This window comes from Acomys russatus, chromosome 13 (genome assembly GCF_903995435.1).
Source record: "Acomys russatus chromosome 13, mAcoRus1.1, whole genome shotgun sequence".
Lineage (NCBI taxonomy): Eukaryota > Metazoa > Chordata > Mammalia > Rodentia > Muridae > Acomys > Acomys russatus.
Window position 1 is genome coordinate 47,709,946 of NC_067149.1, and position 70,804 is coordinate 47,780,749.

The following is a 70,804-nucleotide window of genomic DNA, read 5'->3' on the forward strand; positions in this document are numbered from 1 at the left end:
TGAGATCTGGTATCCTCTTCTGGTGTGCAGGTGTACATGCAGGCAGAACATTGTATAAATAAATAATAAATAAATAAATAAAATGGGCAGCACTCATTCCTCCCTCATAGCTGTCTGCCAGTGATGGGTGAAATTTCCACGAGGAACTGAGGTCTTCACACCCCGGAAGTGCAGAAAATCTGTTAGCCAGCCTGGTCCCTCTGCAGCTCCCCCATCACACTACCATCTCTTGCAACAAGCTCAGCGGCTCCTTCACTCTGTGTCTCTGACCTGATTCTGGGCTTGAGCAGCTTGTGGATCCTGAGGCACTGTTTAGCCTCTTCTTCTGCTCTTTACTGGCCTCTCTCTCTAGTGTTTGCTCTCTGAGATTATCAAAGCCATCTCTGTCCAGTATTGGCTCACCCTGACTGAGTGAACATGTCCCTGTGGGAAAGTCGCCACAGGGCAGCGCGGTCGGCTGTGTTAGAGGAGATGATGCTATGGAGACTGTTACACACCCTTCCTCAAGTCTGTGGCAGGAGCTGCCAGGGGAGCGTGCTCCTGGCTTTCCACATCACCTCATACCCAACCGGCTCTCAGGGCCACCTCCATGTTCCTGCTTTTCCCCCAGATCTTTCTACTGCAGTCTCTCCTGGCAACAGGTGCCCACTCTAGCCCTGTTTGTATTGGGCAATGACGGCGAGCCTTTGTCTATTAGTGAACTTGACATCCTCTGTTTCTTGCTTACGGATGAGTAGAGGTCTGTCCGGCCTTCTCTGTCCGCGCTTCACTTGGATACGTTTCCTAGAGGATCACCCTGGGCTGTGCACACCTTGGTGGGAGCTAGCGTCCAGGACCCTTCATCTTGGACTGGAGAGGAAGGTGATGTCACCTTGACCTGAGAAGGGTGTGACCACACCTTGGCAAGGTGCCACCATTGGTTGGCCTTAATCTCCTCTTCCCCGAGACCAGAAAGCACAAGTCAGTTCTGCTTTCAGCTACAGTTGAGCTTAAACACAGGCAGGTTGACCCCACTGAGCAGCTGGCGCCTGAAGGGTCCTGTGGAACGAAGGTCTGCGAGGTGACAGACCTCGGCTTACGTGGCTTCTTTGCTGGCTGGCCTTTACTAGCTACTTGTCTCCCAATGCTTCAGGAAAAGGAGCTGAAGCCACCTGGCAGGCGACTGCTGAGGAGACAAGCTGCTCTGTACCAAGGCCTGGTGCCCCAGGGTGTGATTTTGTCCTCTTCCTTGGCATGCAGCATCATTTACCCTGAGGTGGCCTCCCTGTCCCCACACTAAACCAGTCATCCAGAGCCCTCCTTTCGCTTTCCCAGGTGTCTCTGAGGAACTCCAGCTGACCAGAGCCGACAGACACCCCTGGCTTACCTGGGAGATGTGTCTAAATAAGCCTATCCTGCCTGGACAGATTTAGGAAGAAATGAAAACGTGCCCTTATGTTGTCCTGTAAATGTTTTCTGTATATATACATCTTGGCCTGTAAGATTTATCACAGACAGGCGAGCAAGATGGCTCAGAGGTTAAGAGCACTGGTTGCTCTTCCAGAGGTCCTGAGATCCACTCCCAGCAACCACACCATGGTTCACAACCATCTATAATGTGATCTGTTGGCCTCTTCTGGTGTGCAGGCAGAACACTGTATACATAATAAACAAACAAACAAATAAATAAATCTTTAAAAAAAAAAAAGATTTATCACAGGTTTGAGAAGAGAACTAATTTGGTGCCGGGCGTGGTGGCAGAGGCTGGGGGATCTGTGTGAGTTCGAGGCCAGCCTGGTCTACAAAGTGAGTCAAGGACAGCCAAGGGTACACAGAGAAACCCTGTCTCAAAAAACAAAACAAACAAACAGAACACCAAAACAAAACAAAGAACCAATTTGGCATATGTCATCTCATTTAATAAAAAAACAAAATGCTTTTACTTCTGTGTATTTGTGTGCCATGGGGCAGGGGGGAGAAGGGTATGTGCAAGTACCCTGGTAGCCTGTGGGGGTCAGAGAACACTGGGACAGCTTTCTTCCCATCATGTGGGTCCAAGAAAGTGAATTCAGGATGCCTGGCTTACAAGCACGTGCCTTGACCCTCAAAGCCACCTTGCTAGTCCACTTCATCTACTTCTTTTGTGTTTGTTTTTGTTTTTGTTTCAAGACAGGGTTTCTTTGTGTAGCCCTGGCTGTCCTGGACTGGCTTTGTAGACCAGACTGGCCTCGAACTCACAGTGCTCTGCCTGCCTCTGCCTCCTGAGTGCTGGGATTAAAGGTATGTGCCATCACACCCAGCTGTTTGTTTTTATTTTGTTTTTGGTTGTTGGTTTGCTTTGTTTTATTTGTGTGTGTATGTTTAAACATATTTATTTGATGTATATATCTGTCCACCACATGTGTGTGCCCGATGCTGAAGGAGTCCAGAGAGAACATCAGCTCCCCTGGGGCTGGAGTTGTCTCCAGAGACCCCCTGTAGCTAGGACTTGAACTTGGGTTCTTTGGAAGAAGAGCCAGTGTGTGGTCTTAACTTTTGAGCCGTCTCTTCAGCCCCTACAACTTTCTTTGGGTGAAGCCCCAATGGTCTGCCTGAGACTCAATAATCTCCTTCCTGTTTTTCTGTTTGTTTGTTTTGTTTTGGATTTTTCAAGACAGGGTTTCTATGTGTATAGACTTGGCTGTCCTGAACTCACTTTGTAGACCAGGCTGGCCTCGAACTCACAGAGATTCACCTGCCTCTGCCTCCTGAGTGCTGGGATTACAGGAGTGTGCCACCATGCCTGGCTTTGTGTTTTGTTTTTAAACAATGATCTGACTTACACCCTTTGCTTTCGGTTAAGGAAAGATTACTTAGATGGTTTCTCGGTGGACATGTCTCTACAGTCCTGGCCATTCAGGAGACTGAGGCAGGAGGATCCCGTAAATGTAGATGTTTGAAACCAGCCTGAGCAGTTACAGTAGCAGCTTGTCCTACACAGGCAGATTCAGCTCTCTGGTAAGCTACTCTCCCAGTGAAAGAAAGCGCAGCACAAGGGGGAAATTCCTCTGTGGACAATCAAACCCCAGGCCCAGGCCACAGTGTACTGCCTCCCCAAATCCCATGGCAAATACTTTGCTAAGGTGTGCCCATAACACCAGCACCAACCTACAAAATAATGACAAATGTCACAGTGACATTTAAGAAATCAGTGAGGAAATCAGGACAGGAATGGTTTTAAACCACACAGGAAGCTTGTCACAAGTCTCAAGTTTTTATTTTCAGAACAGAGTCTGGTTTTATTTTTAAAAAGAGAGAAAAAAAAAAAAAAAACGTGATAAATGCTAGCAAGGAGCCGCTTCTCTGTTTCTCCTGGGCTCGAGTTCCCAGCTCTGCACCCCACACACCCAGCCCTGTTCCCACAGCATGGTTAACAGGACCGGTCTGGGTCGGACATAGCTGTGCTTGCTTGAGAGGCCGAAGAGGACCATCTGAGCCCTGAAATTCTAGGCCAGTCCTGGGAACACAGACCGCCCCACCCCGCGACTCAAGTACATTTTTAAAAGGCGGGGTGCAAGTCTTTAGAGAGAGCACAGTCTTTTGATTGAATCCGACTTAATGTTAAGTAAGGATGGAGCTTGGCAGCATTTGACTAGCATTTAACCAGCATGGTTGAAGCCCTGGATTTAATCCTCAGCACTGTAAAGTAATTAAGTCGTTTTTAAAAAACAGGTACCATTTGGAACTCAGGCAATAGGCTCCCCCCTTCTGTCCTTAAAGGCTAGAAGCAGGCAAGGCTAAATTTTGAGCACAGGCTTCTTTTCCATTCTTCTGACCCAAGCCTCAAGACAGTGTACTATCTTGGCCATGACACCTTGGGGACACCTCAAGTCTGATCCCTATCTACAGATACTCCTGAAAGCAAGAAAAAAAAATAGGCCTTAAGGGTCGGTCATGTGTGAACAGGGACAGGGGAATGAGTGAAAAGACCCAAAATAAATACAATAGAAGGAAAGGACCAGCCCCTGGTCACAACACAGTCACAGATGACATGTTGAAGAGGATGCTGGAGGTGTGCTTGGGCCCTCAGTAGACCCTCACCAGTCCTGGCCTCTGTCACAAGTGGCCGTGTGACCATGTCTCTTGATGTACCAGGGAGATGGTAACCTTCCATCCTAAATTCAGTGGCAATCTCTCAGCCTCAAACAGCAGTCACACAGCAGAGGGATGGCTATCCAAACAGTAGTAAGAGGGTGGATTGCGGGCCAGCCAGAGCTGGCCATGGCTCAGACATAATTTCTTTTCAGTCATCAGAAGTAGGTAGCGAGGAACACAGCAAAGCTGAAGAACAGGCATACAACATTGGGGGCAGCTACAGCCCCACCCAGGCCATCGGCCCAGGACCTTGAGTCCAATCAGAAGAGGAGTCAGCCAGGGCGAGGAGAAAAGGCAGGTGTGTTGTGAAAAGCAGCTAGCCACCACTGGCTGAGGGTGAGAGACCAGGAGCACAGGGCTCACTGACAGTAGCCATCCTCCATGCGGCCCGCTCTAAGAGCTGGACAGGCCCACTAGTGTTCTGGCCTCTCATGTTTCTGTCCACATAGCTATTCTCAGCTCATAAACCTAGAGAGTTGAGAAAGAGGGGCCCTATGCAGCCCTCGGTTCTCAGAAGTCCTGGTCAAGCCAAAGGGGATGAGGGACTCAGGCCTGAATGCTGAGTCAGTACCTGTGACTTGGCACTTTGGGCCTGCCCCTGTGCCACCAGCTTTAGAGGAGGTCAGCATCAATGGGCCCTGCAATGACTGTTCCCGCCTAGTTGGCACACCTCCCTTCTGCTTTCAAAGCCTAAGGCCAGGCACATCGTAGAAGCAGAGCCAGCTTCAAGTGCACTCTGGATGGCTCCTCTCCTGTCCACCTTTAAGGCAGCACTATGACCAGAGCTTTCAAGCCCCAAACTCAAAGAACACCACCCTAGAAAGATAACTGAGGCCTAGGAAGTAAAAAAATAACAGGACATTCAAATCTAGCAAATAACAGGCAGAACCGTAGACCGTGTTTCCTGGTCCCTTGTCTAGGTCCGTTACACCACATAAAACTCCCAAAATGGAAGAAAGGAGGGGGGGGGAACCAAAATTCTTAAGTGTTTTTTTTTCTCCCACCGAATCCCATTGTGGAGGTGAGTATATCCCGGCCTTGCTCCCCATACCTTCTGAACCTTGATTCCTTTCAGCATACTTGTCCTGCCTTAGAGACTCCAAGACTAGAGTAGCCAGCCCTGACTTCCTTTGAAGGACAGTCCTAAGGAGAACCTTGCCAGGAGGACCCTGTGAGGGTGGGCCAGGCAGGAGGACCCTGTGGGGGGAGGCCAGGCAGGAGGACCCTGTGGGGTAGGCCAGGCAGGAGGAACCTGTGGGGGTAGGCCAGGCAGGAGGGTTCTGTAGGGGTAGGCCAGGCAGGAGGGCCCTGTGGGGGTAGGCCAGGCAGGAGGGCCCTGTGGGGGTAGGCCAGGCAGGAGGGCCCTGTGGGGGTAGGCCAGGCAGGAGAGCCCTGTGGGGGTAGGCCAGGCAGGAGGGCCCTGTGGGGGTAGGCCAAGCAGGAGGGCCCTGTGGGGATAGGCTAAGCAGGATGACCCTGTGGGGGTAGGCCAGGCAGGAGTACCCTGTGGGGGTAGGCCAGGCAGGAGGACTCTGAGGCAAGCCTTGTCCCTGATGAGACCTGAAGCAGAGGACAGATGAAGGGTCGCCATCATCTCTGCTCTATGCCAAGCTTTCTAAAGGAGCAGGTGATACTCCCTTGGGTCCCAAAGAGGTCTGGCCCTCACATACATTTTGAACCCACTAAAGCAGTTGCTCTGAACTGGACTCCAACCCAGCCAGCACCAACACAGGAAGGATAAGGATTCTGGTGCAGAGGGAGGAAGCAAAGGAGAGCAAGCCAATGGCTGATACTCCACAGACCCTGTAATATCTGGTACCAAACCCCAAAGGGGATCCAGTGGCCCTGTTGAATGCAACTTCTGACTGTTTCATCTTTTTGTTTGTTTGTTTGTTTTGTTTTTTCAAGCAGCATCAGTGTATGATGCAATGAAAATCCAAAGCACGGAGGTAGAAATATGCGCTCACCCAAGAAAGGGTGTTGCTTGGTCCTTACAGCATAGACCCTCTCCCCTTGAAGCTGATGAGAGAGGAGCAGGAGTGAGGAAGACCCTGGGGGAGCTTCTCCCTTGGAGTAGAGCAACTGAGCATCTCCTGGGGATTGTGGTCATAAACTCAGGCAGGAAAGGAGGCTGGCGGCATGTGTGGTGTGCAGCAAGGCCTCCCCAGATCTCCTTCCCGTGGCAAGGGGAAAAACAACACACACACACACACACACACACACACACACACACACACAGACACAGAAAAAAACAACACACACACACACACACACACACATACACACACACCCTCTACCAAAGCCCATCCTCTTCCATTCTCCCCGAGGGGAACAGAAATCAGGATGAAGGCAAGAAAAGCAGGTGGCACATTTATCCCGTCCCTTGTATGTCAGGACAGGGAAGGCTACGGAGAAGGACCATGGTGAACACGGATCCTCGGTCCCCGCGACCTATTGCTGGTCTCCCTCCAAGTACTCTCTACCCATGGGGTGAAGACAAACTCAGTGGCCTCCAGCTTTATCAACAGTTAACCTCTTCTAAACACAGCCAAGGGGGCCAGAGACTCTAAAGCCACGATCAGGACCACCGCTGCCCTTTCTCTTTTCAATTCTGAGAGGCCACAGCTAGGGTGTTGACATAGCCATGAGGGCCTCCTTCATTTTCCAAGTGACCCCGTTGGGAGCCTCCCTGAGGTGGCGGTGGTGGAGGCGGTGGTGGGGCCGAGGGAGGAGCACCATAGCTGCTTCTGGCTCGACTTGGGGAAACCCAGCTCCCACGGTCCCAGCAGCCCTCCAAGGCCTCCAGGCCGCGGCAGCCAAGGAAAAAGAGGTTCTTGAGCATGAAGATGGACAGCGGCTGTTGGTAGCTCACGACGAGGAGGCTGCGTAGCGCCAGCAAGGGAACGTCCACCAGGCAGCCGCCCAGCAAACGCAAAAGGCGGCTGCAGCTTCCGGGCCCGGAGGCCTGGCCCCAGGACGGAGCTGCTGCGGTGGTGTTCAGCTCATACAGCCAGAGCACTGGGGATGCGAGTGTGAGGAAGTAGACAGCGATAAGCAGGTAGCGCAGGTGCGCGGGAAGCGGCACGCGGCCGTCCAGCATCAGCTCCACCAGCGTGAAGCTGTCCAGCAAGTCCAGACACGTGCCCAGGAAGCAGCCCGCAGCGCGATGCTGCTGTGGCTGCAGGAGCAGGGGACCCGCCGAGCCCGGAGGCGCTCCCGCTTCGCTGATGGCACGCACCAGGCTGTAGAGCAGCGGCACGGACAGCGCCATGGTTAGGCGGAAGCCTGTGGTGCCAAAGGGAGCGCGCAGCTCGATGAGGTCCAGGATGGACGTGCCTAGGATGAGCACAACCTTAGGAGTGAAGGCGATGGAGTAGATGAGCCAGGCCAAGTACGCAAAGGCGAACTCGCCCGCTGCCCCAGTCGCCCCAGGCCCGGCTCCCGAGCCGCTAGAACCTCCTCGGCTCCCGCGGGTCTTGGCCCCGGCCCCAGCCGACGCCGCAGCGGATAGGTGCAGAGGCTGTGCGGGGTGGTGGTGGAGCTGGTGGTGGTTGTGCGTGCTGCTCGCCGGGCCGCCGCGACGGCCCCGGCTGTTCTTGGCGAAGAAGATGGCCCAGCCCACCACCACCACCAGGTCAGTAGCGATCCAAGAGCACCAGTACAGGTCAGTGACAGCGATGAGGTACAGGTCCAGCAGACCTCCCTGCACCAGCAGCAGCACCACAGACAGCGCCTGGTAGCCCCAACGGCACCCGGGACTTGGTGAGCAGCCCCGCCGCCGACTCCTGCGGCCGGACCGAGTCGGGTGGCCGCAGCAACAGCAGCAGGAGCAGCAGGAGGCGCCGCCACCTGTCCCGGTGCCGCCTGCGCCCGCCGCCGAGCGGCTCCCCGGGCCCCCGACGGCCCCGGCCGCGGCGCCCGAGCCGAAGTCCACGGCGGTCATGCTGCAGGAGGAGGTGGGCGTGGAAGTGGAGGAGGCGACGGCGGGTGCGGCGGCGGAGGCTGGGGCACCCCCCTGAACCGGGGGACCCGAGAGCGCGGCGGCGGCGGGCACCAGTGGCTTGCTGATGCTAATGCTCTCGTCGTCGTCCTCTCGCTCCGCGCCTGTGCTGCTGCTCGGGGAGCCGCCGCCCCCGCCGCGTCTGCCGCCGCCCCCTCCGCGGCTGGTGCTGGTGCTGGTGCTGCTGTCGCCCGAGCCTCTCCGGCCGCGGGAGGAGCCCCCCCGGAGGAAGAGGGGCTGCAGCCGGGCGGCGGCGGGGGGCGGCGGGAAGGAGGCGGGCGCGGACGAGAGCGCGCGAGGGTGGCCCAGCGCCGGGTGCATTGTCCTCGAAGGGGCTCCAGGGGATGCCCGGCCTTTCTCTCCCCGCCAACCTCGGGCTGACGAGGCGGCAGAGGGGAACCCGGGCCAGCCGCTGCCACCTCCTCCCCAGCTGCTGGAACTCGCACCCGGGTCGGGCGGCAGCGAGATCCGGACTGGAGCGGCCGGACTGGGCGAGTGGAGCTGCGGGTGGCCGGGCTTGGGGGGGGGGGGGGGGGAGAAGCTGGGGAGCCGAGCGGACCGCCGGGACTGGAGAGGCGGGGGCGGAGGCAGGGAGCGAGCCCAGCAGGCAGAAGGAGCTGGCAGCGGGGAAACCAGGACTGGATTCGAGGGGGAGAGGAGGCGAAAACAGAGGAGGAGAAAGCCTGGCTGGCTGGATCAGCAGGAAGGAAAGGAGGGAGGAAGTGAGACGCCTGGGTAGAGCAGAAAACGCTCCAGGCCCAGGCAAGACAGGAGCCTAGGTTTCCTGCAGTCGCTAGCTTCGCAGCCCTAATGGCTGAACTTGAACTGCTGGGAGGCCTTGGCCTCAGGGTAGACCGCACAGCGCCCATAGGAGAAAGAGCGGGCCAATTTTCCCCTATGTGTGCTACCTTTGGTCCGTCCTACATCTCCCATAAGGCCCCAAGACTCAACGGATTAAAAAGTAAAATAAAAAAGAGCCAGAAGGAGACGGGGGAGGATGTGTCTCAGGCAGAATGACCCTGCCTTGCATACACTCAGTCCGGGGTTCCAACCCATCACCAAAAACCAAACCGACCAAACAAAAATCTCCAAACTCTATTGTTCAGAAGGAGCACCCCCAAACAAGCACTATGTACTCACACATCCAAAACTGCCCCCCGACTCGGGGAACCCTCAGTTTCCGTTAGATGAAAAAGCTCCTTGAATATAACCGCTGTGAAGACAGCTTAGGAAAAAAAAGGGGGGGGGGCGCTGTGCCAGCACTGCCTAGTCCCGGGGTAGGGTGAGGCCTGGGGTAGCGTGAAGCCGGGGTCCAGGCATGAAGCAGCTCTGGGTTCTGCCTGGGATGAGGCAGTTCGGAGAATGGCCTTTGCGTAAGTAGCCAAGCTCATCTTTAGAATTCTCAAAGATTTTTACCCAGCGTGCACGAAGTGCTAGGTTCCTCTGCAACACCCCATAAAACTAGACATGGCGACCCACATCTGGGACTACAGTCTGAGGAGCAGAAGTTAAAGATCATCCTCAAGGCCGGGCATGGTGGCACACACTTTTAATCTCAGCACTCGGGAGACAGAGGCAGGTGGATTGATGTGAGTTCGAGGCCAGCCTAGTCTACAAAGCCAGTCCAGGACAGCCAAGGATACACAGAGAAACCCTGTCTCGGAAAAATAAAAACAAACAAACAAACAAAAGGTCATCTTCAACTACATAGCAAGTTTGAGGCTAGCTTGGGCTACTTGAGACCCTGTCACAAAAACAAACAAAAAGTTAACAGGAGATGAAATGGCAGAGAGAAAATATGTCTGTTGAAGAAGAAGAAAAAAAGGATATTTAAAAAACATCTTTTATTCTTTTTTTTACCTTTACATATACATTTATATTATTACACACATATATAATAAACTACATATAAAAAGAAGGACCACAAAACAAGTAGAAATTATATAAATGTAACATTCATAGTGTTTTTGCCTACTTGTATTTGGCAACACTGAAGAAAACACCTTTCCTATCTTGGTGAGAAGAAAAGGATCTTTAGAGGTATGGAAGCCTGCGTGCCAATAGCCTCCAGCCTTGTGTCACAGGCCAGCTCCTCAGGAAGCTGAAACAGGAGCGTTGACGGTTCAAGGCCAGCCTGGGCAGTTTGGAGGGCTGAGTGTGCCCAAGGACTGCCTCCCCCAACCCCTAGGAGCCCTGCAGGGCAGTGACAAAGTGCTGCTTTTAGGGCTAGGGGAGAAGAAGATTACTGTAGCATTAGGAGGTTCTGGGGCTTCTGTGTAATTTCACTCCCAGCCCTTAGGAGCAAGTAAAGAAAGAGCTTGCCATGCCTCCTCTCCCACCACCCCCCAAAACCCCCACTCCCCACCCTTACTGCCTGTACCACTTCAGCCCTGATTTCACTGCCTCAGAAGTGCTGCCACAGTTGTCTGCCAGGGCGGGGCTACCATACTGCTGGCCAAACCCTTGCCTTTGTCTGCCTTTTTGTTGTTGTTTGTTTATTTATTTGTTTTGCTTTTTTGAGATAAGAGTTTCTCTGTGTAGCCTTGGCTGTTCTGGACTCACTCTGTAGACCAGGCTGGCCTCTCACAGAGATCTACCTGTCTCTGCCTCCTGAGTGCCAGTAAATCTGCCTCTTAAGTAGAAGAATCTGGAGCTATCCAGATGGCTCCATGGTTAAGAGATCCTGCTGTTTTGCCAAGGACCCAGATTCCCTTCCCAGCACACACACACACACACACACACACACACACACACACACACACACACACACACGGGGCTCACAACCATTTGTAACTCCAGTTCTAGGGGATCTGGCATCCTCTTCTAACCTCTGTTGGCACCTGGCATGCAAGTGATACTTTTTTTTCCTTTCCTTTTCCTTCTTTTTCTTCTCTTTCTTCTCTCTCTCTCTCTCTCTCTCTCTCTCTCTCTCTCTCTCTTTAGACACGGTTTCTCTGTGTAGCCCTTAATGTCCTGGATCTCCTCTTTCCTCTCTCTCTCTCTTCTCCTGGATCCTCCCTCTCCTCTTCCTATCCCTTCTCCTCTCTCTCTCTCCCTCCTTCCTCCTCTCTCCTCTCTCCCTCCTATTTCGATCTCCTCTCTTCCTCTCCTCTCTCTCCTTCCCTCTTCTCTCCTCTCTTCCTCTCTCTCTCTCTCCTCTTTCCTCCCTTTTTCCTTCTCTCTCTTTCCTCGCTTCTCCTCTTTTCCTCTCTCTCTCTCCTCTCTCTCTCTCTCTCTCTCTCTCTCTCTCTCTGTGTGTGTGTGTGTGTGTGTGTGTGTGTGTGTGTGTGTGTGTCTAGACCAGGTTGGCCTCAAACTCACAGAGAACCTCTTGCCTCTGCTTCTCAGGGACTGGTATTAAAGGCATGTGCCACAACACCCCAAAAAGGAAAATTTTGAAAGAAGAATCTGCTTCAGCCAAACCTGCTTTTTCTAGCTTCTCGGGGTCGGTCCAGCTTCTGGGGCACATGAGGATTACAGAACTGATCACTTGTACAATCTTCCTTTTTTTTTTTTTGGACAGGGTCTCTCTGTGTAGCCTTGGATGTCCTAGTTCACGTTGTAGACCAGGCTGGCCTCGAACTCACAGCGATCGACTTGCCTCTGCCTCCCGAGTGTGGGGATTAAAGGTGTGCGCCACCACCGCCTGGCTACTTGTACAACCTTCGAAAGGTCCTAAATGTCCAGACAGCAGAGCAGATGTAAAGATGGGAGCCCATGGCCACAGCACCACCACACAGCCTGTAGGAGCTGAGGCCACTTGGCTCACCTCTCTGAGCTTCACACTGATCTGTAAAAAGGGACCAGCACCTACTTTAAGGAAATGTGTTGGGAGACCATGAGTCTACGTGGCTTAGCCCAGTGCTGGCTCAGAGTGTGGCCTCAGCTAAAGAACCTAGTGTTTGCCCGGCGGTGGTGGCACATGCCTTTAATCCCCACACTTGGGAGGCAGAGGCAGACCTATCACTGAGTTTGAGGCCAGCCTGGTCTACAAAGCAAGTCCAGGACAGCCAAGACTACACAGAGAAACTCTGTCTCGAAAAACCAAAACAACAAACAAACAAACAAAAACAAAGAACCTGGTGTTCAACTAGTCAGCCCACACCCCAGCCTCCCGGGGGCACTTGTCATAGCTTGGGCCGCTGGGGACTACCATCTGAAGCAGGTCTTCTGCCCTAAAGCTCTACCCTTCACCTAGTACCAGGGGGCAAAACTGCTACTTTAAATCTGGTCTACATAGGTCTGGTGGTCTGAGAGCTTCAGCCATGTCAGCTGGTGCCAAAGCCACACACCAGGGCACGGTGGAAATGACAGCTTCGAAGATGTAGCCTCCGTTTGTGCCAGGTCCAGCATTTGTCTGGGTTGAGCCAGTCCAGGTAGAAAAAGGGGCTTGGGGAGCTGCCAGCTTCTAATGGGAGTGATTATAGCCAGTTTCCTAGTCTTCCCCAGGGAAAACGCCAGCCAGCAGTGAGCACAGCAGCTGGCATGAGCCTCCTTCTTAAGCCAGTGAAGTGAAGAGGTAAAAGCAGCCGGAAGAGGCTGAAAACAAGGAAAAAGCACTGGGACCCCCGAGAATATGGAAGAACCAGTCGCCCTGCCTCTGGTGCCCTGCCTCCGACCCGCCCATCAGGTGCCCCGCCCCGTGCCCTACCTCAGACCCGCCCATCAGGCTGAACTGACAATTTTATTTCAGCTGTCCTTTGAAGTATACTATCAGCCAGTGGGGTTAACTTTTTTTTTTTTTAAAGATTTGTTTATTTAGTATACGGGTGTTTTGTCTGCATGTACACTTGCCATTGCACACCGAAGAAGGTATGGGATCCCGTGGGAGTATAGCTATAGACAGTAGTGAGTTGCCATATGGGTGCTGGGAATTGAACCCAGGACCTCTGGAAGTACAGCCAGAACTCTTAACTGTTGGGCAGTCTCTGCAACCCAATAGTTTATTGGGGGTTTTGTTAGATTGTTTTGGTTTTTTGCGACAGGGTTTCTCTGTGTAGCCCTGGCTGTCCTGGAACTCTCTGTAGACCAGGCTGGCCTCAAACTCAGTGATCCACCTGCCTCTGTCTCCTGAGTGCTGGGATTAAAGGTGTGCGCCAGCACTGCCCAACCTTTCTTCTTATTTTATCTTTTGTTTTGTTTTGTTTTGTTTTGTTTTTTGAGACAGAGTTTCTCTGTGTAATAGCTTTGGCTGTCCTGGACTCGCTTTGTAGACCAGGCTGGCCTCGAACTCACATCGATCTGCCTGCCTCTGCCTCCCCCGTGTTGGGATTAAAGGCGTGCGCCACCACGCCCAGCTTATTTTAGCATTATTAACTTATTTTATGTGTATGGATGTTTTGATTGCATATGTTTGTGTACCATGTGTATTGCCTGGTGCCTGCAGAGCCCAGAAGAGAGTGTTGGGGTCCCATGGGACTGGAATCACAGGGGTGGATATGAGCCATCACTTAGATGCTGGGAATCCAATCTGGGTCCTCTGGGAAAGTAGCCAGTACTCTTGACCAATGAGCCACCATCTCCCTAGCCCCTGCACAGAGGTGATGCTCTGTAGGAGGTTCTTTCACTGAAGTTCCTGCAGACTCCAGGCCAAGTTCAGGCATACCAGTAATCAGAAGACAGGGTAATTATGGAGTAAGTTGGTGCTCAGAGCACTGGTAGCTGCATCTGTCTGTCCTCTATTTAGATTGGATAATTTCCAGGCTTCTTAACATAGACACACACACACACACACACACACACACACACACACACACGTGTGGGAGGAAAGGAGTTAATCATAAATATTTCAAAAGGATCTAGAAAAGGCAACACAGGTGCCTGGCATGATGGTAGAGGCAGGAGGATCTCTGTGAGTTTGAGACCAGCCTGGTCTACAGAGTGAGTTCCAGGACAGCCAAGGCTACTACACAAAGAAACCCTGTCTTGAAAAAACAAAACAAAACAAACATCAGGGCATGGTGGCACACGCCTTTAATCCCAGCACTCGGGAGGCAGAGGCAGAGGCAGGCTTTGTAGACCAGAGGTAGCCAGCCTGGTCTACAAAGCAAGTCCAGGACAGACAAAGCTAACACAGAGAGACCCTATCTCCAAAAAAAAAAAAAAAAAAAGGAAGGAAGAAACAAACAAACAAACAACAACAAAAAGCTGGGCAAGGTGGCACACACTTTTAATCCCAGCCAAGACTACACAGAGAGACTCAGTCTCAACCCCACCCCTCCACCCCCAAAACTCCACCCCCAAAAAGGGAACAGCGTCACAGTGCCCCTTATAAGCATGTGGGGTCTACGCTGGATGCCTTCCATATAACACCTGAGAATGGAGAGAGTGAACTCAACCTATCCAAATCGTATTTCTCGTAGAAGTGCAGATTGACTAGACTTCTCCAGTCAGTCTGCCTGCCAACTCTCTTCACAAACTCAGTTGTCAGCAGCTCACATGGGAGGAAGAGGTCAGTCAAAGCTGTTTCCCCAAGCACTCCTTACAGAGTAGTTCCTCTGGCAGCCTAACACCCCAATGGCTCCTGGCCTTTCTGAGGAACAAGAGACAAAGCAGAGGCAGAAATGGCCTTGTCTAGCTCAACAGTGAAGGAGTGCTCAGTGGGGTGGGGCAGCCCTTCCTTGCACTGACGCCCCTCACCCCCCCCTCGTCCCCCCCCCCCCCGCTGCCCTTCCCCGCTCCCGGGGTCCTGCTCCCCTGCTCCCAGCTGATTCGCCTCTGTTTGGAATCTCTGCCTCTCTCCTTTAGAGCAGGAGTGAAGGCCAGGTTCAAAGGGAGCTGTCAGAGCGTGTGAGGAGCCCACAGAGGCCCCTTGTGTGAACATGAGAGGACAAAAGAGAAGTGGAGCTCACTGCTTCTCAGTCACCATCGGCACGCACCGGGCTCAGACAGAGCAACCCTAGCAGGAGAGTGAGACCAAAGCAGGAGCCGGTAAGGTTCCGTTCACTGAAGACTTGATGCCTCAGAACGGCAGCCTCAGAGAACAGCGGCTGCATCTCCCCTGATACCACCACCCTCCGCAGAGACAGTGTCCCCATGCGTCAGCCCTGAGCTAGGTGCTGGGGTTCTGCAGATCTGAAAAGTGGACCCAAGTTCCTCTTAGGAGTTAAGCCAGAAGACCACCAAGCACCGAGCCGTGTGGGTGGTAGACTAAGTCCTGTACAGGGTCCTGAGCCGCCTGCCTCTGCCTCCGCAGTGCTGGGATTAAAGGCGTGTGCCACCATGCCCGGCTTGATGAGAGCCATACTGAAGATGATGTTGGTAGGAAGCCGTGGTTGGGATGAGGGATGGAGGTAGAGAATATTCCAGAAACAAGGCAGAGAGTCAGGTCTCCGAGGAATGGCTGCTAGTTGGTGAACCATATGCTAGAGAAGTGTCCGTCTTACCAAAAAGAGCTAAGCAAAATATAGCAACCTTAAAAAAAAAAAAAAAAAAGATTTATCTATTTATTATTATGTACACAGTGCTCTGCCTGCATGTACACCTGCAGGCCAGAAGAGGGCATCAGATCACATGATAAATGGTTGTGAGCCACAATGTGGTTGCTGGGAATTGAACTCAGGACCTCTGGAAGAGCAGTCAATGCTCTTAATCTCTGAGCCATCTCTCCAGCCCAATATAGCAGATTTTTAATGTATAGATAATCTAATGAAGATGCAAGGGACATTTTTGTTTATTTTGAAACAGAGCCTCACTTTGTAACCCTGATTGTCCTGGAACTCATTATGTAGAGCAGGTTGGCCTTTAACTCACAGCCATCCACCTGCCTCTGTGTACCAGGTGCTGGGATTAGCAGTGTGTGCCACCGCTTGGTGTGTGGTGGCCTCCCTGTTTATTCCTAAGAGGAACTTGCATCCATTTTTCAGAGAAGATCTGTGGAGCCCCAGCACCTAGCTCAGGGCTAATGCATGGGGACACTGTCCCTGTGGGCGGTGGCATCACGTGAGGCCTTTACTGGGCTGCTTGGGGCATGCTCCTGGCTCTTGTTGTTGTTGTTGTTGTATGGTGCAGGAGACAGAACCCCAGAGCGTCACACAGGCTAGGCAAGCCCTCTACCACTGAGCGTCTCCAACATGTGCGTCTGTGTCTGTGCACCTTGGGCATGAATGTGCCCCAGAGGCCAGAAGAGGACGCCTGAGGCCCTGGGACTGGAGTCACACCTACTGAGCTGCTATGTGGTGAATAGCCTCATTTTCTGTATTGGTTACTTGTTTCACTGCTGTGATAAAATACTTTTTGTTTCATTTTGGCTTAGTTTTTCAAGATAGGGTTTCTCTGTGTTGCCCTGGCTGTCCTGGAACTTGCTCTGTAGACCAGGCTGGCCTTGAACCAATAGAGATCTCCCTGTCTCCCTGTCTCTGCCTCCTCGGTGCTGTGATTAAAGGTGTGTACCACCACGCCCTGCTATGAGAAAATATCTAATAAATCAATTTAAAACAGGTTACTTCTGTCCACTGACTAAAGGGATACAGGCTGGGTGTGAGGGAGCCGAGGCAGCTTGCCATGCCCGCAGTCAAAGAGCAGAAAGAGCTGGACACTGAGTCTCATCTGCTTTTATTCAGCTCCAGGCTTCCGTCCATGTGTCGGTGCTGCCCACAGTCAGAGCAGGGCTCCCTTCCTCAACTGAACCGCTTTGGAAACACCCTCATGGACACACCCAGAGGGATGTCTCCCCTGTGGTTCCAAATTCAGTTAAAGTGACACGGAAAATTAACTGTAAAGTAGTGGTGGTGAGAATCAGCAAAAACAACAAATCTTGGGTAGGGAAAGTCCCCTACCACCGCGTGTGATTTTTCTGGGGGCATACAGTCTCATGTTGCTCACCCTTACTTCAAACTTGATATCGTATCTGCAGACCTGGAATGCCTAGTTTTCAACAAAGAATATGAGGCATGTCAAGACAAAATCACCAGGAAAGAATTTTCTGTACACTGCAAGAAAGCAGTTGATGAAAACTGGCTACGAGGAAATCCAAATAGTAAATTAAAACAGCTATTTTTAAATGTTTTTAAGAATTTAAGAAAATGCATTTATGAGATGAAAGGAAAACAAAAGAACAATCTTCCACTAGTGGAGCTGTTTGGGAAGAGTTGGGAGGTGTGTCTTTGTTGGAGGAGCTGTGTCATGGGTGGGGTTTGAGGTTTCAAAAGACTTGAGCTGGCTGGGCGTGGTGGCGCACACCTTTAATCCCAGCACTCAGGAGGCAGAGGCAGGTGGATCTCTGAGTTCGAGGCCAGCCTGGTCTACAAAGCGAGTCCAAGACAGCCAGGGCTACACAGAGAAACCTTGTCTCGAAAAATAAATAAACGAAAGACTTGAGCCATTGCCAGTGTGCCCTCCCTCTCTGCTTCCTCCTTGTGGATGGAGTTGTGAGTTCTCCAATGTTCCTGCTGCTGTGCCTTTGTTCTGCCGTCATGGACTCCAGCCCTCTGAAACCATAAGCCCAATCAAACATTTTCTTGTATAAGTTGCCTTGGCCAAGGTGTTTTGTCATAGCAATAGAACAGTGACTAAGATGCCCACCCACTTTGGGAGGCACCACTCCCTGGGCTGGTGTCCTGGGCTGTATAAAAGGAGTGTAAGCTGAGCACAATTGTCCACTATTCCCTTCCTGACTGTAGATGCAGTGTGACCAGATGCCTCCAGCCCCTGATGCATGGTGACCTCCCCACCAGGATGGACTATGGCTTCCAGCTGAGAGGCAGCACAAACACTTTCTCCTGTAAGTTGCTTCTGCTGTGGCATTTTATCACGGGGAGTATATTTTTTGTTGTTGTAGTTTTGTTTGTTTTTCAAGACAGGGTTTCTCTGTGTAGTCTTGGCTGTCCTGTCTGCCACTCACTCTGGAGACCAGGCTGGCCTGGAACTCATAGAAATTCACCTGCCTCTGACTCTAGAGCATTGAGACCTGGCTCACAGCAAGTACATTCTAAAGCAGATTATCCAGGTTCGAATCCAGACTCTACCACATAGAAGCTGATTAGCTGCAATTCTCTGAAGGATCAGAACCAACAGAATGAAGACATAGTAAAAGGGACTAATTAGATTGGCTTGCATGATATAGTCTGGACAGCCTAACGGTGACTGTCTTCAGACTGAGAAGCTAAGACCCTCCATCTTCTCAGTCCAGCAAGATGGCTGCCTCATCAGTCAGTCTGGAACTGACCACTGAAGGGTTCCTGGAGAGCCGAGTGGCCTTCAGTTGGCATTGGGAGGTGGGATAGGCTTGGCTCTGTTATTGGTTAAAGATGGTAACAGGGTGGATGAAACTCACCAGCGAGACGTGAAGGAAAGCAGGCAAAAAAGCAAGTGCTCCCTGTGGACGTCCTTGTGGACTTGCAGGTCCACGCACATTTAGTGTGACTCTTCCACCTGTAAATAACCCAATCAAGAAAATCCGTCCCAGACATGCCAAGAGGGTCCTGTGTCTGTCAAACTGACAAAAGCAACCATGGCAGAAGCCAAGTGTGATGGTTGATCTGTGAGTTTTACTAGAATTAGAGCTAGTTAGGATCTCTAGATATGGCTGTGGTGGCATCTCCAGAGAGGACTGACATGGTGGACAGTGACTGGGGTGTGTGTGCTGCCTCTACTGTGGATGGCATCCAGTGGGCTGGGCTTATAAGTGGAAAAATTGTAGGAGGAAGCCATCAGATGCATGCAGGCTGCACTCTTCCTGAGCATGCATGCCTATTTCGGCTACCATGGCCCACAAACATCAGGTGCTAGCTTCTGTGCCTTACAGAGTGAACTCAATCCTCGCGACTCTCCAGGGGCTTCCAAACCCCACCCCCTTCATTTCTTCTTTTTAAGAAAATGAGTCCATTTTTATTTGGTCATTTCTTGCATCTGAAAGTATCCATCAATGACATTGTTGGCCTGAGATTCTTCACCATAATCCTTAACCATTGCACAACTATAGCCAACCACTTTACAGGGTTCCGCTCTCTGCCAACTGTGCAGAGACCTGCTCATTGCTCCAGTTTCTTGTTGTCATTTGTTAGGTTGATTTGGGGTTCAGTGCATAGGGCCTCCTTGACATGCATAGTGTATTAGGGTTCTCTAGAGGAACAGAACTGATATCTCTCTCTCTCTCTCTCTCTCTCTCTCTCTCTCTCTCTTTCTCTCTCTCTCTCTCTCTCACACACACACACACACACACACACACACACACACACACTGGCTTACAGGCTATGGTCCAGATAGTCCAACAATGACTGTCTACCAACAGAAAGTCCAAGTAGTTGCTGGATGTCTCAGCTGGTCTTTGGTATATACCAGATCCAAAAAGAAGCAGGCTCAAATGCCAGTGAAAGAATGGATTTGTAGCCGGGCAGTGGTGGTGCATGCTTTTAATCCCAGCACTTGGGAGGCAGAGGGAGGTGGATGTCTGTGAGTTCGAGGCCAGCCTGGTCTACAAAGCGAGTCCAGGATAGCCAAGGCTACACAGAGAGACCCTGTCTCAAAAAAAAAAAAAAAAAATGGATTGTAAGCAAGAGCAAGAACAAGCAGGCTGTGTTGGTTTGAATGTCATTGGCCCCCAGAGGCCCATAGGGAGTGGTGCTATTAGGAAGTGTGGCCTTGTTGGAGGAAGTGTGTCAAGGTGGAGGTTGGCTTTGAGGTCTTACATATGTTCAAGCCACGCCCAGTGGGCCAGTTCCTCTTTTCCGCCTGAGGACCAAGATATAGAATTCTTGGGTCCTCCAACACCGTGTCTGTCTGTACACTGCCATGTTTCCCGCCATGATGATAATGGACTGAACTCTGCAACTGTAAGCCAACCCCAATTCAATGTTTTCCTTTATAAGAGTTGCCTTGGTCATGGTGTCTTTTCACAGCAATGAAACCCTAACTAAGATACGGATGTACCCAGCGGATTGGGTTTTAGTTCATTCCAGACATAGTCAAGCTGACAACCAAGAACACCCATCACACGTAGGCTCATTACAAGCAAATGCCAGCACATAAAGGTGGCACAAAATCCATCTAAAATCAGATGCTTGCACAACAAATATAGGCTCAAGACACAATGTAATATAAAGCTTGATTTGCTAGCTGAGTAATGAGCCTCCTGTCTACCTACCTGTACCTGCCGACCAGCAGCAGCATGGCCTGCTTGGTGCCCAGCAGCATTTGCTGGGTGAGTAAATGAAGGAGGAGCAAATAAAGAAACAGACGCCGGGCATGGTGGTGCACGCCTTTAATCCCAGCACTCGGGAGGCAGAGGCAGGTGGATCACTGTGAGTTCAGGGCCAGCCTGGTCTCCAAAGAGAGTCCAGGACGGCCAAGATAACATAGAGAAATCCTGACTCGAAAAACCAATAAATAAATAAATAAATAAATTCTTTAAAAAAAAAAAAGAAACAGACAAAGGGGAAGAGTGTGCCCCACCCTCCAAGGAGAGGGCCTGAGGCTCACTGTGGCCAGCAGGGTTGGGAGTCAGAGTAGGGGAGTGGCAGAGTGTCAAGCTAGACTTCTGTTCTCCAAAGATGCCACAAGGCTTTGGAAGCAAGAGTTGGAGGAAGCTGGAAGCAAATGCTGCTGTCAAACCTCTGTCAACTTCCTATCAGTTCACCCCAGGCAGAGGAACAGGCCCACTAGCGTCACCTCAGCAGAGCAGAAAGCAGCGGGAAATGACAGAATTATATATATATATTCTTGCACACAAAATTATTTTAGCCGAGGTATTTTAAAATTCCTCCCTCAAGGCAGCATCCCGTTGCTGCAGCAACCCTGGCTCCACAGGGTGTCCTGATTACCAACATGCTCCCTGAACCTGCACGAGGCAGTCCAGAGGTGTTTCTCAGCAGCTCTGCGGGTCTGCCATCAGTGGGCCACCCACAAAGTGCCTTGGTGATTATATCTGTTTGCTCTGATGCCTCACAGAAGTTTGGCCCCAGATTGATAATGTCTTAAAAAAAAATACAGATTCATCAGGCATGGTGGTACAAGCCTGTAGTACTAGCACTGGAGAGGTAGAGACAAAGGATCCCTTGAGTCCAAGTGTTCAAGATCAGCCTAGACAACAGAGTGAAACTTATCCACTCAAATAAAATAAAAGCCAACTATGGGTTCATTGCTTACCATGTATGGTTCCTGGGTTTGATCCCAAGGAGGGATCAAATGGAGGTGTGGCAGAGTCACGGGAGCCAGGTGTGGTGGTATATAGTGTACTTGAGAGGTGAAGGGAGGCAGCTCAGGAATTCAAGGTTATCTGATATAAAGCAAGTTTGAAGCTAGCCTGGGCTAAAAGACCCTATCTCAGCACAAACAAAACAGAATCGTTGGAGTTGTTGGAATTCTTGCCTAGGATGTACAAAGTCCCAATTCCCTCTTTAGCAATGCAACAGTATTTTTTTTTTCTTTGTTGTTGGTTTTTTTCTGAGACAGGGTTTTTCTGTGTAGCCTTGGCTGTCCTGGAACCTTGAAGAGATGAACAGTGAACAGAGTCAGTCATGCAGCTGGCAGGTGGCAGAGCTCGGAGTCTGCAGGCCAACCCCAGCCTTTACTTCTGTCATTCTCCCCAGAGAACAGAAGAGCCCATAGGTAAACATTCAGGGTCAGAGCATCTGTTGAACATGTGTCTGCAACTGAACTCTGCCAGGTGCCAGCCTCGCCAGCCTGGAGGGATGCAACAATATGGCCCAAAGCTGCAGAACTTCTATTTTAGCAGAATAAAATAAGCAAGTACATATTTAGTTCAAGGAGTATCCGCACTATGAAGAAACTGAGCAGATTAAGGGAGTGAGATTACTGACTTAGAGGACGTCGGCAAGTCTTTGGGGTGATCTGTCACTAGCAGGGGGCTGGGGTGGAGGGAAAGGGATGGTGAGCCAGACATAGAGCAGAACAGCAGAGGCCCTGAGGCAGGATGTGCAGGGTACTTGTGCATGCATGGCAAATGAGCCCGACATGCTGGGGGGAATGCAGCAGGCAAGGGCCACAGGGTGGTGGGATAGCCTGATGGAGTGGGGCTTGCACTGTGGTAAGAAACTGGCTTAGCCAGGCAGTGGTGGCACAGGCCTTTAATCCACATTAGCATTTGGGAGAAGCTGTGTCCTGACAAACCAAAAAGGAGGAGGAGGAGGAGGAGAGGAGAAAGAAGAGGAAGAAGAAAAAAACTGTGGCTTTTTAGTTAGTGAAACAGAAGTCACAGGAAGGTTTTGATCACAAAATAGATCCAATTTATTATTATTATTATTATTATTATTATAGGTTTTTCGAGACAGTTTCTCTGCGTAGCCTTGGCTGTCCCGGATTCGCTTTGTAGACCAGGCTGGCCTCGAACTCAGAGATCCGCCTGCCTCTGCCTCCTGAGATCTGGGATTAAAGGTGTGCACCACCATGCCTGGCAATAGATCCAATTTACTCAGGGGGAGGGGGGAAGAAAAGAAAAGAAAAAAAAAAAAAGATCCAATTTATAACCTGACTGATTTGTGGGCCAATGAGAGACTAGTAGAGAGGAGGAAGAAAGGAGAGGGAAGAGATAAGGAGGCATGTGGGATGGAGGAAGCCTGAAAGTGTGAAGTTTTTGAGTTAATACATGTTGTTGACATGAGCTAGCCAAGTCAAGAACCCCTACCTAACCCTAGACCCAAGGTGAGGCTGAGGGATGGCAAAGCCTTCCTCTGGTCCATGTGCAGATGTTCAGTGAGCTCAGAGAATGGCCACCATACAGTTCTCTGAGCTATTTACAGGCCCAAGACTGCTCCCTTATAGAGCCAGCCTGCTCCTATGGAGGTTAGCTAAAGCTGCCTCCTTGCTCAGCTGTCTCCACTAACCCCACCTCTCTGCTCAACTGGATGTAACAAACACTGTGCTTACAGCGTCCCGCAGCCTCCCCACCACAGAGCTCAGTTCGCCAATCCAAGCTTTTCTGGGTTTGTCTTTTCCTCATCCCACCCTTTGAGCCACAAGAAGCTGGGGACCTCAGTGGGGCAGGAGGTGAAGGCAAACACGGTGCTGCACTGTATGCACTAAGAGCAAAGCGGATGTGGGAAATGAGAGAAGTATGGCTTCAAGCCTCTGGCCCTGAGGAGGGAACCCCCGGGAGACAGCAGGAGAAGTTGGGTAATTTGTGAGGTGCTAGAGTGGGTGTGCTTGGCTTTGGACACGGCACAGAACAGTTTCTTCTCTCAGCTTCTAGGATGCCAGCTCTCCAGTCTCTTCCACAGGTCACCCCCTCGTTCTCCTTTGCTCCTTCACCTCTAAACAGCAACGAAGCCTCCAGAACTATCAGAGTCAGTCAGATGTAGCCAACGGTGCTTTAAGGAAAAGGAAAGCCGGGCATGGTGGTGTACCTCCATAATCTCAACACCCGGGGGTGCAAGCAGGTAGATCAGGAGTTCAAGGCCAGAAGGAGGGGAAGGAAGGGGGCAGGAAAGGAGGGGAGCAGATGGAGAAACAGGACATGGACTCTTGTCCTATACAAGTGGCGACCATAGTAAGACAAGGGCAGGAGCTGGCTGCATTTGTTAGTCAGGTTTGCTTTTTTCCCCCTTGAGAGAGTATTCTGCTGTCCTAGGTTGGCCTCAAGCTCAAAATCCTCCTGTCTCAGTCCCCAGAGTCCCTCTAGATTAGGCCCATGTGCTGCTACCAAGTCTAATTCTTAGGCCCCAACTAGTAAGCAAACCTTTAACACATGGGTCTCTAAAAGGCAGTCAATATGCAAACCATAGCACCAAGAAATTAGGCAAAGGGCTGGAGAGATGGCTCAGAAGTTAGGAGCACACTGTCTGTTCTTCCAGAGGTCCTGAGTTCAATTCCCAGCAACCACATGGTGGCTCACAGCCATCTGTAATGTGATCTGATGCCTTCTTCAGGCCTGCAGGTGTACATGTAGACAGAGCACTCACATATATAAATAAATCTTTAAAAAAAGAAAGAAAGAAAGAAAGAAATTAGGCAACTACCCTGGGTATGGAGGAGGATTACTCCTTGGGACAGATCATCAGGAGTACTCACTTTCTGGACTCAGCCCTCAACAGACATAAACAAGATTCTTTTTCTTTTCCGCATCAAAGTTGCTAAGCATACGCTGGATTAATTCATTCCTAGACAGCGCGCGCGCGGCCCAGGGGTGGGAGGAAGGGACGACAGCAGGAGAAGGGGAGACTCCACACTTATGAACTGCCTCCAGAAAGAGTGCTGTGCATACCACTCCCTGGACCCTCCCCCACAGGGCTTCCAGTACATTCCAGACAAAGCTTTCACAAGACCTAGTTGTAACAAATGTTAGGATAGTTTTTAATTTTAAAGAAGTCCCAAAGTCTCTGTGTAACACTCTGAAATACAGTAAAAGCTACTATGAGTGTCAGCCACACACCCCTACATGCAGTGCTCCCTGCAGTGAGAACGTAGACTCTGCGGAAGTTTCCACATTTTACACTGTACCCCTCCCTGCTTTTAAAATTCCTTTCCAAGCCAGGTGGGTGGCACACACCTCTAATCCCAGCACGTAGGAGGCAGAGGTAGGCAGATCTGAGTTTCAGGTCAGCCTGGTCTACATAGTGAGTTCCAGGACAGCCAGGGCTACAATAGTGAGACCCTGTATTTTAAAAGTCCTCACTGAGAGGAGGACACTGAGGCACAGAGGTAAGGACTGGCATGAGGTCAGACCGCAAAAGACACACAGGAAGGGTCCAGAAATCTGCTGCTCCTCCTGAAACGCTGCCCAGGGGTCATTTTGTAGCTGCTGAAGCTGTGGTCTTCTTCATCCCAGGAAGCAGTGGCAAGGGACCAGGCTGCAACTTGCTACCTGTGACCTGGACCACAGCCTGGCACACAGGGTTCCCTGAGGAGCACACCCCAACAGCCCCTTGCCTCTGATGCAGCTCCTTCCACTCAAGCCCAACCCTCCTGGCGGAAAACCAGCTGCACGGCTTCATTCACATCCTGTACGATGTGGGACGCCTCTAGGAGCTCTGGACTGAAGCTGAAGTCTCGGTGCCCATGGAACGGACGGTCTGCCCCTCCAGGGGTAGGCACTTGGGAGCCCGCGTGCTGAGAACTGTATATGCCAGTGCATACCAGGATGGAGGCACAGCTCTGGGTTGCTGAAGGCCGCTGTTTCTGCCATCTACCAGTCCCGTGCTCCTCCTCTCCACGCTTTGCCATTTGAAGGTACTGGTGGAACAGGTTGGCACCATAGACATCAGACATAGGGTTATCTCTGGCAGGGCAGTGATACCACCGGAAAGCAAAGAGAAGAAAACCCAAGTTTAATGTTGCAAAGCCAGCAGAGAGAGATCAGCCTCAGGGTGGTGTGACTCAGCAGCGCAGGGGGGGGGGGCAAGGTGGTGTGACTCAGCAGCGGGGAGCCAGGGTGGTGTGGGCAGATGAAAAGCAGCAGCAGCCATGAGAGATGGAGAGACAGCGAGCTTACCCTACAGCATAGAGCTTCCTGATGGGGGCGGCCCAGCCCCGCCTCTCAGCCTGCTGCCTGATTATGTCCTCTGCGTACTGGTAAGTGAGGATGCTGGGCTTGCCCATCAGGCCCTCGTATTTCAGCTCCTTGCCTGTTACTTTCCGGTAGATGGCTTCCAGGCATAGCAGAAAGGTGCCATGACCAAACCTGCCCAAGAAGAGATCTCACAATGCAGCTTTCAGGCCACCGGCCATCCTCTAAGTTGTCTTCACACAACCAACCTGCACTCCCTTCCCTGCAGTCATATCACTTGAAGAAACCGAGGCAATTTCCCCACGGTGGTAAAACCAGCTTGAAAACCCAAGAGCTTCACTCCCAAACCCTAGTTGTTTTTAACAATTATTATGTCTGCACATGTGCACTCTGAACACAAGGAGGCCAGGACACAACTTTATGGAACCAATTCTCATCTCACCTTTATATGCCTCATGACCTGAGGATCACACTCAGGTCCTCAGGCGTGGTACAGGCATTTGCGCACTACGCCATCTCACCTGGCCCCAACCCTAAGACTGGGTGCTGTTCTACAACAGCTGGCTGCCAGAATGTGCTCACTGTCAACTGCCTCCCTCGAAGCCAGTTGCTGTCACTTGTCTATACACTACATGAGTAAGCTCCACTGAATGCTCAACAGAAGTGGAAGTGCGGACTAGCTGTGACTCAACATCCTGTGAACACTCTGCTATGGTCTGGACCTTTCATGGTCCCCAGTGTCCACGGCTTGGTCCCCAGCTGATGAGACCTTGGGAGAAGGTGGGTTCTTCAGCAAGCAAAGCCTGATAGGAAACCAGTCCCTGATCTGCCTCAATGTCTCCCAGCTACCACAGAGGGAGGAGCTGTGCTCCACATCAGTCTTCCGGTCAGCACAGGCGCCAAGTCAGCAGAGCTGAAATGAGTCTTCCTCCTTTTAACTTGTTTACTGGGGTTTCTGTCAGCCCTACTCCTTCCTGCCACCCGGAATGCTAACATGACGGCTGACACTTGGGCAGCCGTCTGGATTATAAGGGAAGACTAAGGATTATGATGCAGAAAGGTGCTTATGTCCTTAATAAAGGAGATCCTGCACACAGGCCTCAGACTAACCTGTTTTAATGAGAAAGCAATACACCCCTTGAATAAAGTGCTCTGTCATCCACCCTCAGCGCTAAGCCAGCCCCTGATAGACAGGGCACTTGGGGTCACATTCAGCATCACTCCTTTACACACAAACTCCATTTTCTGGCTGGGTGTGGTGATGTACACCTTTGATCCCAGCACTTGGGAGGTTGAGAAGCAGGCAGATCTCTGCAAGTTCAGGTCTAGCCTGGCTTATACAGGGAACCTCAGGCCAACTGTCAGAACACGCCAAAAGACTGACCCATGATGAACATGCCTTGGGGAACTGTGGGAGAGGCGCCAGGACAAAAGGCAGAGGGCTTTTTACCTCAGGTGCATTTTGTTCCCTGGATTGTTCTTGGATGTGATTTTGTGCCTTCTGTGACAAACATTTGCATTCAGTTTGTAGACATGTCCATTCTTGCTGGATGTCGGAACATAGCTATAGAACCCAATCTGGCCAGTGTGCCCTGAGCTGGATGTGGCCTTCTGCTTTGCTTTTGTGCTTTCCCAGATATAAGCTATGGTACGTGCCACCCAATTGTGTTTAAATTGCTCTGTCCTGAGAAAGTGCTGGGAAAGGATTGCTCTGTTAAGATTTAGTATGTGCTTTCTGACATTCATTCACATGTTTCTCTGAACTTGAACAACCTTCCTTGGACCACTGCTTTCTTTATTACATCAGTGTATAAAAGCACACTGAGCCGGGCGTGGTGGAGCATGCCTTTAATCCCAGCACTCGGGAGGCAGAAGCAGGTGGATCGCTGTGAGTTTGAGGCCAACCTGGTCTACAAAGTGAGTCCAGGACAGCCAGGGCTTCACACAGAGAGACCCTGTCTTGAAAAACCAAAAAAAAAAAAAGAAAGAAAGAAAGAAAAGAAAAAGCACACTGACACTGAGTCAGGCTGCTTACACTGTAGTCTGCCCCATTCTTTCAAGTCTCCAGACACAGATCTGCTTTGGCTGGTGGAAGTCCATACCAACCAAGGTTAATCAGGGAGACCTGTTCCAAACAAAACAACCCAACCCAACTATTCCATTTTCTTGTTTCTTGTCTTCGTTCTGTGAAGCAGGACTTTGCTGTATTCCAGGCTGGTCTGGAAGGATGAAGATCAGGTGCTGTTAAACATGGGCTGCTCCTGCCTCAGTCTTTTCAGTGCAGAATTAGCACTGTACACTACCACGTCCAGCTAACTTTGAGATTATTGAGTAACTAAAGCCAGACACGTGGGGTGACAGTGGGGAGGAAGGTCTCCAATACGGCTTCTTTGTATAAAATATTTAGCCAGGCATGGTGGCGCATGCCTGTAATCCCAGCACTCAAGGAGGCAGAGGCAGGCAGATCTCCATGAGTTAGAGGGCAGTCCAGGACAGCCAGCGCTACACAGAAACACCCTGTCTCAAAAAACAAAACAGAACAAAACAAAATGAAAAAGAATAAAAAATTCAACTCAGATTCGTCTATGAACTGTTTTCCCCCTTGCTTTTCATCTCACAGCCACACACCTAACTCCTACCTGATCTAGAGTCAACATACTCCAAATGTGGTAGCTGGAATAAGTAAGGCTCCACAGACTCATGTGTTTGAATGCTCGGACCACAGGGAGCGGCACTGTTAGTGTGGCCTTGTTGGAGGAACCGCATGACCGTGGAGGTGGGCTTCGAGGTCTCCTATACCCACTGAGGCTCAGTCTCCTGCTGCTGCACATCAGCTCCTCCAGCACCACGCCTGCTGCAGGCTGCCATGCTTCCTGCCATGATGATAACAAACTAAACCTCTTAACTGTAAGGCAGCCCCAATTAAATGTTTTCCTTTATAAGAGTTGCCTTGGCCATAGTATCTCTTCACAACAATAAAACAGAAACCAAGACACTAACTCAGAGAAAATATCAAACTTCAACCTACAGAATAACTCTATTAAATGCATCAGGAACTAGAGGGGAATTGGGGCAGGAGGGCAATGAGTTGAAGTTAACTTGAGCTATACAGTATGGTGCGAGCATAGCTCACAGAAAGAGAACGAAAAGGAAGGGAGGGTCACAGGAAGGAAGCTCTGGCTCTTTGAGGTGAGTCTTGGGTGTAGACCACTCTCTGCTGACCACACATGGCAGGGTGGGAAGACACTCTACTCTGTCAGCAGCTGGCTTCCCAGCAGACACCCTGAGAGCCAGAAAGGGCTGGACCCAGGTGCGGCCCAGTTGGTCTGCTCCTGGCTCTACACCACAGAAATAGTCCTGTTTACAGTCCCAGCTTTCCCCATCCCGAGGGCTCACACATGAAAGCAAACAGAGAGGTGACAGAGCCGGTACCAGAGGGAAGAATTTGAGTATACATCCACTGATGTGCTGGGGTGCTCTGACAGCAGCAGTGTGGGGCGCACCCTCATGCTCAGGAATCTGTACTTTTAGTTTAATAATTGACAGGAAATAACACTTGGGAGCCTTTACTCTCAGAGGTCAGGCTATGGTGGCACCTACAGGGTTCACGAGATAAAAGTCAGGGGCATGGTGTCCTCACCTGGGCATCTTAGCTTCGGCCATCCACAGGAGATCCATGTTGCTAGCCAGGATGGGGAGGTGGGGATAGGGAGCGGCTGCCAGGCTGGCCCCAGGGTCCCCACCGCTAAGGAGGACATCCATAATCAGCTGCAGGCTTGTCTCCCAGCGAACTGGCTCCCCAAGAAGGAGGACCCCTGAAAACCGAAGGCACAGGGATGAGGAGGAGCAGGGATGGGGAGGAGCAGGGCTCTTGGCCTGCCCTTTGTGGTGGGTAGATGGGAGGCCCTTCAGAGACAACAGAGGCCACTGAGCAATACCTACCCAGAGCTAGAGGTCTTTACTAAGGTGGCCAAGCCCCATCCCAGTACACTCTGGGTAAGTAGAACCCAGGGCCCAGCAAGGAGCACCCAGGATGTCCTTTGTGTCCCCCACTGTCTAATAAAAGCAGCAGATCTCATGCTGCCACTTCTGTCCACGGGGCTCTGCCCACCACAGGGAGCTGGCCTTCCCTCAGTCACATCTTAGAGCCTAATGGCCAAGCATCCAAACTTGGAACAAGGGGGTCTGAGCTCTAATCCTGTGCAACTGTGGGAGTTACTTGCTGCTAAACCTCCGCTGCCTCAACTACACCTGAAATAACAAGGAGCCCAGTCCGGCTCCGTGAACAAGTGCTTACCTAGCATGACCGAGGCCCTAAGTCCCAACCCTAGCAACACCAAACAGACAAATGAAAGCTAAGGTTGGCATGATAGCATACACTTGTGTGATAACACTGTCACTTGGGAGGTGGAGACAGGGGGATAAATAGCTCAAAGTCACCCTCAGCTACTGATTTGGATACAAATTAGGCTAGTGGTTACCATATGAGATCTTTTCTCCAAAAAAAAGTGTAGCTTTTAAGCCAGGCCATCTTGGCTTACACTGTAGTTCCAGCATTTAGAATGCTGAAACACAGGGACTACAGGGGCCAAGGCCAGTCTGGGCTAGAGTAAGACCTCTGTCCCCAAACCAAACCAAGTAAAGTGCTGGAGAGCGCTCACTGGTTGAAAACACGTGCTGTTCTTGTAGAGAACATGTGTTCAACAGCCCACACCCATGTCCAATGCGTCACGTTCATTTGTAACTCTAGCTCCAAGGATCCAACACCTTCTTTTGGCCTCCACAAGTAGCCGAAGACATGTGGTAAATACACAGACACATACATATACATAAATAAAAGTAAAAAATTAAAAGTATGAGCTGGGGACACTCCTTTAATCCCAGCACTCAGGAGGCAAAAGGAAGTAGTTCTCTGTGAGTTTGAGGCTAGTCTGGACTACACAGTGAGTTCTAGGGCAGCCAGGGCTATGTAGTGAGGCTCTGTATCAAAAACAAACAAATGTTTAACAAATGAAGTTAAAAGTAAGAGATGGAGGACATATTTTGACTGTCACAATTGAACACTCAGCAGGTGAGAACTTTACACAGGCAAAAACTGTCCTATCCTGGTAGCATCTGAGGCCCCATCCAATACTCATGACTGTTTAAGAAACTCCGTTTTACATCTAATGACAAAGTGTTTTAATTATTTATTTTACTTTATGTGTGTGAGTGTTTTGCCAACATGTATGAATAAGGACACCTGACAGGAGCACCGGATCACCTAGGACTGGACTTTCAGATGGTTGTGAGCTACCGTGTACATGCTGGGACTCAACCTTGGTCTGCAAAAGTATAAGTGTTTTTAATCATTAAGCCATCTCTCCAACCCCAAAGTGGTTTTGTACAGTTTCGACAATTTTGTTTTTGTTTTTGTTTTCCGAGACAGAGTTTCTCTGTTTTAGCCTTAGCTGTCCTGGACTCGCTTTGTAGACCAGTTGGCCTCAAACTCACAGCGATCTGCCTGCCTCTGCCTCCTGGAGGCTCAGTTTTGACAATTTTTAAGTGGTCATATAATCAAGAGACTCCTAATATTTCTTAAAATTTTACCAAAAGCTGGTATCAGGCTGTAAAGTGATTAAAAAAAAAAGTTATCAGCTAGGCAGTGGTGGAATGGTGGTGTACACCTTTAATCCCAGCACTAGGGAGGCAGAGGGAAGTGGATTGCTATGAGTTCAAGGCCAGCCTGGTCTACAGAGCAAGTTCCAGGACACCCAGGGCTACACAGAGAAACCCTGTCTTGAAAAAAATAAAACACAAAACAGACAAACAAATAAATTACCAAGAATTGTCCATTTTAGAAGAATTCACTAGTGGCAATCTGCCCACAGACCTGTCTGTACTGGGCCTTGAAATTCTGTGTCTGTTGCTGGAACATTCCTGGTCACTCTGTTTAGAACAACCGCTTTACTTCTCAGATAATTATAACATACTGAAACATACTAACATCTTCTCACCAAGACATCTCTCCCTGGCCCAGTGAGGGCATCATACTGCCCTCATTACTTTGGTTCTGAGGTATAAGTCTCTCTGTGCAGCCTTGAATTTAAATCCTTTCCTCTCAGCCCACCAAGTGGGAGGCTACAAATATGCACCACCACCACGGGCCACTGATTACTTTCTGATGTAGGTCATGGGAAAGTAATTTTACTTCAGGAAGGCAACAGTGTTGCAATGTCTTTATCGTCCAGGGAGGCCCAAGCAGTCCTGGATTAGACCTGTCTACTCTTGAGAGTTGCTGAGTTTACGATTCTTCAACACAGGAAGGTAGAGAAATCATGGAACATGTCTCTGGGTGGACAGCCAGGGCTAGAACCCAGGTGACCCAGGTCCTGCTGTGCAGTGCCACTCTCAACACTATCTTCATAAGAGTCTGATGGAGCCGAGTGTGGTGGCGCATGCCTTTAATCCCAGCACTAGGGAGGCAGAGGTAGGCAGATCGCTGTGAGTTCAAGGCCAGAGAGGCAAGGCAGCCAAGACTACACAGAGAAACCTTGTCTCGAAAAACAAAACAAAACAAAACAAAGAAAGAGGGTCTGATGGAGAGGGAAAAGAAGGAGCCCCCGCCTACCCAGGCCCAGGGCCTTTACCTTCAATGGCAGGGAAGTCACTCCTCGGGGGCTGCCAAAAGAAAGAAGAGGCCCATCAGCGCTAGTCACTTTCCACTCCTGGAGCATCCAGTCTCCAGAGCTGAGGAACAGGAAAGACAGGCTCCACACAGGTCAGAGACCACCCCCAAGGACGAGCCCAAGCCAACAAGTCGAAGGAACTTAGGAAGAAGACTGGGCTCAAATTGGCCAGGAGGGACAGTGGTCAGTGTGCTTCTCCAGGCGTGATGGAAAGCAAGGAGGAGCCTGTGGAATCAGGGTGCTAAAGGAGACAGTAGCCTGGGGAGAGGTGCTGTCTGGGACTGGGGACACTCATCTATATGCCAATTCTAAAGGTTTCTCTTTTCCAGCCTCGGGTCCGTTGCAGGCTTGGCTGAGGTGAGTCAGTTCTCTTGTGCTGGGCTTGGCTTTCCCGGCTCTGTATTCTGGTTCATCTCAGAATTTTAGTGACTCAAGAGAAAGTTCTCAAAGAATACAATCTGCTCTACAGCTAGAAAACTCTGGTAGAAGAACTTATCATCTATTTTCTATTAAATAAGTGAAGTAAGCTTATCTTCTGTAATTGCAGCTCATCGCATCCTAATTGTTAACATAAGCTATTAGGTATAAATTTTCATGAGGAATGGGTCACCTCAGCAGACGGGCAGTCATATGCCAAAGGATCAGTGAGTGGCCTGAAACTGATGATCCCAAGAAATAAGAAACCATGGGCTGGGGTGTCGCTTAGAGGCAGAGACTGTCCAAGCATGTACAACCCTGGGCTTGACCACCAGAACTGCACAAAAAAGTCAAGCCACTTCTTTCAAATATGAGCTAAACACCAAGGGCAGTGGGAAGACAGACTCATCAGGATTTCTTTCCTCACAAGGCAGTCTCTCTGGACTCTGCTTCATGATAAAGGAGCAGCAGTGAGTAAAAAACCCGAGAAAGCCACCAGTAAGAGCTTTTTTGTTGTTGTCCTGGACTTGCTTTGTAGACCAGGCTGGTCTCGAACTCACAGTGATCAGCCTGCCTCTGCCTCCCAAGTGCTGAAATTAAAGGTGTGCGCCACCACGCCAGCCCCTCTCGGCCATTCTTATCTACCCAGGAAATCCTCAGTCAGATACATTCCCCCAAGACCAGTACAGAAGCACCCACAAAACAAAATGCATCTCCTAGCAGAAGGGTGGCAAGATCAACAGAAGGGATCAACACAGGGAATAGGAAGCCAACCACACAAAGACCCAAGGATTATCATGGAGGGTGAAGTGACCCACCCTGTCCTTATTACCATGGTCTTGGGCCGCCGCTCGAGGTCCACCATGTCCAGCTCTGGGAAGGCCATTCGCAGCTCATCTATTGTCACCACATTCTGGAAGCCTAGTCTGGAGCAGGATCAAGGAAGCAAAGCTACAGTTCTGAGAAGATGCTTTTATAGATACATCAGGTCACAAGTGAGCAGAACCAGACCCAGTCAAGACCAGGCAGGCAGGCAGGCAGCTGTCATAAATGCCACTGGCACCAAGTGGCAGGCTGTGACTGCATAGACAGAGCAGATGCATGCAACACCAGTGCAAACCCCTGGTACCCACTAGGTCACACTCCATGTACAGCAGCAAGACCCAGGGAAGAGAAGCTTATAACAGCACAGTGTATTCACACTGGTACTCCATGACCAGTGCAGTAACCGGTGAATACCTATTTCCTCTGGAAACACTCCCTCCCGGGAGGCGGGGATCCCTGAAAGTTACCAGGTCACAATGCATCCCTCCTCCGTCTCCTCACATTCCCCTCCCTCGTAAGCTTATATAAGCATTCTGGGGGAAGAGACACTCCCATCAGCCAAGCTGCCTGCAAGCTGTGCAGCTTGCACTAGTCATGCCACCCTAGGCTTTTTTGGGGTGGGCCTTTTGGTGAAGTGGCTGCTTCATGAAGCCAACTGGTCTGCTGTTGGTGCCCTATCTGGGTTGAACAGATGTTGTTCGCACAGCAGTCACACAGAATTAGAAGGAACTACAACACTGACAGTCAAACCCCACGCAGCCAGGGAAAGTAAACTGAGCAGTGGAGAGCCAGCACAGGCTGCGCTGCGCTGGGGGATCTGTGAGAATAGTCATCTGGGGTCATCTGAAACTGTGTCTAGTTAAGACTGCAGGATGGAATTAGGGATGGGAAGATGGAAACAGATCTTACAGCAGAGCAGGCTGGGGTCAGCTTGGTCTTCTCCAAGATTTTCCTTGGCCAGCCTCCCCTTCTGTCCTCTTAACGCCCAAGCCCACCTTGCCTTCTGCCCCCAGTACCACCCACGCCTCTCTGCAGCTGAATGCCACTCCTGCTCCAGAAGTATCTTCTCTGCACTCCAATGCTCGGAACCTAGAGCCTGTCTCATCCTCTGAGCTGCATGTGCATCTCACCTTTTCAAGTTTTAGAATGTGTTTAGTTGGGGAGGGGTACATGTGGAGGTCAGAGGGCAACCTCAGAAGTCCACTCTCACAAGTTCCACTGTGTGGAACCTGGGGATGTAACTCAGGTGGCTAAGCCTAGAGGCAAGAACTTTTACCTGCTGAGCCATCTCCCTGGCCCTATGCCATCTTTTGTGCTCTGTGATACTTAGGATTCAAAGCAAGGCCTCATGCAAGATACACAAACAATCTGTACACCTGAGCCTCATCCCCAGCCCCTCATGCTGTAATAGTTTGTTTATTATTGTATACTTATTTTTGGTTTTTCAAGACAGGGTTTCTCTGTGTAGCCTGGCTGTCCTGGACTCCCTTTGTAGACCAGGCTGGCCTCAAATTCACAGAGATCTGCCTGCCTCTGCCTCCCAGCAGTGCTGGGATTAAAGGCGTGCGCCACCACACCTGGCATAGCTAATCTTTTCAAAAATCACTTATTTGTGGGGATTATGGACGCCAGAGAACAACTTGTAGGAGTCAGTTCTCTCCTAGGACTGCGTGGGTCCTGACAATCACACACAGGTGGTCAGACTCGGTGGCGATGCTCTCATCCCTAGCTTCCCACCCCTGTAATGACTGTCATTTTGACTAGACCTACATTCAACTAAGAGACATGAATCAGACAAGATTAACTGAAGAAGACTCCCCAGAGTAGGGGCACCTTTTGGAGGTGGCACAGATATGAGAGTCTCCCCAGGAACACTGGCTTTCAGTGCCAGATTGGGACTGCTGAGGCATCAAGCAGAGGACTGAGGAGCTTCAGAGTTCTTAGGCTCTCTAGCAGTAGACAGCCATTGCTGAAGTACCCAGCCCCTACTGCATAAGCCAAGTGAATAAACCTCCATTTATAATATACGCCCATTCTATTGATTCTGTTCCCCTAGAGAACCCAAGACACCTGCTACCTTAAGCATTCCTTTGCTGTTTGTGTGTGTTTCCCTTCTCAGGTGTGCATTTCCTGAGTAAGCCACATTCCCAGTGCTCTTACCTGGGCTTGACCTGCCTGAGCATGGTACCCAGGAAACATCAGGGCACAAGAACAAGTGCCTGAGAGCAGGGGCCACGGCCTTTGCTTTCTGAGTACATATGACTAAAAGGGCACTACTCAATAACAGGAGCTGACAAGGAAGGAAGAAGGCTGGAGTGAAACTCCCACACTGAGGAGGTGTTCACTTAGAGCAGTGGTTCTCAACTCCCTAATGCTGCGGCCCTTTGATATAGTTCCTCATGTTGTGGAGACGCCCAAGCATAAAATTATGTTCATTACTATTCCAGAACTGTAACTTTGTTACTGTAAAATTACAGTAATGTAAACATCTGATGTTATCTGATAGGTGACCCTTGTGAAAGGGTCATTTGACCCCCCAAGGGGTCATGACCCACAGGTTGAGAATGACTAGCTTAGATATTCCTGCATTTTTACTCAAGACACAAACATCAAGACTCTTTAGTGTTAAGCCGCAGTTCATGAAGCTCTGCAGATGGCCATGGTGTGGCAGTATGTGGACTAACCACACAAAGGATCTCCCCTCGGTTCCCAAGAGCCCACCTAACATCCCTGGCACCCCAAGCCTGCATCCTGCTCCCCATCCAGAACAGCAAACAAAAAGGATACGCTCTGGCGTTTTCCACCAGGGGTCCTTGCCCAGACACTAGCATCCGCCTCTTGTGGTGCTGCAAGAAGAGCTTCATGGGGCTGTGAGAGAGAATGACTTGGTCTGGATCCACCTACAGAGACAACCAAGCAACAGGAAAGCAGGGGAGGATACAGGACTCAGAGGAAGCAACAGGGAGACAGCCACTGGGTTCTGTCACAGGGCGGTGGGGGTGAAGGTATTCCTAAAAACAAAGAGCTGTGAAAGCCTTTCCTAGCACCTGACACTTTCTGAGACCTAGCCATATAGGAAAGAGAACTTCCCCAGGGCTGAAGAGTGTAGTTCAGTGACAGTATGCAAGAGACTGTGGGTTCAATCCCTTGAATGTGGGAGTGCCTAATTTAATTCTCAATATACAAACAAAAGAAGCATTACCAGACGTACGATCGTGCTGGGCTTAACTCAGAGACTCTTAATCCCTCACTTGGAAACCACAGGTGTTAAAGCATCTTCTGTCATAATATCTGTCTTGGACCTTGATATTGCGTTTTCAGCTCTACTTAAACACTAAGCCTTACCTTTACCTCTCCAGTGCTGGGCACTGAACTAGGGCCTTGCAAATGCAAAGCAAGTATTCTATCATTGACTCATGCTCCCAGCCCAAGATCTAGTTTATGCGTGCTGTGTGCGTGTGTGTGCTTATGCATGTGTGGAGAACCAGAGGTCAACACTGGTGTCTTGCTCAGTCACGCTCCACCTTATTTTTTCAACATCTCACTCAACCTGGAGTTCCTTGTTTTGCCAGACTGGCTGACAGGCTGGATTGGCCAGCCAGAGTGTCTCCAACCCTCACACCCAACCCTGGGATTACAAATGTGCTACCAAGATCAGCGTAGTAGTGCACACCTTTAATTACAACACTCGGGAGGTAGAGACAGGCGGATCTTTGAGTTCAAGGCCAGCCTGGTCTACAGAATTAGTTCCAGGACAGCCAAGGCTAAACAGAGAAACTCTGTGTCACCAAAACAAAACAAAAGTGCCACCAAATCTGGCTGTGTGTGTGTGTGTGTGTGTGTGTGTGTGTGTAACAGGGTTTCTACTTTACTTTATCTCTCCACTCTGGATTCAGCGTCAGCCAACACTAATCAATTAGCCTTTATTGACTCTCTTGGTTACAAAAAGCCCCTCCTCACGACTAAGTTCAACGTTACCAAGTAGGTGCCTTCTTGATTTTTGCTTTCCCGCCCACCCAGAGACAGAGTTTCTCTGTGTAGCCTTTGCTGTCTTGGACTCACTTTGTAGACCAGGCTGGCCTCGAACTCACAGCGATCCGCCTACCTCTGCCTCCTCGATTGCTGGGATTATAGGCATGCGCCACATTGCCCAGCTCAGGTGCCTGTCTTGAATGCAGCGAGGAACTAAAAAGGGGTGAAGGTGCTTGGATTTTGGAGGACAGCACCCTTGGAGCTGGATAGCTGCAGGCCATGTGCATGGATGGGATTTTTGTTATTTCTTTGACACAAAGTCTCACTCTGCAGCCCAAACCACCTATAACTCACAGCCCCTCTGCCTCAGCCTCTCAGGTACCTGCCACCAGCTTATTAGCGAGAGCTGTCACTGCACAGTCCCATCTGTAATGTGGAATGCTGAACACACTGATCTTTGCTTTCAGGGGCCAAACTTCTGGAAGAGTCATGAAGACAATGAAGTAAACTGCTGGGCTGTGTGCAGCTCAGCCAGGAGAGTGCGTGCCTAGCACACATGAAGCCCTGGGTCTAATCCCCTGCACATAACCAGGCGTGGTGGTGCATAGCTGTGGTCCCAGAATTAGTCAAGCGGAGGCCAGATGTCCACAGTCATCACCAACTATGACAGACACATGAATCATTGTCTCAGGGCAGAATCCTGTCCCCTTCCCACCTCCCCCTAATAGGGGGTCATATAGCCTAGCCAAGTTTTGAACAAGGGCCACGATGTGTGTGTACCACTATAGTCAGGAATGTCATGCTGGAAGGCCAAATTAGGCCTTCACACATGCTAGGCGCAAAGTTTGTCAACTGAACGGCATCCTCAGGCCCACCAGCAGGACTTCTGTGCGAAACTGTGTGTGTGTGTACATGTGTATATAAAGACCCTATTGATGTCAGCCCAAGTCTAGGCTAGAATTTTAAGGGATTAGTCCCAGACTCCCACTGCCCCAATTGTATGACAAGCTAAGGAGAGGGATGTAGGGTTGGAGTGGAGGTTCTAACAGGAATCTGTCTTTGGGTTTCCATGCCTCTGGCTGCCTCTTACCTTACACCCCAGCAGCGCTGACAGGTCCTTGGCTTTGCCCTGTTGTAAGATGTTCCCAGCATTTGTGACAAAAACCACAGGTACCCGCAGCTGTCCCTGGGAGTTTACCAGCTTGCTGAATGCTTCCAGAGCAGCTGGGATCACTCTGTGGCCTCGAACCAGCACTCCATCAATGTCAAACAGGAAGCCAAAGGTGGGAGGGCTCTATACAAAGTGGAAGAAAAAGAGAAGAGATACTGCATGACTCAAGAGATGGAAGAAATGAAGGAAAGGCAAACAATCTCATATGGAAAGGCTCATTCTCAGGTCACTGTTTGGAAATGGCATCAGAGAGAACAGAAGAGGCACAGCCTGCTCTCTCTCTCTCCTCCTTGGCAGTGCTAGAGATGAAACTTTGCACATGACAGCTAAGAACTCTACCACTGAGCCGTATCAAGGCACAGGATTTCTGTCTAACCAAATCCACCTATAGCAAAGGAGTAAGTTTACCGAGTTTATCAAGCGGAGAACTACTCTATGAAATTAACTTTGCACCAGGCACAGGGACACACATCTGTATTCTCAGCACTCAGCAGGCAGAGGCAGACATGTCCAGAGTTTAATACCAGCTTGGGCTATATAGTGAATCTGAAGCCAGCACTGACTACATAGCAAGGCCCAATCTTGGAAAAGGGGGAAAAAAAAAAAAGCATTTTTTTTTTTTCTCTGTGTAGCCCTGGCTGTCCTAGACTTGCTTTGTAGACCAGGCTGGCCTTGAACTTGAGATCCACCTGCCTCTGCCTCCCCAGTGCCAGGATTAAAGGCATGAGCCGCCACACCTGGCCTGACCCCAGCATTTTAACACAACCAGTTTATATTTTTCCTTTTACTCCATAACTATGACAATTAATGTAATTCTGTATCTTTTTTAGAATTTATTTATTTATTGTATGAGTACTTTATCTGCAGAAGAGGGCATCAGATAATATTATAGATAGTTGTGAGCCACCATGTGGTTGTTGGGACTTGAACTCAGGACCTCTAGAAGAGCAGGTAGTGGTCCTAACCACTGAGCCATCTCTCTAGCCCATAATTCTGTATCTTGTTCTCTTTGGGTGACAAACAATTTAACCAGAAACACTGGCTCACAAGTTCAGGCAGGCCTGGGCTACATGACTTTGCCTTAGAAGAAAAAAAGTTATTTTTTCATTTTAAGGTAACAACAAGTGCAAAGCTTTAAATAGATGAACACTTCAATTGCTACCAGGAGCATTGAGTACTTTGAAAGCTTTTTGGCTCTCCTCATCTTACTTTCTTGTATGTTCTCTGGAAACATGGACACCTGGTACACACATTTTAAATCTCTCTTGCCTACATGCACACATGTACAAAGACAATCATGTTTTTCTTTATTTCTAGGTTACTATTTTGGTTTGATTTTTAAAGACAGGGTTTCTCTGTGTAGCCTTGGCTGTCTTGGACTCACTCTGTGGCCCAGGCTGGCCTCAAATTCATAGAGATCAGCCTGCCTCTGCCTACTGAATGTTGGGATCAAAGGTGTGTGCCACCACCTCTGGGCTCCATTTTCCAATTTCTAAACAATCTTAAAACAAAACGAAACATTCCATTTCTTAGTTTATGAACTGCCTGTTAATAAAAAGGTATTTCTCAGTTATCAAAACAAATGAACCAACCTAGCCTGTTTATTTATCTTCTCTTGCTGCCAACTAGGTCAAGCCATTCTTAGAACACACATACTATGCACAAAGCCCTATCTATCAGTGGTGAGCAATCTAAACCACAGATAGGAACAGGCATGCCTCAAATCCCAGCTCTGGGACATTGGGGCCAGTCAGAGCTATACAGTGAAAGAACCAACACAGATGAACAGGGCTCCAGTCCCTACTTTCTTAGTTGACAGGACAGAGTGTACACCCAGCCCAGAACACAAGCCACTAAAACAGCAGCATTTTCACAAATAGAAATCAATTAAAGTTTTTAAGTTCTCAGGAAAACTACACATAGAACCTTGGACCTTATGCATGCTAGGCAAGCACCCTACCACTGAGCTATAGCCCCAGGCCTGAACACTGTTAAGTCTGATAGCTACATGTACTGTAAGGATCAAACTAAAAACAGGAAGAGTTTCTTGGAAGAGAATTCTGAGCTAGCAATGAAAACATTAAATATACTCATTGACCTATGAAAACTCTGCTAAACTAAGCATGCTGGTGCACGCCTGCAGTCCCAGCACTTTCAAGACTTAGAGGATTCAGAATTTAAGGTCAGCCTAGGTTACATCAGGCTCTCAGATGGCTCAGTGGGTGAAGGTACTTACTTGCCAAGGAAGCCTGACAAGCGGAGTTAAATCCACACAATCTCTGAGGTAGACTCCTGCAAGCTGTCCTCTGACCATCACACATGCACTTGTGCCAGGCACACATGCATGCATGCATATAAAAAATAAATGTAAATCAAAACAAAATGTCATCTCTCCCAAGAGCCCAATCAATAGGGCTGACAGGTATTGCCCGACTACACATGAGAAGACACTTGCAAACACGTGGGACAGGCTGAGTACTACCCCGAGCGCTGAGGAACATGAGGAATGAGAAAAGCTTGAAACAGTGTGCCTCACCTACAGGGAAGGAGGACTCACAAGGCTCCTAGCCCATAAGGATTTTATTTATTTATTTGTATTTCATGTGCATTGGTCTTTTGCCTGCATCTCTGTCTGTGTGAGGATGTTGTATCCTCTGGAACTGGAATTACAAACAGGTGTGAGCTGCCATGTGCTGGGAATTGAACCCGGGACTTCTAGGAGAGCAGCTGGTGCTCTTAACAGCTAAGCCACCTCTCCAGCCCAAGCATAAGGAATTTGAAATAGGAAAATGGCATCGTCAGGCCTCATTACAGGGGCATTTTGGCTACAGAGAGAAGAACAGATTGACCAGACTGGTGGGAATCCAGGGGAGAGAGAAGGGGTGGGGCCCCTGCAACCCAGCAATGATGGTGATTTTATTTAGGTGGGTGGCAACAAAAATGGAGAAAAGTCAGGAAAACGGATGAACTGATCCAATATACTAGACAAAGACAAGCATCACATTTTTCTCACATATGGAATTTTAAAAAGACAAATAGGGGCTAGGCATGATGGCTCACACACACAGGAGACAGAGGCAAACAGATCTCTGTCAGTTCAAGGTGAGCCTTGCCTACAAATCAAGTCCAGGGCAACTACGGCTTGCTACATTCTGTCTTGAAAAAAATCAATAAATAAACAGATAAATAAATAAAACAGGAAAGCAAAAGAACTACAGGAAGAATTTCCATTGAATTTACCCCATTGCCTACATCCCCACTCCATTACATATGCGTAAGAAAAACATCATAATGGAACTCAGTATTTTATATAATACGTACACAAATATAAAATAAAATATGAAACAATTATGGAGAAAAGGGCACCTTATTACTAGGAAAGAAAATAGCAGGCCAGCCGGGCATGGTGGCACACACCTTTAATCCCAGAGGCAGGTGGATCCCTGTGAGTTCAACGCCAGCCTGGTCTACAATGTGAGTCCAGGACAGCCAAGGCTACATTGAGAAACCCTGTCTCAAAAAAACAAAATAAATAAATAAATAAAAATTAAAATTAAAGAAAAGAAAGCAAAAGAAAGAAAGACAATAGTAGGCTGGAGAGATGGCTCAATGGTTAAGAGCACTGTCTGCTCCTCCAGAAGTCCTGAGTTCAATTCCCAGCAACCACATGGTAGCTCACAACCATCTATAGCGGGATCTGGTGCCCTTTTCTGGCCTGCAGGTGTTAAATGCAGGCAGAGCACTGTATCACTGTATACACAATAAATAAATCTTTAAAAAAAAGGGAGAAGAAGCAGCTGTCCATGACCTGCCACTCCTCACTGGGACTAACAGTTCGGCTGTCCTGAGCGCCATGCCAGGTTCTTTCAGCGTCGCCACCGTGAAGAAGGTGGTTCAGCCGCTCCAGCTGGAGGCCAGGCTCAACCGCGTGAAGGTGTCCCAGGCAGCCGCAGCCTTGAAACAGTTGTGTCTGCAGAATGCTCACCATGACCCTCTGCTGACTGGAGTGTCTTCAAGTACAAGTCCCTTCAGGCCCCAGAAAGTCTGTTCCTTCTGTAGGCACACATCTCAAGGTTTCTCAAACCGCTTTTTGTGAGCCAGTGAAGACTCAAGGGAACTAAATTTGAAGTCTGTACAGAAGCATCTATAACACGGGCCATGATATACAGTCTTTTCTGTTGGTCGGTCCTTAACATCTACCTCTCTGAATGTTCATGGATTTGTTTCATAAGGTTTAACTATGGCTGTAGCACATAATACATAATAAAACACCATATCAAAACAAAACAACAACAAAAAACCAAGCCAGGAGCAGTGGCACACACCTGTAATCCCAGCACTCTGGAGGCAGAGGCAGGCGGATCTTTGTGAGTTCGAGGCCAGCCTGGTCTACAAGGCAAATCCAGCATAGCCAAGGCTACACAGAGAAACTTTGTCTTGGAAAAAGAAAAAGGAGAACAGCGAGGGCTTGGAAACCACTTAGGTGCAGGAGCAGAGAAGAGAGCCACAGGAATCAGCATGAATTTTATTTTGGCGGGTTGGGGATCATGAAAGATTGATGCTGATCAGTGAACCAAAGAGGAGCAGCAGGTGGGCCGTTAGGGGAGAGACATATGATGTGCCCTGCTTGGGACCTGTGGGTACAGGTGTGGCGAAGTCAGGACTACAGATGAAAATCTAGAACATCTCTGCCAGGCTGGAGAGAGGCTCAGTGGTTAAGAGCACTTGCCGCTCTTCCAGAGGAGCCAAGTTTGGTCCCCAGCACCCACATCAGGCAACTTACAGGCATCTACAACTGCAGCTCCAGGGGATGAGAGGCTTCTGGCCTCCAAAGGCACCAGCACTCAGGTGCACATACCCACATGCAGACCCACATGCATGCACACATACCCACATGCAGACACATACCCACATGCATGTAACACATACCCATATGTAGATATGCATACCCAAATGCAGACACGCATATCCACATGCATGCACACATAACACATACCCACATGCAGACACACACCTATACATGGTTTCTGTAGAGACAAGGCTTCTTTGCATAGCCTTGGCTATCCTAGAACTAGCTCTGTAGACCAGGCTGGCCTAGAACTCACTAAGATCTTCCTTGGCTCTGCCTCTTGAGTGCTGGGATAAAAGGTGACAACATTTTTTTTTGAAAGCCTCTGGTCTCAGGGAACTAAGAAGAACACCACCATTTAGGATGGAAAACATGAAAGCAGTCAAACACCAGAGAAACAAAAACCAAAGTAAGATGGGGAACCAGGAGTAGGTCAAGGAGGTGAAGTTATGACTTTCTGGATCAAGTAACACAGGACGTAGAGTAACTAAGCAGTGACTCCAGCTTCCTTCCACTGTGCAGGTAAGGGCTCCCCGGGGAGCGGCCTTTACCTAAGCTAACATACAGCCTCTCAGGCTTAGCCCACGGGTCTAGTCAGAGGTGGGCAAGGAGACTGCAAAGAAAGGGGATAGTTCAAGTCAGTAAGACCATCGCTCCTGACCACCAAAACCCAGCAGCCAGACACAGTTAGCAAGTCTCTCATGCATGCAGGAAATACAAAAAAACAGGACAGAAAGCCTCCAGGGCTGATCCTGTTGTACCTTAGCCCAGGAGAGCACACTGGGTGCCAAGCCAGACATATGACAAACGTATTTTTATTTATTCTTTCTATCAAACTTTGAGGAGGCGTCTATCTATGCTGTATATATAACTTAGCAAAACTGTACTCCCACACCCCCCCAAAAAAAAGATATCAGAAAAAAATAGCTACTGACAAATGTGACCGGACTTCTGTCTAACTTGTATGAGGCCTGGGTTCTTTTCTCAGCTGTTTCCCCCGATCAAAGAACCAACTTCTGAGAGAATGATGGGCCAAAGCTTCCTACCTGGTTTACCAGTGCTGGGTCCAGAATTCCAATTCAAATTGAGCTAGCGGCAAAGCCAGGACCCTTTCCCCTGCTCACCGGACAGTTCCTGGAAATGCGCAAGGGTTCTCAGAGGAACGGAGGTCTCTGTCCGGTCACACTGCTCACCTCACCGACTTCAGCTTCGGCTAGGTCAGTTGTACCCTCCTTGTAATCAGTGTACTGCATGTCCAGTGGCTCTGAGGATCCTTGCAGCACTTGCCTCCCTCCTGCTGGACAAGTCCTAACGGGGTCCTAACCTGTGACTCACGGGTAGACTTCAGAGTGGCCACAGAAGCCCTTATAATTTTTTTTTCCAGAGTCCTTTTCTGATTTCATCATCTTGCTCTTCTCTGAGAGAACCAGCACACAGGCTGAAGGAACAGATGGGAGGGCACAACTTCACCATATACTTGGCATGACACTGGGCTTAGGTGTTCAGCAAGGGCTGCTAAGTGGCCCAAAGGATGGATAGGAGAAAACAACACAGCTTTCCCAAAGGGTAAATCAGTCACCCGAGGAGTTCAGTTTCACCTTTGTCCGGCTGTGAACACAGGCAACACTGTTCCAAATGCAAGTTTAAGCTTAAAACCCATTTGCTTTAGAAACCAGGCCTGGTAGCCCATACCAGAAATCCTAGTGCCTCCGAAACAGAGGCAGGGGGATGGATCATCAAGGATTTGAGGACAGCCTGTTCTACAGGGTGAGTTCCAGGCCAGTCAGGGACCATAGTGAGATATCTCACACAAACGCACAACAAATCCATTCACTTAAAGTTTCAAAGGAAGTTGAGAGAAATTTGTTGGGCATGATAATAGCATTGTGGTTCATTTTAAAACACCCTTTTAAAGGTCCAGCTAAGAGTCGGGTGTGGTGGCCCACGCCTTTAATGCCAGCACTCGGGAGGCAGAGGCAGGCGGATCGCTGTGAGTTCGAGGACAGACTGGTCTACAAAGTGAGTCTAGGACAGCCAGGGCTAACCCTGAGACCCTGTCTCGAAAAACAAAACAAAACAAACAAAAAAAGTTCACGCTAAGAGCTCAGGGTTGAAGCGGTAAGAACTCCGAGATTTAACGTCTTCCAGCCACAAAGGGGGAGGAGATAAGCAGTGACTGCTTATCTGGAAGATTAAAAATATGGAATTCAATTGGAAACTCATAGTTTCCAAAAGACATTAAAATAATTAAAGCCCAAAAGATGGCAAAGTTGTTAAAAAAGAGTCCGATATACAAGCGTTCCGACCGCATGCAGAACACACACTGGAAATCGAGAACCGCGAAGCTGTTCTCTAACCTCCACACATAAGCCCACATCGTCGCGCACGCGCTCACACACACACTGATAATAATTAATAAAATTAACAGCTCCTCTGCCTTGACGGCTGCACAACTGAGCCATACAGCGTTTACTGGTCATATTCAAAACAGTTACCTTAACAGAAATAAGAATCCACGAAGCCAGGCGCACGCCTTTAATCGGGAGGCAGAGGCAGGTGGATCGCTGTGAGTTAGAGGCCAGCTTGGTCTACAAAGGGAGTCCACGACAGCCAAGGCTATACAGAGAGACCCTGTCTCGAAAAACCATTAAAAAAAAAAAAAAAAAAAAGAATCGCGGGCCCTTACTTTTAACCTAAGTAGAAACGAATGAACTGCTAACAAACTTTTCAGACGCGCGGGAAGAAGCTGCGAGGCCCACCAGAGCCCGACCTGGCGTTGCTACGGTCGTCCTCCCGGGACACGGGCTTTTCCAGCGGGCGGAAGGCGCTCGCCGGACACCGCCTCGCGAAGGACCGAGAGTGCAGAGGCTCCACGGTCTCCGGGAGGACGGCCCCGAGGCCGGGATGCTCAGTGGTCCGTACAGCCCTCCCTAGCCGCCGGCCCTGCGCGCTGTACCGGGCCCGCCAGTCCTCACCTCAGCGCGGCCCTCGCTGTAGCCCCTCCGGGGCCAGCAGCCCTGGAGCGCCGCAGACAGGCGCGCAGGCAGCTTCCACACACGGCGACCGGTCGCGAGAACCGCCAGCCCACCGAGCGCAGCCATCGCGCCCGCCGCGCGCACGCGCACACCGCACGTCTCAGGGCCTCCGCGCCCCCTCCCCTCGCCCGACGAGTAGCCAATCAGCGGCCGCCGTCGCGGGGCCTCTCGGGGGTGGTAGTCCTGACCCCGCGACGACGGGCTCCGGTTCCGAGTGCGGAACCGAGAGAGCGCGGTTGGCGTTCGTGTCTCCGGCGCTGAGTGGAGAGGCTGTGGGTTCCTCGCTTCGCCGATTGAAGACTTGGAGTCAGTCAATCAGCGCGCACGGTGACTCGGCAAGGAGAACAGACGCCTGACCAAGCTGTGCACCTGCTGACTTCCGGGCCTCAGCCGAAGTCATGATCCAGAAACCTTGGCGACTATTTTGGAGCTGGGGCGACCGTATGGAAGAGGCAACTTAACCTTGAATTCGACACTGGGGAAGAAGACCTATGTTTTGAGGGCCAGAATTTTGATGGCGCGTCGGCTCTTACTCTTTAAAATCTTTATTTCTTTCTTTTTCCCAAGATTTATTTATTATTATGTATACCGTGCTCTGTCTGCATGTACAACTGCAAGCCAGAAGAGGGCACCAGATCTCATTATAGATGGTGTGAGCCACCGTGTGGTTGCTGGGAATTGAATTTAGGACCTCTGGAAGAACAGTCAGTGCTCTTAACCGCTGAGCCATCTCTCCAGCCCACACGTAACATTTTGTTTGGTTTGGTTTTTTGAGACAGGGTTTCTCAGTGTAGTCTTGGCTGTCCTGGACTCACTTTGTAGACCAGGCTGGCCTCGAACTTACAGAGATCCGCCTGCCTTTGCCTCCCAAGCGCTGGGATTAAAGGCGTGTGCCACCACCACCCAGCTACCACACATAACATTTTAAAGAAGCAAACAAAGACAGTTTCTAAGTGCTTGTTAGTATATGACTTTAATTTTAATGACTAGTTAAATTTGTAGGTAAGGAAAAAATATGTAAATGTCCGAAAACTATGAACATGTTTTACGTATATTGGTACCAGCTAGATATTTAAGATACACTGTGCATGTTATGAAGTATAACATCACTGTACTCAGAATTGAGCCTCTCATCCGGTCTGCACCACTGAATTCTCTTCCCGTGATCCTCCAGAAAAAAAGGAACTATTCATTACCGCAGCTTTTCTTCAATGTAAACTTCAGTGACAGGTTTAACATGTGAGATTATTGGCTCTCCTGATGATCTGAGTCTCATCCCTGGGACTCACATGGTAGAAAGGGAACTTACTCCTGAAAATTGCCCACACATGTGCTATAGCATGTATACCCACAGACACATACTAGACATGTATAGGTACACACAGAGAATAAATAAATGTAATTTTCTTCTCTTTTTTTGTGGTTTTGCTCGTTTGTTTTTAGATTTTATTTATGTATTACATATACACACCAGAAGAGGGCATCCAATCACATTGTAGATGGTTGTCAGCCACCATGTGGTTGCTGGGAATTGAACTCAGGACTTCTGGAAGAAGAGACAGTGCTCTTAACTTCTGAGCCATCTCTCCAGCCCTCTTTTTTTTTTTTTACGTTAGCTGGGTGGTGTGGCTCACACTTTTAATCCCAGAACTTGGGAGGCAAAGACAGGTGGATCTTTGAGTTCGAGGCCAGCATGATCTACAGAGCTAGTTCAGGACAGAGAGGACTATATAGTCTTAAAAAAACAAACATAAGAAGCAGCAACAACAAAAATACTTATTTATTTGGGTTTTTAAAGACAGTTTCTCTGTTTAGTCTGGCTATCCTGGAACTCACTCTGTAAATATAGATACTACATTAGAAACTTTAGGTCAAGATTAATTACTACAAGTAAAGTCATGACTTTAAAAAACAATTCACTCTCAGGAAACTGGAGAGTTGGCTCAGAGGTTAACAGAACGGTCTGGAGGTTTGGGATTTAGCAAGCACAAGGCTCTGGGTTTGGTCCTCAGCTCTGAAGAAAAACAAACAAACAAACAAACAAACAAACAAACCAAAAAAAAAAAAAAAAAAAAAAGCAAAAAGCACTGTCTGTTCTTCCAAAGGTCCTGAGTTAAATTCCTAGCAATCTCATGGTGGCTTACAATCATCCAGGATGAGAGTTGGTGCCCTCTTCTGGCCTGCAGGTATACGTGCAGGCAGAGTACTGTACAAACAAATCTTTTTGCTATTGTTGTTTTTGTATTTCTTTTCAAGACAGGGTTTCTCTGTGTAGCCTTGGCTGTCCTGGACTCGCTTTGTATATCAGGCTGGCCTTGAACTCACAGCAATCCACCTGCCTCTGTCTCCATGCCTGGCTATGTACAAACAAATCTTAAAAAACAACAACAACAACAAAACCAGCACTTGTTCTAGCTGGGCTGTGGTGGCACATGGCTTTTAATCCCAGCACTCAGGAGGCAAAAGCAGGAGGATCTCTGAGTTCCAGGCCAACCAGGGCTACACAGAGAAACTCTGTTTTGAAAACTAAAAAATAAAAATGAAAAAAATAAGAAAATAAAAAAAGCTCTTGTTCTTGCTGAGGACCTGGGTTCAATTCCCAGCACCCATATGGTGGCTCACAGCTGTCTGTAACCCCGGTGCCAGGGGTTCTGATGGCCTCTGCTGGCTTCCTCAGGCCCCATGTATTCTCATAGTGTACAAACATACATAAAAGGAAAGCACTCATACATATAAAGTAAAATAAAATACATCTTTAAAAAAGAGATTTAAGAGTCAGGCGGTGGTGGCACATGCCTTTAATCCCAGAACTTGGGAGGGAGAGATCTCTGTGAATTTTGAGGCTAGCCTGGTCTACAAAACAAGTTTCAAGACAGCCAGGGCTATTACACAAAGAAACCGTGTCTTGGGGGGAGAGGGGTCGGGGGAGAGACATTTTTAATCCCAGCACCTGGGAGAGAGAGGCAGGTGTACCCCTGTGAGTTCCACTACATGGTGAGTTCCAGGCCAGACATGGATACCAGGGTTATATATTATAATAGGACCCTGTGTAGAAGAGAAGAGAGTGAAAGAATATGCTGTTTGCAGTTTCCAGAAGAGGGAAAAGGATGGGAAACTTTTAAAAGATAATGATATATTACAAAAATGGATTTAAAACACTAGACAACTGTGTAGAACTACCCTAAATTTAGAGATGGGACAGAGCCTGCACAGGAATACTGCAAACGTCACTGCATGTGGGATCTGAAGGAGCTAAGGAATGGTCGCACCTCTTAGTGTAGAAGCTAGAACTGATCGTCTGCAGAACACTGTGGAAAAGCCAAATTATAAAGAGTGATCGCTGGGGGGCTGGAGCAATGGCCCAGAGGTTAAGAGCACTGACTGCTCTTCCAAAGGTCCTGAGTTCAATTCCCAGCAACCACATGGTGCTTTACAACCATCTATGTGATCTGATGCCCTCTTCTGGCCTGCAGGTGTACATGCAGGCAGAATACTGTGTATATAATATAAATAAATAACTCTTAAAAAAAAAAAAAAAGAGTAATCACTGGAACTTGTGCCCTAACACACTATACTATGAACCCATGTTCCCTGCTTAAATGAGTCTTCAAAGTATCTTATAGCATAGTCAGCCAGGATTGGAAAAAAATACTAACACATGTGTTCTGCCAGTGGGAAGCTGATAGCAATAATATCAAATGAATCCCATTGGAGTCCTGTTTCCTTTCAACTGTTAAATGAAAAGAGTAAAATTTGATTATACCCATTGCATTCTGACTTCACATAACTCTGATCTCTTGTTTCTACCCGTGTTGCAATATTTGGCATAGGGCATTCTGCTGGGAAAGAATTAAAAATGACACTACACCTTTAATCCCAGGACTCAGGAGGCAGAGGCAGGTGGATTGCTGTGAGTTCGAGGCCAGCCTGGTCTACAAAGTGAGTCCAGGACAGCCAAGGCTACACACAGAGACCCTGTCTCCAAAAAGAAGAAGAAGAAGAAGAAGAAGAAGAAGAAGAAGAAGAAGAAGAAGAAGAAGAAAAAGAAGGCAGTTTTTCAGAGAGAGGAACAGGACAGTAATAGAGATGGGTTGCAGAGAGAGAACTCAGGGGAAGATTGAATGAGTCAGAAAATGAGAAGCAGCCAGAAGATTAGAACAGATTGCTGAGTTAGTTTGAGGCCAAACAGAGCGATTCTGACCAAGAGAGAAGCCAGATTAAATAAGTCAGCTGGGAGAAGAGTTTAAGCCAGAACAGCTGAGTTGAATCAGCCAGCCCAGAGCTCAGAAAGAACAAGTAAGGGTGAACTTATCAGGCAGTAAGTCTCAGAGGCTGGAGACATTCTAGGCCTAGGTTAGCAGATAGAGGCAGTAAGCCTCCCAGACAACAACTGAAACAGGAAAATAAAAGTTACTTTTACATATAAATGTTTTGCCAACATGTAAGTACCTGCACCACCTGCACGCCTGGTGTCTGAGGAGGGCAGAAGAGGCCAACAGAACCCCTGGAACTGGGGTTAGGAGACAATTGTGAGCCACCATGTGGGTGCTGGGAACCAAACCCAGGTCCTCAGCAAGAGCAGCCAGTTCTTAACCACTGAGCATCCTCAGAGCCTCCACAGTCTCAGTATTAACCTTATAGCTGATTTGCAACTGATGAAGATTTTCTCCCATTCTATAGTCTGTCTCTTCACTTATTAACCATTTCTGTTTCTGTATAGATACCTTTAATTTCATGAGGTCCCATTTGTCAATAATTGACCCTCTATCCTGACTGGGGATTTATTCAAATACTGTTTCCTATGCCCATATTGGAAATGATACTTCTTGCTATTTTCTTTTGCATTTTCTTTTTTTTTCCCCCTTTGGTCTTTTGAGACAGGGTTTCTATGTATATCCTTTGCTGTCCTGGACTCACTTTGTAGACCAGGCTGGCCTCAAACTCACAGCGATCCACCTGCCTCTGCCTGCCTGAGTGCTGGGATTACAGGTGTGCGCCACCATGCCCAGCTTCCCCTGATTGCTTTAAAGTTCCACCATAGTGGACTTTCAGTTCCTTGGGTTTACTCCAAGATGTATCTAATTTTTTAAAAATAATTTAAAAGTTGTACACTCATTTATTTATTGGGACTAGAAGGGCACAGGCATGTGGTAGTATATGCGTATATATACGTCAGAGGACAGCTTGCCTGAGTTGGTCCTGCCTGGCCACTACTCTTGGTTCTGAGGACCAAATTCAGGTCTTCAGGCTTAGTGACTGACAAGAGCATCTTTCCGACATTGAGGCCATTTTAAGTGGAACTGATTCCCTGGTTTCTTCCTCGCCATGTTTGCTAAGGATAATACAGGAAAATGACTTGTATACGTTAATTTTATGTCTTGCTACTTTGCTGGTAGTGTTCATCAGCAGTTCTCAAGAGAGTCGTGTGAAGTCTTGACGGTATCAGGTATCGTCTGAAACTAAGGATGCTTTGACATACTATTCCTTTACAGACAGCAGTCTTGTGATCCTGCTCTCCGCCACACGGGGGCAGTAGCAGCCCGCCTCCTACCAGCCACAGGTGACCTGCTCAGGCTGCCTCCGCCTGGGTCCCTCCTGCAGTGCTCAGATCTCACTAGTCGCCATTTGCTGCCCACAGTCTGCCGTCTCGGGCCATTTCCGAAGAGGGCCACAGCTGTTTGCAAGCCGGGGTCGGTGGGAGGGGGCTGGGCCGCCTGAGGTTTCAGGGGCTGCACCCTGCAGGGGACCCTGGACAAAGGGAAGGCTCTTAAGCCGAGGGGCTGGCCTTCAAGGGCCTTTTCTCCCTAGTGAGGGAGGGAACAGGAAATCGAGGATGCTTCCGGGCTTGGACATGGTCAAAGGAGAGCCAGAGGTCAGAGTAGGGGTCAGCTGTCCCTGAAGAAAAATAGCTGCTCCTATTAGGAGTGAGGCATTTTGCTTTCAAGAGCAAGGGGAGGTGTATGTGGCCTTGCCCCCCGGGGCAGCTTAGGGCTCAAGGCAGTGTGAGGTAGAGTGATCCAACCTGCTCCCCCCACCCGCCCCCAGTTTATGGAGAAACTAGATTTGGAGAACCCCAAAACACTTCAGCCAAGAAGAAAAATCAACTTCAGCAAGCCTTCTGTCACCCACTGTGCAGCTGCGGGAGCCATCAAAAACACAAAGAGATCAGTTAGACAGGAGGCGCTTTCTGGCTCCTGACAGCTCTAGCTCCCAGGCTCTCTTTCTTGTCGCCTCAGACCCGATTTAACTCTCCAGGAAGTCAACAGAACAAGGACAGGCCACTCCCTAAAGAGGTCCCCAGACAATGACGTGGCATAGGTCATTTGGAAGGCTGGCTGAGGCCCATGTTAAAGCTGGAGAGGAGTGAGGAAGTCATTGACAAGACAAGATGGCTAGCCCGGCGGTGTTGGGCTAGCCTGGTCTCTGTGGGCTCTGTTGACCGGCCTGGTTCTCAAGGCAAACGCAACCTCACTGCTCTTTCACCCCATTCCAGACATCTCCGAACCTTCCAGCTGCCAACCATTTTATTTACCCCATTCACACACACAGGAAGGACAGAGGAGGGCAGGGTATTTTTAGGATAGCTGCTATTTTAAGCATCTAATACCTGTGAACCTAATATGTAAGGGCTGAGGTGTGGCTCAGTGCTGCAGCACTAGTGTAGGAGGTGGGAAGTCCTGCATTCAGACTCTTACACTGAAACCAATACTGCTGGGAAGGGGAATTTGTGCTGGCTAGCTTTTTTTTTTTTTTTTTTTTTTTTTTTTTTTTTTTTAGTGTCAACTTGACACAAGCTAAAATCATCTGTGAAGAGGAAACCTCAATTAAGAAAATGGCCCCTTAGCCGGGCGTGGTGGCGCACACCTTTAATCCCAGCACTGGGGGGGGGGGGGGGGAGGGGGGGGGAGGTGGATCGCTGTGAGTTCGAGGCCAGCCTGGTTTACAGAATGAGTCTAGGACAGCCAAGGCTACACAGAGAAACTCTATCTCAGAAAACCAGAAAGAAAGAAAGAAAGAAAGGAAGAAAGAAAGAAAGAAAGAAAGAAAATGGCCCCTTGCTGGGCAGTGGTGGCCCACACCCTTAATCCCAGCACTCAGGAGGCAGAGGCAGGTGGATCATTGTGAGTTCGAGGCCAGCCTGGTCTAAAAAGTGAGTCTAGGACAGCCATGGCTACACAGAGAAACCCTGTCTCAAAAAAAGAAAAAAGAAAAAAAAATGGCCCCTTATACATCTGGCTGTAGGAGTTTTCTTTCTTTTTCTTTTTTCTTTTCCTTTCATTTTTGGTTTTTCAAGACAGGGTTTCTTCTTTGTAACCCTGGCTGTCCTCAAACTCAAGGGATCCATCTGCCTCTGCCTCCTGAGTGCTGGGGTTAAAGGGGTGTGACACCACCACCACCACCCCCTACCCAAAAATAAATTTAACTGCCACAGGTTAGCCCATTTATTTTTCCTGGAACGGAAGAGAACAGGGCCCTGAATAAATTGAAGAAATGGAGGCTCTGAGGTATGGTTGATGTGGCTCTCCTCTTTCCTGGGGGACTGATGGCCCCTAGCCCAGTGAGGTAAGAGGAACAGGAGACCAGACGCAGGGCCTGGAAGGCCAGAAGCATGAAAGAGATCAGACACTCCGGGAACCACTCCAGGAGCTAGTGCAACTTTACTCAGGGAGAACAAAGGTTATACAGCCCTTGGGGAGTCGGGGGGGGGGGGGCTTCCAGGATAGGTGAACATAATTGGTTGGAACCAGGCACTTTAAGGATGCTTGTTTGCATTTGGCAGCATGCTCCTAGTACATGAAAGAGGACACAGTACCTAATTATCCTATAGGCTCAAGGATAGGAGCGTTAGCAGGGAGCTGTGTCAAGGGCCATATATCAAATGTGGTCAGGGGCATCTACGTCTAGATACTCTTCAGGTCAAGTCAGGCAGAGAGCTGGAGGCCCTGCTGGGGAGAGGGAGTCCCGCACCTAATGCCTAGCTTAGAACGGCTATCTGGACCAGGAAAACTGCAACCTCAAGTAGTAGGATTCTTCCAACAGTTGTTTTTAAAGATTAGGTTATTATTTGTCCAGTACTCTGCCTGCATGCCAGAAGAATGCACAAGATGTCGTTATTGATGGTTCTGAGCCACCATGTGGGTGCTGGGAATTGAACTCAGGACCCTTAGAAGAAAAGCCAGTGCTCTTAACCTCTAAGCCATCTCTCCAGCCCCCAAGGGAAGGTTTTTATTGTAGGTATAAGGGAGACTACAGCCTTTGAGGTCTGAAAGAGTCCAGAGAAGAGAGAGAAAGTGGTACCAGGCTGGACTTGGCCCTAGGGCTAGGATGACAAAGTAAGAGAAAGAGATGACCAAGAGAAAGGAGCAAAAGAAAGGGAGAGCGTGCCGGGCAGGGCATGGTGGCACACACATTTAATCCCAGCACTTGGAGGTGGGTAGATCTCTGTGAGTTCAAGGCCAACCTGGTCTACAAAGCAAGGACCAGCACAGCCAGAGCCACACAGGGAAACCTTTTCTGAAAAAAACTGAAGAGAAAAAAGAGGAGGAGGAGGAGGAGGAGGAGGAGGAGCACACAATGACAGTAACCAGGCTATAAGGGAATAGGAAGTGGGGGCAGGGAAGCCCCGGAGCTGGAGGAGTTAGGGAAGGGGCTGTGTGCAAACAAATTATTATTTCTATATTAAATAATGCAGTAACTTATTATGGCAACAGTTTTTTGTTTGTTTGTTTTTTGAAACAGGGGTTCTCTGTGTAGCCTGGGCTGTCCTGGACTCGCTTTGTAGACCAGGCTGGCCTTGAACTCACAGCGATCCGCCTGCCTCTGCCTCCCTAGTGCTGGGATCAAAGACGTGTGCCACCACGCCCAGCCCAGCAACAGTTTTTTTTAATCAGTTGTTCACCAATGACTGACACAGAGAGACTATGATTTATTATTAAGCTGTAAGCACGATGCTGGATAGATTCTGACTATTCTACTCCTGGTACCTTTAAAACCCACAAAAAGGAGTAGGAGAGGTGGCCCAGAGGTTAAGAGCTCTGGCTGTTCTTCCAAAGGTCCGGAGGTCACTTCCCAGCAACCACATGGTGGCTCATAGCCATCTGTAATATGAGATCTGGTGCCCTCTTCTGGCCTGTAGGCACACATGCTGACCATATCTGACTAAATAAAGCTTTACCCACCCACCCACCCCGCACGCCCGGGAAAAAAATGCCATCTTTGAATCAGGCATGGTGGCACATACCTTTAATCCCAGCACTCAGGAGGCAGAGGCAGGTGGATCCCTGTGAGTTCAAGGCCAGCCTGGTCTACAGAGCGAGTTCTAAGACAGCTAGTGCTATGCAATGAGATCTCATCTCAATTTTTAAAAAAAATTTAAAAATTAATCAGAGATGGATGTGTATGTGCTAAACAGATTTGACAGGTGTGGTGGCTCACAACCATAATCCTGGGACTTAGGAGGCAGAGGTGGGAAGATGTCACATTCAAGGCCAACTTGCAAGGCGTAGTGAGATTTGCGTGGAGCAGAGGAGTGAGTGAAGTCCTGAGTTAACACGGGCACGGACATGTCAAGGAATCTAATGCACCATGGAAAATTGGCAAAGCCGTAAGCCTCAGAGGGACGGCAAGGCCTTCCCCAGGAGTACCAGTGTGTACAAAAACTAGCAACAGCAGCTTCCTCCGCCCCGAGGTGTACAAGCCTGAGGCTCACAGCTACCTCCTACCAAGACTAGCTGTGTGTAATTAAAGAGTAAAAACTGAGGTTCTAGGGTGGCAGTGGTGGTAGGAGATGCCACTCCATCAGACCACACACACCCTACCTGATCCCAGGTTCACGGGGCGTATGTTTGCAGACATAGAGTCAGGCCGCAAGTCAGAATTGAGCTGCAGAAGCAAGGTGTGTGGTGGCAAAGGGCAGGACCAGGAACAGATGAACAAGAGAGTGGACGGACGGACAGCAGATGCAGGCGAATCAATGGACAGACAGACAGGTGGATAGCAATTCAAGTAGGTCCTCATTAGCAGTGGAAAACAAGCATAGCGGACTCCGGTGGGAGAGTCAGGTGGTCTTTGCCTATTAGTCCCTTGACTGACACACAAGTGGTCAGGTGACATGTTTGCGGGACTATTGCCATCACATTTAGGGGTCCTTTGTAGGGGACCTGTTGAGGGAATTGCATATTTTCTTCAGTCTAATCTGTTGGATAAATTCAAGTTACCTCTACTACTATAATAATAATTATTATTATTATGTGTGTGCGCATGTGGGTGCACAAATTCTTTCACCTCGCTGGGCATGGTGGCGCACACCTTTAATTCCCAGCACTTGGGAGGCAAAGGTAGGAGGGTCTCTGTGAGTTCGAGGCCAGCCTGGTCTACAAAGAGAGTCCAGACCAACCAAGGCTACACAGAGAAACCCTGTCCCAAAACAACAACAACAACAACAACAACAACAACAAAATCTTTCACCTTTATGTGGGTTCTAGAGATTGAACTTGGGTCACCAAGTCTGTGTGGCCAGTGCCTTTACCCATGGAGCCATCTTGCCAGCCTTCCTGATGTGATTTTAGCATGTCCCTGTGCTTCCATTGTCCTCTTGTAGATGGTCTCTGTTTTCAGCATGTTGACTCTCATTCCAACTATTGAAGAAAAGCAGCAAAGGGTGTTATTAAAAATTCCAAGTGGGGTCTGGACAGACAGATCAGTGGTTAAGAGCACTGGCTGCTTTTCCAGGGGATCTGGTTCAGCTCCCTGCACCCTCAGGGTGGCTCGTGACCATCGTTAGCTCCAGAACCAGGGGATCTGAGTGCCTGGACTCCATAGGCATAAGATAATAATATGGGTTTCCTCTAAAAATTCACTTTATGGACACAGTTTCTCTTACTGCTCATGTGTCCCCAAACCAATGAAGGCTTTTGTCCCATGGTCCATAGTTCATGGATATGTTTGACTACAAAAAGGAGTTATTAGGGGTTTTGTTTTGTTTTGGTTTTCGAGACAGGGTTTCTCTGTGTAGCATTGGCTGTCCTGGACTAACTTTGTAGATCAGGCTGGCTTCGAACTCACAGCCTCTGCCTCCCTAGTGCTGGGATTAAAGGCATGTGCCACCACCGCCCAGCTTTACTAGGGTTTGGTGGGGGCGGGGCGGGATAGGCTTGTTTAGAGGGGGCTGTACATCAGCTCAGTGCGTGTGGAGCCCCAGGTTGTTAAGCGCATCACTGGGGAAGGGATGTGTGTACAGCTCCTACTGAAAAGCTTCCAGGTCCGGAAGTTATTCCTCCCCTCACCTGCATCAGCTTCCCCGCCCTGCCCTGCCCTGCCCTGCCCCCACCCCGAGAGACTTTTCTCCCTGATTCACTAGGGGAGTTAAAAGCTGGAGGTTTATCCTGAGTCTTCCTCCTGCTGGGGGATGCTTGGTGGGGACGGGAGGGACAGAAATCACCTTTCCTCTGCTTCACCTGAAGTGTGATGCTTCATGTGTCCTGCTGGTGCAGAGTCCAAAAGGTGTCTCCTAAAATCGTGTCAGCTGGGCGGTGGTGGTGCACGCCTTTAATCCCAGCACTTGGGAGGCAGAGGCAGGCGGATCACTGTGAGTTCTAGGCCAGCCTGGTCTATAGAGAGAGAGTTCCAGGATAGCCAAGGCTACACAGAGAAACCCTGTCTCAGAAAAACAGCAATAACAAACAAACAAACAAACAAACAAACAAAAAATTATCAAGGAAAGAGTGTATGGACTGTGAGCGCTATCTGGGTGGTTTCTGGCCCCAGGATGGATAGGAGGAAGCCTGGGCTAGGTAACTTTGGTAAGCTCTGAGAAGTTGGGCTGCTCTCCTCCTCAGCATAGATTAAACCATAGCCAGGATTCTAAAGGCATGCAGGTTACTCTAGGCCACTCTCTGAAAGGGATGGCCTCCTGCAGTTCAGAAGCTAGGGCTCTGTTTGTACATTTCAAAGGATTCACCTAATACTAAAAAAGACACACTGAGGTGGCAATAAATGGCTCTTTTGAGGGGCAGCGGCAGCGCGAGACACTTCGGCTCCAGCCTGCAGCATTCCAGCCCCACTGTTCTGTCAGACATCATTTCGGAACGTTGTGTTTGGTGCTGACACAGCTCTTCTCAGGGAACTTAAGTTCGCGGTTCCTCCTGCTGGCTACATACTGCATTCTGTGCGTGTGGAGGTCAAATACTGTTTCATGTTCTTGGTGCCAGGAAGGTTCAAATGAGGCTGAGTGGGCAGGGAGGCAGTCTTTAGGAGAGGGGCCATAGTTGGTAGCATCATTAAGGAAAAAAAAAATTGTTGGTCATATCAAATTAATTTGTTGCCATTTATTTTTCTTTGTCTCCTGTGTCTAACATAGCATATGGGAAATGTGACAGGACTGTTATATCTAGGAATATTAAGACAATTTAAGACAGTATGGCCTGCCAGGCATGGTGACACCCACTCTTAATCCCATCACTCAGGGAGGCAGAGGCAGGTGGACTGCTGTGAGTTCCAGACCAGCTTGGTCTATAAAGTGAGTCTAGGATAGCCAACACTACACAGAGAAACTCTGTCTTGAAAAAAACAAAAAAGCAAAAAACAAAAAACAAACCAACAAAAAGACAGTATGGCCTAAAGAAGTAAGGGAGCAATGAGAGAAATGGCATTTTAATCAAACCCCCTCTAAAAGAATCATAACTTTAAAAAGACTTGTTCATTTTATGAGTTTAAGTGTGTGCCAGGTGCTCTTGGAGGCCAGAGGGCCTCAGGTCCCCTGGTACTGGAATTTTGTATGGTTGTGAGCCACGTGTAGGTGCTAAGACTCGAACCCCTGTCATCTGCAGGAGCAAAAGAGCTCCTAACCACAGAGCCATCTCTCCAGCCTAAGAGTCACAGTTTTTGTAAATTTATGTTTCATTATTTGGTTTTTGGAGACAGGGTTTCTCTATGTAGCCCTGGCTATCCTGGACTAGCATTGTAGACCAGGTTGGTCTCGAACTCACAGAGATCCACCTGCCTCTCCTTCCTGAGTGCTTGGATTAAAGGTGTGTGCCACCACAGCCAGGCTAAAAGTCACAGGGTTGTTTTTTTTTTTATTATAGATTTTATGAGGTTTATTAAATGAGCATGGGGGGGGGGAGGTACCCCAGAGAGAGAAAGACTGAGACAGAGGAAGAGAGGGGAAGAGTAGAGAGACAGGAAAAGGAAGAGGAAGGGGGTAGAGAGAGGGACAGAGACAGAGGAAGAGAGACAGTGGAGGTAAGACAGGAAGGGGAGAGGTAGGACTGCCCTTTTGTAAACTGGGCAGGGTCACGCCCTCCCCCCCATGGCAGGTAAGCAGTGACATCACAGGTAGGCAACCTGAAGGAGAATCCTAACATTCCTCCCTTTTCCAATAATTAAAAATGAAAAAAGTTGGATTGTTTTTATAAGGTGTATAAATGCAGGTAAGGAAGAAAAGAGAGAGGAAAAAAACAATAGCAACAAAATTTCCAGATTATATGGTGAAAAGGAAGGAAAAGCTCTGTCCGTAAGTTTAGGGTAGAGGGATGTCTGCTGCAGGGTATGTCAGCCTGTAACCCCAGCACTCAGGAGGCAGAGGCAAGTAGATCTCTGTGAATTAGAGGCAACCTGGTCTACAAAGTGACTCTAGGACAGCCAAGGCTACTCAGAAAAACGCTATGTCAAAAAGAATAACAAAAAGATAAAGAAAAAAAAAATATATGGTTAGTGCAAGGACACAGTAACATCCTCATTTGTGGCTTACTGAAACCATTATTTTTTATTTTATGTACTCGTTTATTTATTTTGGTTTTTTGAGGTAAAGTCTCTATCTACAGCTCTGGCTGTCCAGGAACTCACTCTGTAGACCAGGATAGTCTCGAACTCACAGAAATTTACCTGCCTTTGCCTCCTGAGTGCTGGCATTAAAAGCGTGTGCCACCACGGCCTGGCTCAAACCATTATTTTTATGTGAAAGAGAATTCCAAATACATTATCTAGACATAAAATGACTTATGAAACCCAGGAAGCGAGAGTTCCAATGTTGCTGGAGGATTTCGGTGTGCAGTGACCTGGGATGCCCAGTTGTGGGTGCAGCTAAAGACAACCATTGGCTAGGCCTTCTGCAGCCCAGGAGGAGGTGGTCTCGGAAGTCTCATGCGAGTCTGAGGCAGAAAATGCAAACCAGAGACTTGGTCTCCTGATGTTGTACAGGGAGGGGTTGGCTAGAAATACCCCGAGAGTCCTTTCACTCTAGGCTGAAGGAAGAGTCATGTTTTCTTTTCTTTTCTTTCTTTCTTTCTTTTTTTTTTTTTAAATGATGACATCACTCACTTTTAGCTTTTATTCCTTTAGTTTTGGGGATTCCTCCCCTGTGGGGAGCTCAGTGTGAAACAGTCCTAACCAATTCTGCATTTTTAGGATCGTACATACATATACCGTTCTTCATTGGTGATGGCTAATGTAGGTTTTTTTTAACTTAATTTTGCATCAGATGTTTAGTAGTTACGCTGTAAGAAGATATCCCAAACAAGTAGATCTCAGGCCCAGGAGGACCAAGGCAGTGGATCGCAACCTGAAGGCTGCAACCCTTCGGGGGGTAGAACAATACTTTCACAGACCTAAGGCCATCAGAAAACACAGACATTTACTTACGATTCGTAACAGTAACAAAATTACAATTATGACATAGAAACAAATATAAGCTTATGATTGGGAGTCACCACAACATGAGGGAACTGTACTAAAGTGTCACAGCATTCAGAAGGCTGAGAGCCACTGGTCTAGAAGGAAGGTGTCTGGCTAGGAAGCTGAAGGCTGTTGAAGTCATTTTTATAAAACAGTGTTTGTTTCACTTAGCTTATTTTTTCTTTCTTTTCTTTTCTTTTTTTTTTTTCAAGACAGGGTTTCTCTGTGTAGATTCTCTGTCCTAGATTTGCTTTGTAGACCAGGCTGGCCTCGAACTCACAGCGATCCGCCTGCCTCTGCCTCCCAAGTGCTGGGATTAAAGGCGTGCGCCACCACCCCAGCGAACGCTTGAACTCTTTATCCACTTGACTTAGCTTCCAGAATGCTGGAATTATAGGCTTGTACCACCCTCCCACCAGCCCCCAGCTAAGTTGGTGACTGTACTTGCAATGTGACACTAACAACACAAAACATCCCTCACCTCAGTAAATGGCTAGGCGAGAGTTTTTTCAAGGTAAGAATCCAAGAAAAGCAAGGGGTGGGGACGGGGGTGGGGTTTGGTTAGGTGGAAGGTGAGGGTGTGATGCGGGTAGGGCTGACAGCCAGGCATTGTGGCACATGCCTGGAAACCTAGCAGTGAGGAGGAGGAGGGGCATCACAATTTTGAGGCCAGCCTGGTCAACGTAGCAAGTTTCAGGCTAGCTGGAGCTACATAATGAAACCCTGTGTCAAAAATACCACCACCACCACCCCGCCCCTTCAAAAACAAAAAAACAAAAACCAGAACAAGAAAGTGTTGGCATCCAAGAAAATATCTGGGAGTGATGACCGCGAGATCTTTGACTCCATACTGTACATCTCTCGCAAGACTCCTGTCAAGAAGGGCCAGCAGATCCGTTGCCTGTTGGAAATCCTCCAGGGCCTTAATTATAAGAACTCTCTAGGATCCAATCTGCCTCTCGGATTCTGGCGTTGGGGGCAGGGCTGGAGCCCAGGAGATAAGACCTTCCTAGCAACAGTTGCTAGAGGCCTTTGCTATGGACTGGTAAGAAGACAATAGGAGGCCCAGCAGCCAGGACAGTCCATCAACAGCATCCCCAGGCCCTGGAGTAGCCCAGGACCATGCATGGGGGAGGTGTTGGGCTGGCGGGGGGGGGGGGGGGGGGGAGGAAATCCAGTGCAGACAGTTGTAGCTGTTGATGTGTTGAGGGCTTCACTCAGGCCAATAGGGGGCGTAAACGCCTGGACTCTATTGCAAGAGGCCTTTGTTTGTGGGGCAGGTCAGAGTAAATGGCTGACTCCCAGCCTCTTTGGCTTCAACTGAAGCTAGAATTGGCAGCAATCATCTACGTGCAGGAAAGGCTATTAGGGACTGCTGAGTGGACAGAGTGGAGAGAAGAGACAGGAGCTAGGCAACACACCCGGGTGTCAGAGCCTGGAGCTCCGAGTGGAGAAAATGTCTCAGCAGGCAACGGCACAGGGGACCTGGCCGCCTTTCCCGCAACCTCTCCACCATGCTCAGGATGAAAACCTCCGGAGGCACCTCCGGAGACCCACATGCTCTGATGTCACTTCCGCCCTCTCTCTTCTTCCCCTCAGGTTCTGCAAGAGCTGAAGGATCTTGTTCCAACTCAGGATACCGAGAAGGGGCTGGATGTCTCTGATGCTTGTAACCAGTACACTAGGGAGACTGAGGCAGGCAGCTCTGGAGTCTAAGGCCTGTCTCAGCTACCCAGTGAGAAAAATAAAAAGAGAGCAAGGCGTGGTGGTGCACGCCTTTGATCTGAGCACTCAGGAGGGAGAGGCAGGTGGATTTCTGTGAGTCCTAGGGCAGCCAGGGGCTACATGGAGACCTTGTCTCAAAAAATCCAAGGAAAAGGAGAGAGGGAGTGGAGCTGTTGGGAGTTGCCCAAATGAACTTTTCCCTTGCCAACAGCCACCTCCATTTGAAGTGAGCCCACTTTATCCATGAAATGTTGGTTCCCCTTCAGAAGTGTGACACAAAAGAGGGGAAGCCAGCCCTCTCAGGTGTCTTTGAAATGTTTGTGGCTCCCCTGGAGGGAAGCAAATGAGATTTGAAAGGACCACATCTGACGCGGACACCCATGGCACTGTGACTTTAACCAAGGTCTTTTACTTCTGTAAGAAAATTTTCTTTCTTTCTTTCTTTCTTTTCTTTTCTTTCTTTTCTTTCTCTCCTCTCTCTCTCTCTCTCTCTTTCTTTCGACTCAGGGCTTCTCTGTGTAGCCTTGGCTGTTCTGGACTCTCTTTGTAGACCAGGCTGGACTCGAACTCACAGAGATCCGCCTGCCTCTGCCTCCCAAGTGGTGGGACTAAAGACGTGCGCCACCATGCCCAGCTGAAATTTATTTTTTCTACTAAAGATAATTAGCTCAATTAGCTCCCCTCCCCTTCCTCCTTGCGATGATTAGCCAATTGCTTCACATTGTCTAGTTGAGCTCCCACCAATGGAAGCAGATGCAGTGACCATCTCTAACAGGGATAAAGACAGCTGCCATTTTGATGAGAGTGTTTGCTAGCCCTGTTTGGGTTCTGGTGCACCCTTTTAGAAAGCCGCCTTGCAGAATTATTTTTGCTTTGTTTGTGTTTTGCTTTGTCGGGTACCAAGATTATTCACTTCAAACAACTCCCCCCCCCACCCCCCGCAAGACAGGGTTTCTCTGTGTAGCTCTGGCTGTCCTCGACTCACAGCAATCCTCCTGCCTCTGTCTCCTGGGTGATGGGATTACAGGCATGTACCACCACACCCAGCCCTGAATTTCTTATTTTTAAGATTCATTTATTTATTATGTATACAGTACTCTGCCCACATGTGTGCCCGCAGGCCAGAAGAGGGCACCAGACTTCATAATAGATGGTTGTGAGCCACCATGTGGTTGCTGGGAATTGAATTCAGGACCTTTGGAAGAGCAGCCAGTGCTCTTAACCTCTGAGCCATCTCTCCAGCCCCCCTCTTGAATTTCAAATCTAAGATCTTGTGTTCAGATCTTCTTGGGTGAAGGACATTTCTTTAGATCCCAAGACAGAAAGTTTTTGCCAGCGCAGAGAGATCTCAGAACAATGCCATGGTAAATCTTGTGCACAAGAGCAAGGTAGGGAATCACAAAGACTTCTTGGTTGGTTGGGACATCTGGAAGCTGAGTGAAAGAGTGAAGAGACATGCTACTGACATGAAGCAATGTGGAGTCCTGACCAATAGCTCCATAATGTTCTTGGTGACTTCTGTTTGCTAAAAAAAAAAACACCCATCATAGATGCCGCCCCCTGTGGGAATTGGCTGGAGACAGACAGAGCACAGTTATAATCTCAGTGCTGGGGAGGCCGGTCTTACTGCCCAGGGAGTCTAGTCTTATGAGGGAGCTTCAGCCACGAGAGATCCTGTCTCAAAGGAATTGGATGCTGTTCTCTGGCCTCCCCGTGCATTGAAAAAAAAAATGTAGCTGGACATTCATGCCTTTCATCCCAGCACCCAGAAAACAGAGGCACACAGATATCTGGGAGTTTGAGACCAGTCTGATCTACATAGGGAGTTCCAGGACTGCCAGGGCTACACAGAGACAGTCTTTCTTTCTTTCTTTTTTTAAAAAGAATTTACTTTATGTATATGAGTGCTCTTTTTGCATGTATACCTGCATGCCAGAAGAGGGCATCAGATCGCATTATAGATGGTTATAAGCCAACACGTAGTTGCTGGGAATTGAACTCAGGACCTCTGGAAAAGCAGACAGTGCTCTGAGCCATCTCTCTAGCCTAAGACATTTTTCTTAAAGCACTTATATATATTAAGTAAGAAGTGCTCTAACTTTCTGTTTACTAATTCATTTTGTCTGGGCTACTTTGGAGCTAGTTTTAGGGACGTTAGCACATGACCAATGATGCCATCATACATGCATAATTCAACCTTGACCCCAAGAAAATCTCCTTTAAGAGTCAGTGGGCTTGCATCTTTCTTCTAGCCCCTCAGTTCTGGGATCACTTCCACCAAACCTGGTCCAGCCCTGCTTGGGATCCAGGTGGGCACTCTTCTCACTGAGCTACATCCCCAAGCCTACTCTCACAGGTTTTAAAAAATTATTTGTAACATGTATTATGAAAAAAACTGTAGTATTTTCCAGTTAATGTACACATAAAACCCCCTGAAGAAATTTAGTTCTAATTTGCAAGACCTACATGCAAATAGTGTTAGAGCGTGAGAGACGTCATAAAGCAGGAGTTGGATAGTTGCCAATGCATTATCTCAACTACTTTTGTTTGTTTTTTAAGTAAAACCAGCCTGCAAGCTTTCCTGATTCTCCTGTCCCTGCCTCTCATATCACTATAGGCATGCTGGGATCGTAGATGGCCAGTGCCACCTCTAGGTTTATGTGGACTTGGATTGGAGCTGAGTTCCGCATGCTTGCATGGTGAATGTGACACACGGTGTCAGCTCCTCCGCCCAAAGAGAAAGTAGGTAAGCTATTGTTGAGTAGAAATTTCCTCCATGAAGCATTCCATCCTGGCGGGAGGGATGTTCACTAAAGCTCAGAAAGCAAATGAAACAGAAAGTTCAGGAAGTATACAACTCAGGAGTGAAAATTATAACATTCACAAGGTCTTCCCACAAGGTTATATAAGCAGTGACAAGTGCTGAGGAGAAGAGAGTCCAAGCAGCAGAGCTATCTGCCCAGAGCTCATGAATTGTTGGCCACACTATGCATTCCATGGGGCAAACTCAGATCACCTGGCTTGTGCAGCAAGCTCTTTAAACACTGATTCGCATCATTAGCCCACTGAAGTTTTGTTTATCTTATTTGCTTGCTTGTTTGTTTGTTTTTAAGCAAGGTCTGATTCTGGCCCAGGCTGGCCTGAAACTCACTGTACTACAAACTGGCCTTCAACTGACCAACGGCCATCCCATCTCAGCCTTCTGAGGGCTGGCATTACCCAGAGTCAGGGATGGTTTTAAATTGTTTCATAAATTCTGTCTGAACTGTTACTTCATTGTCTGTTTTTAGGTGTGTATATGTAAGCTCATGTGCATGTCTGCACATGCGCCATGACATGCATGTGCAAGTGACAACCTAGGGTGTTGGTCTTTGCCTTCCATCTTGGCTAAAACAGGGTCTCTTGTTCACTGCTACATATCAGTCTGGCTGGCCAAGAGCTTCCAAAGAGTCGGTTTCCACATCCATCTCATCGGCTTCTGGGAATGTAAACCCAGGTCTTCATGTTTGTGTGACAAGCACTTTCTCCCACCCAGTCCCCTGCGCTAGCTCTTCATTACCAGTAAGTACTATACAGAAGAACATGATGTGCTTTAGAAACAGAAAATATGCCAAAATTGTTTTTAAAAAATTAAGTTTAAAACAGCAAGGAGTATGTTATTTTAGGATGGTTGTATACATAAAATGAGATGTGGCTGTGAGGGTTTGAATGAGCATGTCCTCCATTGGGGGACCCTGCTGTTAAGGCCAAAGTCTGGCATTACCAGATAGACCCTAAGCTCCATTCAAAAGTAACACACTCCCTTTCCTCTGCCTGATCTGGGGAGCCCAAATCCCCACATCCTTTACCTGAGGAATATAACATAGTCCTTGAGGGGGAAAGACAGGTTCAACTAACTCCCTTTTTCCCAGTAGAACCTGTCCATTAAGTACCTGGGGATTCCTGGAAAAACTCCACCCTGTGCTAATGAGACCTTAGCTTTCAGCAAATGACCTTTAACCATACCTGGAGTTCTCCCCCCCCTCCCCATTGGATAATTAAGTTTCCACCCCCCTCTTATGATAGGATTGTGCTATTGCATGCAAATGAAATATCCCAGGCATGCCGGGCATGGTGGCACATGTCTTTAGTCCCAGCACACGGGAGGCAGAGGCAGGAAGCTCGCTGTGAGTTCAAGGTCAGCCTGGCCTACAAAGTGAGTCCAGGACAGCCAAGGCTACACAGAGAGACCCTGTCTTGAAAAACAAACAAACAAACAAACAAACAAACAAAGAACGAAATATCCCGGGCATCCCTAGTCCCGTTGAATCAAACACATTTAACCTCAATACCCCTCCCATTGTCCAAGGTTTATAATGTCCCTGCTTCACAAAATAAACCCTCGCTCCCTCTCTCACTCCATTCCTCCAACATGACCAATCAACATTTATTCTGGGGAAAGACTGGCTCCCTTCTTTTCTGAAGAATTCACCTCGGAACCCTGGGAACTTGGCTGTTGGCCAGGTAGCCATAGCTGCCTTGGTCACTGCTGACGAGGAGGCAAGCTGCTGACTGCCAACAAAGCAGTGGTGGATCCTGCATTCCAACCGTAAACCAACAAGGCACTGGCATCCACATGCATCCTCTGCCATTAGCACGTCAGCTTAACCAAAGGGCTGTAATACTGCGGTATTATCACCAACTTTCGAACACCTGAGTGTCCACTGCCATCTGTACCAACAATCTTATAAGAAAGAGCAAACTGTAACATCCTATGGAAAACTCTTTTCCTCACCTCTAGTTCCTCCTGAGGGAAGTGGAACCTTTGACCCCAAGGTTCTGCTGTTCCTGCCTGGAAGCCTGAAGCACCTGGACCGACCAGCAGCAAAAGGAGCGTACACTTTTGGTTCGGCACCTGTCTCCATAGGCACTGACATTCGAATACGTGGTCCCCACTTGGTGGCATTGTTTGGAGAGGCCTAGAAGGTGTGGCCTTGTTGGAGGAAGTACATCATTAGAGGTGAGCTTTCAGAGTGAAAGCCTCACACCCTTTTGAGTAGTTCACGCTCTGTTTCCTGCTTGCACTCTTAGCTTGCTCTTCTGGTCACCCACCCTGCTGAATCTGCTCAGCCATCACGGACTCTAACTCTCTGAAACCATGGGCCCAAATATACCCCTCTATTATTTGCTAATAGAATTGTTCTCAAGCTTCTTTCTGGAAAAAGAAAAACCATGGAAGTATTAAATGGGAGGAAATATGGAACAGACTAAAATTCATCCTAAAGAGGAGAGGAATAATGGAGAAATAATTGCATAAGCTATTACTACTGACCCTTAGTGGGCGTCTTCTGTCAGCGATAGGAATAAGCAATAAAGGGAGAAAAGTCAGCAAATACGTTCATCTGCATAGTCCAACTTTTCCCTGGACCAAAGCCCACGGAGTTGGAGGTTGGTCTGATGTATTTTGATGCTAAGCATGCTTGCTGTCTCTGCCCCCGAATTGTACCTTGCCTAACAGCCTAACCTGTTCGACCAATAAACAGCTATCACACCTGGGCGGGGCAAATGGGATGGGTGTGGCTAAGGTTCCAGGGTTTGGAGAGACAGAGAGAATCTTGGGAGGAGGGACCAGAGGAGAGAAGGGAGAGGAAGAAGGAGGTCGGTACCATCATGGGTGAGGTGGAGGAGAAGCACATGGCTGGTGTGGATGGAGGTTTGGCCCAGATGATGATAATTAGCAAGTATTTGGGATTATGGATGGGAGGTAGCTTGATAGAAATTATTAGAATCAGATGGCATGGGAAATAGTTTAGGGGATTAATATCTGCCCTGCCCCAGGTTAACTAAGGCTATTTTAAAATATAACAGGCGCCAGTGTCTTGATTGATTGCTAGTGAGCGGGTTAGAAGATATCGCAGTAAAAAAATAAGTATAGGCCTGATAATAAACATTACTAGGCCACCCTGATAAATAAACCACAACACCCACAGGGGACTTTGATTAAGTGAGATGTCATAGAAGATACGTGACAAATGTGACCAGCTGTGAAAACAAAATGTGTCCACCTGGCTGCCCACGAAGTCTGAGAGACACACTGCTAAAGGGCAGTCATCTGAAGGCAGAGAAAACTTATTTCCTGCACTCTACTAGCCAGTTAAAAGCTCCTAGCATGGCCAGGCAGTGATGGCACCTGCCTTTAGTCTGAGCACTCAGGAGGCAGAGGCAGGTGGATCTCTGTGAGTTCAAGGCCAGCCTGGTCTACAAAGCAAGTCCAGGATATCCAGGACTACAAGCTAAGATGGTAAAGGCACTTGCCACCAAAACTAAGTAACTGAATTCAGTTACTGGGAGAAATGAATCCAAGTTGTTCTCTGAACTCCATGTGCACCGTGGTACACACGTGCATGCAATACAATAAGTAAATGTAATTTTAAAAAGGAATTTTATGTACATAAACACATACACAAACACTACATTCTTCCCTCTGTATCTAAAAAGCAAAATCCAACACCACCGCCACACCCCCACACCCCCAAAAAAAGAATAGCATCTGGCCAAAACTGCACTTTCTGGCTCTCTTCCTCCTGCCTAAACAAATCCTTTCCTCCCCTAAGTTGTTTTGGGTCATTGTTTATCACAGAAAATAAAACAAACTAGGGTACATCCCCACCCATGTCTGCTTTATTATCTCCCTCCCAGATACTGTATTTTCCGGATTATAAGAGGATCTTTTAACCCTGAAAAATCTGTGGCAAAGTCGGGCGTCGTCTTATACGCTGGGTACTTACTTGCAGCTTGCTTCATATGCCTGGCATATATAGTGGGGGTGGGTGCCGTGGCCGATCCCCACTCTGTGTGCAGCATGAAGCGGGGAAGAACAAGCTGCACACATCTTCCTGTACCTCGAGGAGGAGGAGGAGAACAACGTGAGCTTGGATTGGCGCTCCACCAGAACCCGCCCATTTGACTGGGAGGACTGCACGTCTTTGGGCTGAGTGTGGAGCAGGCCTTAAAGGGGCAGTGTAGTCTGGCCCTAGTTATCTTCTGGCATTTAATAAAGCACCTGGCTCTCTGTGCCCTGCCTGCAAATAGACACGTGCCTGAGTCTGCTGCACAGGGTGTGCACTGGAAGATGGATAGTCTTATATAGTGAGTATATTCTATATTTTGACTGGAAAAGGTGGGGGTCGTCTCATACTCTATGCTGGAAAATACAGCATGGTACATTTCTCTCAATGTTCTGCTTGAGCAAGAGTGATCAGAGGGGCCAGATGTGGTGGTGCATGCCTTTAATCCCAGCACAGAACAGCTAAGGATAACAAAAAGAGATCCTGTTTCGGAAAAAAAAAAAAAAGGATCAAAGGGAGACATTGGGTTGGGATGATTAGCTCCTATGATTCTATGCCCTCCTCCCATAACAGAATCCCAATAGGCTGCTCCATGATATACCTCCTCAGCCAGGCTTTAGACATGGCCCATTGTGGACACTGTACAGACACATACAGCTTAAGCTGCTTGATAAAGGAAAAAGTAGCCGGAGGCATCTTGACTGTAGAGACAACAAAGACATGGACCAAGGTATACAGAACAATCGAGTTAGAGCGTATGGTATAGAAAATACAGAATTATCTGTACTTTACTTTGGGCATGTGAGTCTCAGCAGTGAACACTTCAAGGTCTAAAGGAGACTGACTGGTCCTAATAGGTTGCTCTGTTGGTGAAATGAGCCAGTTCACATCAGATTAAAGCACAAAGGCAGGTTTATTGGATGCAGCTCTCAGGCAGCTTCATTGGTCCCAAGGAATGAGACCAGGCAAGTTGCCATGGGCAGGGAGACAGAGGGGAGGGGGAAGAGAAAGCAAGCAAACATGCTCTCACAGCGAGAGAGAAAATGAGAGAGGAAGGGAACCAAAGTGTCTTAAATATATAGGGAAGGCCAGCTCTTGGGCTGGAAAGTTCGGAGTAGAGGGCGGGGTAAT

At 48.8% G+C, this 70,804-nt stretch overlaps 2 protein-coding genes across 2 annotated transcripts; both read right to left on the reverse strand.

The window, feature by feature from the left end:
* Positions 1-6,687: 6,687 nt before the first annotated feature.
* On the reverse strand, positions 6,688-8,608 carry Tmem121b (transmembrane protein 121B). The gene has a single exon (XM_051155259.1). The coding sequence runs from the start codon at positions 8,432-8,434 to the stop codon at positions 6,719-6,721; it is 1,716 nt and encodes a 571-aa protein (XP_051011216.1). The 5' UTR covers positions 8,435-8,608; the 3' UTR covers positions 6,688-6,718.
* Positions 8,609-24,875: 16,267 nt separating this feature from the next.
* On the reverse strand, positions 24,876-46,514 carry Hdhd5 (haloacid dehalogenase like hydrolase domain containing 5). Its single transcript, XM_051155260.1, has 8 exons — positions 46,389-46,514; positions 38,484-38,687; positions 36,209-36,321; positions 33,429-33,522; positions 32,141-32,171; positions 29,152-29,326; positions 25,497-25,685; positions 24,876-25,283 (listed from the first exon to the last, which is right to left on the reverse strand). Exons 1-8 carry the CDS (start codon positions 46,512-46,514, stop codon positions 24,956-24,958), a joined length of 1,260 nt encoding a protein of 419 aa, XP_051011217.1. The 3' UTR covers positions 24,876-24,955.
* Positions 46,515-70,804: the final 24,290 nt, after the last annotated feature.

What these genes read in the sequence shown, in the direction of transcription:
- Hdhd5 (XM_051155260.1), bottom strand. Translation starts at nt 46,514, where the DNA reads ATGGCTGCGCTCGGTGGGCTGGCGGTTCTCGCGACCGGTCGCCGTGTG. An exon ending in AGCGGCGGCCCAAGACCATG is followed by an intron (nt 32,172 to 33,428) that starts GTAATAAGGACA and finishes TTCTTTTGGCAG; the next exon opens with CCCCCGAGGAGTGACTTCCC. An exon ending in TGACTTCCCTGCCATTGAAG is followed by an intron (nt 29,327 to 32,140) that starts GTAAAGGCCCTG and finishes TTCGGTTTTCAG; the next exon opens with GGGTCCTCCTTCTTGGGGAG.
- Tmem121b (XM_051155259.1), bottom strand. Translation starts at nt 8,434, where the DNA reads ATGCACCCGGCGCTGGGCCACCCTCGCGCGCTCTCGTCCGCGCCCGCC.